Here is a 72,089-nt window from a genome sequence, read left to right as displayed (position 1 = left end):
GGAGACAGAGGAGGACAGTCCCAAGAAGTCCTCTGTGCAGTGGCCCTGTAGCTTAGGGAAAGGATGAGTGCACCTTGACGTGGGGGACGCCCTGCTAGTGCTGCCTTTCTCCCTTTTTCTCCCTCCACCGTTATCATGTTTTCTCTTTCCGGCAGTTTTGCCATTTCCTCGATTTAGTAAATAATGGTGTGTTAAGTTACAGAGTTTTATTTTAAGCTTAAGGATTTGCATGAAAATAGATATAAGTTGTTAAAAACAATAAGGTTGCTGATTGCTCACGACTATATATATGTGTGTGTGTGTATAATAAGCATAATGTAATGATGTAGAATAAGGGGTGGAATGTCATGGTTTTGCAATTTTGTAATTTTGCTATCAGTATTCCACATCATAACATCATGTTAAGCATAGATAATTTTGACGAATCTGCTGCTCACAGAAAGAAGACTACATGTCCCAGGGAGCACCACGGTCAGTCATATGACCAGGACTATATAATCTCACTTCAGTGCTGGACTCGCTCTCTCGGATCCTGCCAGCCATGGGGGAGTGTGTGGAAGCGTTCCAGCCGTTTCGCCTAGAGTTACAGTAGGCCTCTCGGTTTCGGGACTCACTCTCTCTTATTTTACTTGATTTGTTAGCCTTAATTCCAATTATATTGCATTATATTGTGTTATTCTGTATTCCGATATAGTATTTAGTAAAATAGTGTGCCTCCTTAGATCGCTGCCGCTGTATTTATTTTCTCTTTCCTTGTTTTCTTTTCCTTTTGGGATAGCGGCCCTGCAGGCCGTCTATACCCCTGTCATGGGTGCCGGTAGATTTTAGGGTAACCTGTGACACCAACTTACATTGCAGAAACAGGAATTAAACCCACAGTCAAGAACAATAGGATGCAAAGGCAATAATCCCACCCTGTGCAGCCACCCTGCTGACTCTTCTTAACCAAAATTAAAATGGTATTCATTAAGCTGTCTGGAATGTGAGAACCTATTATGTCCACTGATCACAATTGATTTGGAGGACTGGGCATCTTGGTGAGAAATCTGATTAGTAGGAGTTAGCTCAAAACTCTCAATGAAATGTTTTGTTAGAATAACACTGCACAGCAGGGTTGGCTTATTTATCTCAGCCATGCCCTATTGGGATTGCAAATAAAGTAAGAGTAGTTATAGCTATAAAAATTTACCATATGACTACAATGCAGCAAAAGAATTAAACTTTTAGAGATAACGCTCAATTTGAATCATACTAACATCACCACAAGGGTGGTGGAGGGGGGAACGATGGTGTTCTCTATAGAACCATAGTACTCATATTTTTCAACCTGGCTACCAAACATGGGGACGTGCTCAGGCAAAGCCCAATTTGAATGTGAATATCTGAGAAATTATTTGTTGCTCATTAAGATAACCATCCAATTGGTGTGTGTATGGCAACATTCAGACTGCAAAAACATAAGGACTTTTGAATATACAAACTAGCATACTGATGTAAAACCATAAGTCTTATACGTGCATGTGTTTATTGTCCTAAAGGCAAAGGGTACAGATGAACAACTTCAACTCATTTTTTTCCAGGTGTTTTGGCTTAGTTTCTTTGAATAATGTAATTTGTGCTCTTGCATTGTCAAATCTTAGGGCTTCTGACACATTTGAAAAACATTTTGACATAAACAACAAAAAAATGTCTATATGAAAAGCCAGTCTAAAGGCTCACATCCCTGCATGCTCTGCTATTGCAGATACGACAATAAGAAAACTTGTCAGGGAGATTAAATCAAATGTGTTTACATCATTTACATGTAGATCTGATACTACATTAGTAGAAGCCTATGGCTTCTCTTGCCCCCTCCTATCCACCCCTTGTCATAATCTACTGATTTGGTAGTTATTTCTAAACATAACCTAAACTTCCATACATAAAGAAAGTAAGATTTGAGGTCACCACTGAGCTGGCAATCAGGATAGAGTCAACAGGGTAACTTTGCTCAATCGTTCTTAATTCTGGAGCTGGGCAACAGGAGGACTTCAAATATAGGAACCGTAGAGAGAAAATTATCACAGTTTGGAGAGCGGTAGGAACAATTAAACCACTTTATCTCCCTCCATGCCAGCATCTTCTTAAAACTCATTCAAATTCATACATGTGCAATAACAGATCCAGTAGAAGATTCAGCTATACATACACACACGTAGTTACTTGCAAGAGCAAGGCCCTACTATTCTCTTCCTCACCTACACTTTGTTGTGCACACAAGATATGTTGTCCTCTCCACAGAAAATAGGAAGAACATTATAACTTGTGAAAGAGGTATTTATATGGTGCATTTCTTCCCTTCTCATTCAACTGCATGAACTGCACTGCATCTATGACTTGTACATTAGGTTCAAAATACTCCCTTTAAAACTTGTCATTTTCAAGTTGTGTTTCCACTTAGTGGAATCAAGAAACAATTTGACTTTTCTTGTGGAGAATAACTGATACTGTTTACAGGAATACAACAGCTGTTCTGTTTATGGGATCTGAGGGATCACAGTAAGAAATCATTCTGTTTTATATTGACTTATTTTTCTGATAATACTTGTTTAAGTCTACTCCTCATGTTGTATTTCTTATGTCAATCTTAGCTCACATGTTACTAACTTAATTAAGAAGTATAATTAAGTTTTCAACTGTGCCATCAATCAACTCTGAGAAATTTAATTTTCTGTAACAATGGCTTTAGGACATTGGTACCATATACAGACAGAATAGCCATTAGCATATGTAAATGGAAAACATGGAAAAGAAGATGAGACCTGTCCGCAGCTCTGAAATTATCAATCTCCAAGACAAGATAAAAGAACACCTTCCCTGTGGGAGACAGTGACTTACTTCTTCGTGACAGTTACTTAATGTCAATGTACTTTATTCAGATAATAAATAAGAGGAGGTCCCCTAAGCCTGATTACTTGTATCATGTTCTCTCATATAATTAAATAAGAATGAGAAGCTGAGCTGGTGTGTGAGGAAGAAAAGTAACTTCGCCACTTACCAGTTCGTCCCATATGGTTGGCTTCTCACCTGGGCAATTGGCAACAAGTCCAGGACTGATACAAAGTTATTCACCTGCAGGCAGCTCAGCAAACACTAACTACACAGCCGGCTACTCTTTCCAAAACGTATATGTAATTGAATATTAATCACTTAGATTATAGTGCTATTAGCTTGAACATCTCAAAATCATTGATCTCTCTAATCATCTGCCAGATTTGCTTGAAATCTGGTTAACAAGACCCTGGAGTGGACAGAAACCAAAAGGCAGAAATACAACCTGCTTAACATTTGTTCCCCTAGGAAACAATACTTTTAAAAATAATAATAATAAAAATCCATATCTATATTTTTGGAACAATTGGACTAGTTATCTGTTCCTCACCAGAGTTTTATTTATTTCTTTCAGACTTGCCTATTCAGTCAGTAAGACACTGAGCCTTCTGCTATCCTGCCCACACCAGATATGAAGGAACACACAGTACTGTCATGTGGTTTGATTTCTTCTCTCCCACACATTTCTGGGTATGAGAGGCCAACAAATTGCTCACTACACATTATACATCCTCATGAACCACATAAAAAAAAAAAAAATCCCTTTTAAAAGAAATACGTATGAAAATGTGCATTCAATACTAATGAATGTGGCAACAGATGGACATTTTAGATGAGTGAGCAAATGTAATTACGTATACTCAAGGATGAAGTCAAGGATATTACCAAAAGATTTCAAATACTGAGAAGTATATAGCCATGTGCAAATAAATCAGGTATCAAGAAAGATATTTTATTTTACTTTATAACTCAAGATCAGAGGAAAAAGTTCTAACTGAGACAAAAGAAAACTTGACAACTACTCCTAGTCCTGAAGCACTTCAGATCTGTTAATTGTCAGATTTTAGCCTTGTTTTAAGGCCCATCACTCCTGTATAGAACTTCAGATAAGTCACTACCGTGATTTTCAGGGAAAAAGTGTGGCTGCCTTGTTGAGACATCATTACTCATTTTAAGGTAGCTAATGTGGAGAAACAAGAACAGCATGCAGTTACACACAGTCTTTATGGACCTGAAATAAATATTTGAATTAAAAGAAATCCTGTGTTAGTACCTTCCACCACATTTTTAACAGCACTAAAGCTGTAATTAGAAGTGCCATCTCAGAACTATAATACTTACAGACAATAATCGGTAGCAAAACTCCAACATTTGCTGGGTAGCTGAATACTTTCGATAACATTTCTGAAAATATTATAATGGTGTGGTCTCATACCAATACGTTTCCAAACACAGAACTTCTGTTCTTGCTCTCATTGAAGGTAGTGAGAAAGTTACCATTAATTTCTGCATAAACAGAATTGTGTTTCAAGTAATGGAGAAGTCATCGGTGCATTCACAGCATGACTCAGACAAGATACTACAAGAATTTAGAAACAAAACAAAAGAACAGTTTACAAGTCTTGCATCCTCTGTAGCTCAAAATTATTTATTCATGATCAAAGAGTGTGCCAATGTAAGCGTAAAAGCATACAGGCATATAAGGTTAGGACATGCTTACTTCCCTCCATCTAGAATGGTGCTTTCAAGTCTTTTTTTCCCCTGTTGATCATCCAACAGTTATATAATAGGAAATTTTTACTATTCTGTCAAGGCATGTAAGAATTTTTACACTTAATTATGAGCAAAAATTTGTAATTGTGTAAGTCTTCAGTAAACTCCAAGCTAATTACAGCTCAAAGCCTCAACATTGAAACTGTTCAGTGTGACACAATAAGAAGTTAAAGACTGCTCCCAAGGATTTAGTCCTTCCTGGAAGTTATCAAGTAGGCATTAGCTAGCTGAGCATTTTATACCAAGGTGACAAGGAGCCCTTCAACTATTTCCAAATTCACTCTAAAGCCAGATTGTCTACACGCAAGAGACACATGGATGTACTCTGCTTACCCTCAGGTAGGCAGGGATCTCCAAAACAAACAAACAAAACAAATAAACCAACAACAAAAAACACAACAACCTTCTGTCTACTCCTTAAATGAGAACTGGGAAGGGGTCGATTCTGACTCCAGCCCTTCCAGTCATTCAGAAGCATTGCATGTACCTGAGCTCCCCTGGGATGTCCCTGCCTCCCCACCAGGCTTTCAGTCACTGGTGCAAGCCCTGACTTAGCATTTCTGCTACAACATCCTTCACAAGAAGCTACTTGTGCTCTACAATCTTACAGCATTTTGAGCCTTCTGTACTTATGCTTAGTCCTATTTAGAAAAAAGCTTTTAAGAAGTTGAGAATGTTGCCAAAGAGTGCTTTTCTTCTTCAAGGATAAGGTTCTGATGTGTGTAAATACTGACATCTAAGAATGCTATCAATATTAAATAATGGTTTTCATATTTACAAAGCATTAAGATTTCCATTAAAATTAAATTAGACTGTGGAAATTTAGCACATTTTTGCTTTCTTGGAAAATGAAATTGTTGCACACAGTCACCTTTTTGCCCACTTTAAACTATGTCTGGCTTAGAAATTCACAAAAGCCAAGAGACATTCCTGTACAAGTAATATAAAAGGTCTTTAAAATGAATTGTAATAATAATAAAAGAAAAAGCTCTCTTTCATATTTCATATATATTGTTCAAGGGGATTTATAGTCTTCAAGATTCTTCCAAATATTCCATTTTTTAAATGAAGGTAATACTTAACTCCATAACTGCTTATGGAAATAATCTATATACGAGGGTGGCAGTTGAGAATGAGTTCATTCAGTTTGAGATGTATGGCAGCCTGATGAACCTCTAGTAAGAAAACTTGGAAGGGAGGAAGAATTATTTCATGGCTGCTGTAGCTCTGTAAGCATCATTAACATGAACTGGAAAGTTTTTAAGAAAAACGATTGTTCTTAATTTTTTGTAGAATGTTGGCCCAAAGCAGTCTCTCTGTGTGAGAAAATACAACAGATTTCAGCCTCGAGATATTTTATTTGCAACTATTCCTAGAGGCGACTAAGCTTTCCATCTGAAAGGTTCTCTTCTAAATTTTTACACAGAAATAAATATTTTAATAAGAGAAAAGCCTAATGCTATAAATGACAGAAATGTAGCTTTTATTTTGTTATTTTGTTTTATTTTGCTGGTATGAGAAATGGCATGCTTCCAGCTCCTTGGTTTATATTTTTGTTATTGTTGTTGTTGATTCTCTGGACTGCGTATTCGAAAAGCCCACAGTGTCAGAGCTTTTTAAAAAAAAGAAAAAGATGTTTTCCAGAACCAGGTAGATCTTCCAGTGCAAATGGATCTTAATGTCTTTCAGCTGTCTCATTTGTATATATATATATATATATATATATACACACACACATATATATACACACATATATATACACACATATATATATATAATATTATATATTATATATTAATATATATATATATTAATGGCTTTAATGTTTATTCGCCAGGATTTTGTGGCACTTTTAAAATTGAAAATTACATTTAAAGCTACCACAGAAATAACCACAAATGTCCATTCACATATGCACAAGTGCACAGCCCTCTCTCTAGGCTCCTAGTGGGGAATGTCTTCAGTCACATCCACTGTGCCAAACAGGAATAACAAACAGGGTGACATAGAGCCAAGGTCAGAGAGCATCTCTACATCTTGAATTGCTGCCAAAACACACCCTTCACAACACCTGAGAAATGCACCCCTGGACAGTTTTGGCAATTGCTATTAGTCAGTTGACTCCTTTTGAGTCCGTGGGTTACAAACATTCAAAACAAATGTCAAGGAAAAAAAAAAGCACAATATTCCCTAACAGAATATTAGTGAAAATCTACAAAACCTGTCTCCTGATTTATGATGGGATTCCTTAGAAAGAAACATTTTGCAGGTATATTCCAGTACTTAGTCTTCATTTATGGAGATATGTCTAGACAGCTATTACTATTCTGCAAGGTATATGAAAAAATCAATCAAATTTATAAATACTGTTAAAACTACTGAATTTGGACTTATACGGTAAGCTCAAAGGAAACTGCAAGCAGTTGCTAGAATTCATTGAAAGATGTGACTTTTGCCTTGGAACAAGGCAGAAGGTCTCACATGAAACTTAATTACTGCACTTTTGCACAGCAACATATTTCACAGTTTCAAGTCACTAATATTCCACATCAGACTGACCGTATCATGTTAGGTATTGTTTGTTTTTTTCTAGACATGCTTCCACAGAACAGAGATGCAGCCTTTACTTTTAATTTAGAGACAACAGCTCCAAAGTGAAATCACAGCTGAAAGAAAGGGCCTCTGGATCAGATCTATCACTTTTATTCTCAGTCGACAACACATCTGCAATATTTGAATTTTCGTATTTTTCTAGAATATTAGCCTGATGATCTATCAATAGCTGATAATCCTTTACTCAATACTGAATGGTCCAAAAACAATTATAGAAAGTATTAAATGTACTAATTTTTCAGAATCTAACAAACAGAGCCAAGCAAATAGTCAAATAATTTGAAATAAACTTTGCTGTAGAGCAAGATCAGAGTAGAGAAAATCTAAACAAATTGGACGTACACAGATCCATGGGACCTGGTGAAATACAGTCTCATGCTGAGGGAGTTGGCCAGTGTCTCAATTGTCTTTGAGAGGTGGTGGCCACCAGGGGAGAGTTTTGAGGTTAGGAAGAATCCAAGTGACTCTCTTGTCCGTGCAAGAAGGATGAGCTGGCAACTGCAGGTCATTCAGCCTTCTCTTGATTCCTGAGAAGGTGATGAAGCCTGCCATTCTGGGAACCATTTCCAAACTCATCAAGGACAACATAAGTGAGCATAGTCATAGGGGATTTGCATCTAGGTAGGCATCTTCAGTCAGGCAGGATGAACATCATCTCAAGTGGCATAGCAGCTAATCTGACTTCTGCAGCTGCCATCAGTTGAGCATTACTCACCTCAAAGATGGCAAGGAAAAGAAGAATGAACTGGTTCCACAGTCCTATCTCTGTTCCACATTAAGAGTTAGAACTGAAAAGCTGGGTTAATTCTGCTAGAGCTAATAATGTAACTATTTTGTGACTCACGAAAGTTACAGAGAAGTACAATTTTTCTACGGAAGTCTCTGCATTTGCAGAGAGTTGATAGTAGGAGCTGACATACATCACAAATGTAAAAAGCTGAGTACTAAAATTTGGTGCCTGCAATGTGACTATGCCAAACACAAAATTGCATGACATCATGCAGTAAAAATTCTGCATAAATTCTTTTGGCAGATTAACAGTTAAAACCAAAGGACAAAAAATAAGCCTCCTGTATCTACCTATATCATTATGTGAAAGACAAACACACACATGCATATGTGTGTACTTCAAATATATTTGTATACATAAGTCATAGAGAATTACACCAGATCAGAAAGCATTGGAAGCATTCAGAGAAAGCATTCAGAGAAATGGAGATGAAATATAATATCAGGAAAATAAAAGAAAAATTCCTGAGGTTTAACTGTTTTCTACTTCTCACAATAAATTGTGGTCAGTGGTCTGGAATATTCAAAGCTGTCCTGACCTCTGTTAGGCAGAGAGCGGGGAAACTGGCCAATTTATGGAGCAGGCCAGAGGATAAAATGTTCTAAAATGCGCACAACATGGATGACAAACAATATCTGACAATTCCTTCTCCAGCTTCCTCCCACCACACCCCACACCAAGTCCTTTCTTGCCATTATCATGTCTACTTATTTAAGTGCATGAGTACACACATACAAGCTAAAGAGATTAGATCACTGAAACAAGATGAGAAATCCCAGATGCAAGCCATGGATGCTCTCCATTTATACATAAAAGGCAGCCCCTTGGGGAATCTAACAGCTTTTCAATTGCAAAACGTTTAATGGTTCAGAGAGGATGAGGATCTTAATCCTGCAAACACTTAAATGTGCTGCAGTGTAAGCTGTTAAATAGTCCAACCAAGTCAAGTGTGTAAAGCTAAGTATATAATTTAGTTGCAAATTTAAGGTCTTAAAACACTCAAGAATGTAATGCCTAAAAAAAACCAAACAAACCCAACTTCCAATAATATATATTTTTTTCTTTAGCAATACCACACAAAGCAGGAAGAGATGATCACAGCTTGAAAATCTTTCAGTAGAATTCTTGTAAAATCTAAGATTGCACTCAGAAGGGACAACTGTGATAACCTTTCTGTCTGCAGATGCTGAAAAAATGCTGGTGGTCTATGTATTATCTTCAAATACAAAATGCTAAGGCTCCAGTTGAACAGCAGGACATTCATTCTTAGCACAGCAGCAAGGCTGAGAACAGAAGGCATCACTAACAGTCATAGATCCATAGAAGAGGAATTCCTAGTTTTACAAACCAGCAGACGCATGCAATATATGTAGCCTTAATCTGCATAATTAAAGGGAAAAATGTTAGATAAGGTCTAGCTGATTATATTGCCTTTCCAGAGGGCTCAAAGACTGGATGTTTTAAATTCAGTAAGGCTGTTCTTGATGGGTTGTGGACTTAGAAATGACCCCTGATCTTCAAAACTAGCTCCCATATATGCAGGGGTGCTTTGAGAAAAGAAGCCAAGGATGTTATCAGGTACTGAGTAGAGAAAAAAAAAAAAGCTGCAAAGAACATCCCCTACTTAAAAATGTATCTTTAGCTCTAAGGCTGTTACACACAAGTCAAATAATCATCTCTACCTCCTCTACAGTACTGGCATTCTTCTTAACTAAGTTTATTCCAATGAATAAGTCTAAATTACTATGTAGTCAAAAAGGAAGAGCTCTTAAATGGCCTGCTTCTTTGTCATGTGTGTTTAGTTACAGTAGAAAGAAAGACAGGATGTGTTTAATTATGCTGATCAGTCTAATTCTAACTATGTTCAGTTTTGAGCAAGTCACTTTAGGTTAATAAATAATTACATCACATTTGCTGTCAGATGAAGTTTAGGTACAGCACTGAGCAGGACAATTGTCTTTTTCATTTGAATACAAAGGGCATCAACTAGGAATAGTCTTAGTGTGACACAGTAGGTGTATTTGAGCTATATTTTGTCTGCTGAACTGTACATTAAGATGTAAGCAGTGATTTTTATATTCCAAGAAGGTATTCATAAGCATTAATTCCCATCACCATTCAGGGCAGGATACAAAACAAAGTTTTAAGAGATGTTTGAGAACTTTTTTAAGATAGGAGAATTTTTATTATCCAGTGTTTTACATTAGATTCTATTTTGCTTTTATATCTGTAACTGTATTTGAAATTCATGAGTAGATTCTCTGAAAGAATTACGTGCAGAAGGAAACTAAGAACATCCAAGCAGGACTGCAAAAAAACCCACTTAAATGTGAACCCTTCTCTTCCTAATTACTGCAACTATACAAAATCCTATTATTTCCGCCCTAAGTCCAGTTTCTATCAGCACAAAGCCATGTAGTTCAGTGGGACCAAAACAGTGGGATTTCTACAACATCGAGCATTTACCATTCTCCTTGAACTTTCTTCTCACTTTCTTATCCCAACGTGCCTTCAGACATTGCTGTAGTATAAACGTATAATTTCACTCTGCTTTCCACAGTTTTTCTGGTATCTTTTATGACAGTTTCATCTGACAGTTTCAGCAATGGCTTTCTGAGTACATTATCTGTGACCATGGATGCTCTCTGAACCATGTATCGAAGGAGCTGAAAACTGAATGATAGACTAACAGGAGATTATTAGAAATACTAAAATTATTTAATTTTAGTTTGTCAGGATCATAAAGATGTATATTTGGACTACAGACAGAAATAGAATGTTCTGCTGCTGATAGTAACACAGTATTTCCGTATCTCCTTAAAATAAAGCAGCTCTAAGTTGTTCCAGCTGATGAACTGCGCTTAATGGAAAATCTGAGATACAGCAGGAAATAGGACTTTGTTTCACAAGCACTTACTCTTTCTACTGCTGACAGAAAAAGACACAGGTTCACGGCTTTGTTCTGTTCACCTGACAAAAACTGCAGATTTCTGTCAAAACCACATTTCTTCATCAGAAAAAGCATGAGCTGCTAACAAGACTCCTGAACACTTTCTAGTATGAAAGAATGCTGTATGCTACTAAGTAGACAAGGACGTGAAGTCAGTGGCTATGTCAAGGAAATCCATGTTGTAAATAAAAATATTATCATTCCAGCAATGACACTCAATATCTTCCTCTTTATCAGTTACATATTCATTTACTTAATAATTAGTTTCACTTAAGTAATACATGATTATTTCTAGATATAAATAGTTGATACACTGCTGTAAACTATTTGGTGCACTGTAAATATAAAATCTGTGAAGTCTATAAAGATAATATCTTCTTTAGTATAGAGGAGATAAATAACCCCAGTGGGTGGAGTAATTTGTCTTTGCATAAGGAAGATGAAGAAGGAGGTAATTGCCTGCTTACCAAATACAAATGATACCCTACCAAATGTAATAAGTTAATCAGGATTTCCCTTTATCTGGACCATAGGTACAAACACAGAAGCTCTGAAACCAGAGAGCAGATTCAGAAATGGTGTGTTTTTAATTTGGGGGGAAAAAGAAAAAAAGAAAAAAAGAAAAAAAGAAAAAAAGAAAAAAAGAAAAAAAGAAAAAAAGAAAAAAAAGAAAAAAAGAAAAAAAGAAAAAAAGGGTGCTACAAGGATGGGTGATGAGTTTTTGAGAAAGATTAAAGCAGAGATAAATGTCTACAGACAGCTCATGTAGAAGAGGCAGCTTGGGGGAAGCCAATAGTCTACGGCCTTGTTCTACCTGGAGATACAGAGTAGGTTGTTTTGGATTTTTTTAAGTAGTAGTACTATCTCTGTCTAAATTTCACTGCTGAAGTTACTGTTTTATTCATTCCTGACCTGTGTAGCTTTTGATATAAAACATGTACTATAAGGAAAGATGCCAGAAGAATTTCTTTTTCCCCACAGATCATCTGACTTTCATTCTCAGTTCTATTAACTATGTATTTCAAAAATGACCAAACAGATCTTATTAACAGACTGAACATCTGAATATAGTAGTTACATTTTCTTTATCCTTACTCAGATCTTCATCTCCATAAGTCACCTCATTATCTCATGCAGTTCATATCAAAATTCCTAACCAAAGGAGGAAGGTAAAGGAACAGAAACTTCAAAGTACAATAAAAGAGAAGAAAAATTTAAAAATTACATAAACTTTACCATAGTTCCTTATAGTATCAATACACTGAGAATTATCTCCCTACCAGAATCTTTCCCTATAGCTTTCCATTCTCAAACTTCCTGCTGCTTCTCATTGTCATCTTCACAACTTTGGGTTCTTTTGAATGTTAAATGCACATTACCAATTCAGATCTACAGAATTCAGCAGGTGAAACAGGTGCACAAAAAATTAAAGGCACTGCCCTGAACATACCTGTCAACAAGATGATCATGGAATACAGTTTTAGTGCAGAGGAATCCACTGAACACGCAAGGGATGCTTTCCAACCTTTCTTAATAAAATTATGATCTGTAGTAAAAGCAAAAACTGTGATGTTCCACAGGAAAAGAACAGAATGAGAGACACAGAGAAAATAAACCAAAACCAGCACCAGGAGTAATGGTTGTAATCCTGTCAGCAGTAGGGAACTGATAGAGACATTTAATTCTCTATTCTTCATTTTGTGTCGGTCACAACTATACCCCAAAAATCTTACTGAAAATGTGATTCAGAGAATAAGATCTTTTCTAACTTTCAGTATTGGAAGTTAGAAAGAAAGACATGGAGGTACTGGAAAGACATGGAGGTACTGGAGCAGGTCCAGAGAAGGGCAACGAGGCTCGTGAAGGGCTTGGAGAATCAGCCCTACGAGGAGAGGCTAAGGAAGCTGGGGTTGTTTAGTCTGGGGAAAAGGAGGCTGAGGGGAGACCTTATCACCCAGCACCTGAAAGGTTCTTACAGTGAGAGTGGGGCAGGTCTCTTCTCACTAGTGACAAGTGACAGGAAGAGGGGAAATGGCCTCAAGTTGTGCCAGGGCAAGTTTAGGTTGGATATTAGGAAGAACTTCTTTACAGAAAGGGTAGTTAGGCACTGGAATAGGCTCCCCAGGGAGGTGGTTGAATTGCCATCCCTGGATGTGTTTAAGAGCTGTTTGGATGTGGTACCCAGGGATATGATTTAGCAGAGGGTTTTTAGAGTTAGGGTACTGGTTAGGCTGTGGTTGGACTTGATGATCTTCAAGGTCTTTTCCAGCCTGGGTAATTCTATGATTCTATGATTGTGATTTGTTTCATCCTGAGAGTATTAGCAAAATCCTTTCTGGCTCTCAGAGAAATTAGCACCACTTAGCCTCTTTATCACCAGTTTCTAGAGAATCTAGCACACAAATATATGCAGAATGTTTATGGAATCTACACCTTGTCAGTAGGACTAAGAGTGTGCAGTTACTTAAAATCAGTTCTTTGGTCACATTCACAGAGAGCTTATCCTATACAGGATAAAAAACTAATTCTACGTATATATTAGGTTGTATGCACACAAACGTATCATGTAAGATAGAGAGAGAAGAAATAATAGTTGAAAACTGTAGCACACCCCTATTATCAACACAGTTACGTTACTGCTACAGTTCAGTATGGGCAAAACAAAGATTAACCCATTAACACTCCACAAATGAAGGGACTTCTTGGGCTTCAAACTACTCAGTACATTGTGAACAAATACACCTGATAGACCTTTGAGTTAAGTTTCAAGCCATTTTGTAAAAAAACCCATAAAAGTACTAGAGAACCATAAAAGAGTAAGGGGCTAATTCAAAGGAAACTGAAGTTAATGGAAAGCCTACCACTGATTTTATTTGGTTCACAATAGCCTCTCTAAGTACCAGAGACAGATTTTCCCTAATTTATATTAAACCTTATACTCTTTATCCAAACCAATTTACATTAGATTTTTATACTGAAGTCCTTTACTGCATAAGTCAAATGTAGCATACGCAGGAGGTCAAATATGAAAGAGAATTAGGAGCTAAAACATGCTGAATACATCATTACTTCTGAAAGCTAAACAGACTGTCAACACTGAGTACATTTACAGGGCAGATTTAAAAATCCCTTCTTCAATTTTTAAATGCATTTAGAAAAACAAATGCCACTCAAAAGCCATGTAGTTTTCAGAAAACAAAACCAAAAACCCACAAAACACTCCACTGGAATAAATATGAGCACATTTAACCTCTTGCAAAGATGTAAAGTGCACTGCAGAATGACTAAAATAAATAAACACTTATGACTCTTACTGACTCTCTGTTTCTATTTGTTTGGCTTCAAATATAGAAGCAGGAGACAGAATCAAGCATCTCATTCTGAACTAGAACTGTCAGTTAATGTGTCTTAGTGATGTTTTGGGACGTTCAGAACTGTTAGACTCCACTCAAACCAAATGAATATTAGCTAAATTAAAAGTCACAGAACCCACAATTTGAAGGGAAGTCTGGAATTTGACTTGAATGACAGAACTGATTAGATTAGACGAAGAATGTTAGCAATTTATTCTTTCTGATGAAAGGATTAAGTTCACTTACCACTCATATATATAAACTGGCCCAGTTGAAAAAGAAATCATTTTTACAAACAGAAAGAACTAAAAACATAAAAGGGTAAATGCAAGAAAGCTCATCACTCTCAGATGTTTTTGGATCTGGACAGAACTGTGGGATATCTCTCAACCATCTGCTCCTTACAGGAGGGGTGTTATCTGCTGAAGGCAACTCTTCCCAAACATCCAGCATTTGTATTTTTACTGTGACCCTTTGAAGCTTTGCAGAGAGATCTCTCCCAGCTTCCAATTTCTGCTCACAGCTTTATTTGGAGTTACTATCCACGTTCTGTCTCTGCACAGATAACAAATATGGCAACATAGGCTTAAAGGGCTTATTCAGATTTACTTTGCCTACCATAGCAGACAAGATTAATGGTATAGCACAGAGATTGATTTAAGACAGACTTCCATTTGTGCTCACAAACTGAAAGAAAGTTTTATATTAAATTAGATACAGTGGGCAATTTTAGCTTAAACTTAATTGGATTCTCCTGTAATTGTTCACCTTTATTTACAAAACACCTCAGAGAACCTTTAAGTGTCAGAGCAGGGCGCTCATTACTCAAGACAACATCCACCCATTCAACTGCTGCCCTCAGCTCCCAGCTTGTGTCCCACTCCTGTGCACCAGCATTCCCACAAATCTCTTGTTCTTCCACCTGGCCTTCCACAAGCACTGCCTTTGTTCTACATGATCCCCTTTTTTACTTTGGAATTTAGGGCTTGGGTGCTTCTATAAATAACATTAGTGCCTTAGCCCGTAGTCAAATATTTTTAAAACTCACAGATAGGTTTTCATTTCCAGTTCACACCTGAACGTCATTCACAAGTATTTGTGCCTATACACGAAATGGCAAATACTGCTGATTGGTATGCTTAACATGTTTACCTAAAATGCTTAAGGCTAATGTAAATGTAAATAGAGATAACACAACCTTGTTAAATACTGTATTTTGCATATATTGATGATGTAAGGTGCACAATTGGTCAGCTCACACTAGCATATTGCCAACAGAAGTGGCAGATACAGTAAGAAGTTGCTATGCTGGTTATATTAAGAGAAAGTGTGTTTTTTTTTTTCTTCATGTTTTGTGAAAGGTTCCATTACATGTATACACACATTGGAGCTACACAGTCACTTGCTTATGCAGACAACCATTAAATCAGTCCAACCTAAGTGCAATACCAAAGACTTAGTATAAGCAGAGCCCTCTTTGTTTTAATCTGAATTTTCAAACTTGCACAATGACCTTGTTTTCAGCACTGCCTATGTGCCTGCTCCTTGTCACCCAGCACGTCCACTTTCTCCAGTTTATCACCATCCCATTCCCTCTTTAATAAATCAGTGTTCTGCCAGTGAAAGCACTTCTGCTCCAGCTTCATTCCAAGCAGAACACAGCTCATTCATGGACAGAACTGAAGAGTCCACCTAACATTGAAATGTATTTAAAAGCTTCAAGGAACACTTACCTTGCTGGGAATTAGCACTTTGATAATTTTCAGAGCTAACCTTACCTCTCTCTTTAATTACTCATACAATCAATTTTTGGAAAATGCTGCTCTGTGTCACAGTGTCTAAGAGCTCCTTTGCATCAATACTATTGCTGCCAACTTTGTGTTTTTAGAAAACTGTAAACTGTCGACAGTAGTGATGTTCTGAATTACATAATCATACATATCAGTTTAAATTCTCCCTCCATTCTACAACCTTGTTTTATCCTCCCAAATATCCTGTTACTTAATAGTATCCTAGTGAACTATAGCGTGACTTCACAGCACATCTTGAGTGAACGGTGTTTACCATAGCACAAATCTGTTTTACACTGCATTTGATATGCTTTAATAAAACAGTGTAAATGTATTACTGCCTAAAGCTTGTTGAAATTGCAGCCTGCTGGAAAGATCTATAGTGCTACAAGTCTGACTTAGAATTACTTTCTTTTTTTTCTTCAGAAATTCACTGTCACTGACACAGCTCTGTCCCCGTGAGACTGAATACTATCTATGGCAAATTGTCAGCTATTCCAACCCCAACATGCTCTTGCTCTGCTGTTGCTGCAAGTCTGCAAGACTGATAGTGGCAGAGGGATCTGGCAGAGAAAAACCAGGCAGAAAAGATGAAAGGTTTCTTTACTCCAGCAGACATTATTGCCACCTCTTTTGTCTCCTGCATGATCCATGTCTAAAGGTGTTAATCCTTCTGTAAATACCACTCCATCATGATTAGCAGCAGTCAAAGAAGCAGCTCAATGTTTAAACTTTGTCAAAGCTTTACAGGGTCTCTATTTCTAGTTCTTTACTTTGTAACTTGTTTGGTAAAATATCTCTTGCTTTCCTTTTGTCTTCTTTATAAATACAGACTATAGGAAAATTTCAGACAAATGCAGCCTTCTAGGATAAAAATTTATCATATTTAGTAGCAATCCAGAAAATCATCAAGACAATTATGAAAACCAGTCATTAAAATTGCCTAAATGTTTAAGAAATATTTGCCTCAGAGAACTGACAGAAATACAAGACAGAATTCCATGTTCAGACTGTACTAGTACTGCCTTTTCAAGCGTTGCTTATTTCATGGGGCTTCTTCCAGGCCAGAGGATGGAGATGGCCCACCCCACAGTGCTGTACCTCTGTCCTTTTCCTGCACCGTGGCCTCCTGAAGGGACACTAATGTACAAAGTGCACACATGCCTGCACCTCCTGGAGGTAGTCCTTGCCCAACAATTTTTGCAGTGTTTCAGTGGCTTGCAGTACACTGTGGGTATGCAGGGCTTGGGTGTACTACCCTGTGTCAATGTCATTTGTTTGAGTGAAGTCTATGCCTACCGTTCAAGAGCATCCAAGGATGTGCTACTAAGATGGGAAAGGATCTAGAGGACAAGATATGTGAGGAGTGGTTGCAGCCCCTTGGTTTGCCCAGCCTCCCGGAGCAGAGGAGCTGAGGGGAGGCCTCATGGAGGTCGCAGCTCCTCGCAGGGAATGGAGGGGCAGTGCTGAGCTCTGCTCTGTGTGACAGTGACAGGGCCCGAGGGAACAGCATAGAGCTGAGTCAGGGGAGGGGCAGGTGGGGTTTAGGGACAGGATCTGCACCAGAGTGTGGTGGGCATGGAACGGGCTGCCCAGGGTCACAGCCCCAAGTGCTAAAGTTCGAGAAGCATTTGGACAGCAGGCTCAGACACAGGGTCTGATTTTTGGGTGGTCCTGTGTGGAGCCAGGAGTTGGACTCAGTGAACCTTGTCAGTCCTTCCCAGCTTGGGGATATTCTGTTATCCTATGATTCAAAAGAGAGAGTGAAACATCTCTACTGCTTGCTGTACAACCAGCTGTGTGCAAAATACTTCAGTGCCTGCACAGCCAGGAGATTACCAAGAAAAATACCAAAAAACTTAACAAACTTTAAACACTGAGCTCTGTGCCAGACATTTCCAAAGAGAAGCTCCTACCAGCAAGACTTGAAACTTGGCTGCTTGAAGTCATGGGCTTCATCCTGAGTGAATGGTGCCCAACACAGGAGTCTGGAGTTATGAAGGACCATTACAAAGCGCTCTTGGTGACCTAAGGAAATGATCACAGCATCAAGAGCAAATAATTAGAAACTGGCTCATTTCCAGTGTTTAACAGCACATTAGAAGACAGATAGAGCTCTGCGTTGGAGGAGATGACACTGACCAGCTCCACGAGACCCTTACCAGAACCACGGAGCACAGCAACCCCAGCGCTGCCCGGCCGGGGCCGGCATGGAGGCGGGCTGAGGGCCGGGACCCCCGAGGACCCCCGAGGGAGGGGCAATATTAAGGAGGGGGTGGGAGGCCGTGTCCGTCAGAGCCACGACGGCAGCGGAGTGGTGGGCGATGCCGGGGGGTGCCCGCCTGTGGCTGTGCGCGGCTGTGCTGGGCTGCCTGTCGGCGGCGAGGCCCCGCCGGAGAGGTAAGCAGGTCGGGGGGGGTACATGGCCAAGAGGGAGCGCTGGGTCGGTGGATGCACCGCATGCACAGCGCAGGGAGAGCAGAGAAATAAAACAGCCCTTACACGATCCCCTCTGCAGCTCTTATATAGTTCTTATATGTATTTATAAATTGTTATGCAACTACTTACAAACTTTACGAAGCAGCCCCTGAGGTATAGAAATGAGTGGTGAAAAGTGTTTTGACACCCTTTCTGATAATGCTGTATCAATGTGTGCATGCTTACTGTTTCCTTCACTGTTCTTTGAGCAGGAGTATTTCTGTTCCTCTGCACAGCAGAACTCTCATTGCTAAAATGTCTGTAATCATGTTTTTCTTATGTTTCTCATCCAGACCAAGGGTATGCTTGTGGTAGTTACACTTATTTTTATATTTCACTTTAAAAATGTTACCCTAAATAAGTATTTCAGGATGAATTCTTTTGAAAAGTCACTTCCTTTCTAATTGAATATTTTGTTGAAGTTTAAATCCACAAATGTTTGAGCTCCCCTCTGTTAAAAACAGACTAAACTCTGATTTATGCTGTGGGATGCAGATATACTACTTCCTTTAGTAGTAGATGCAAGAGAAAGGTTGCTCAGAGTGTGCACAGAGAATCACAGAATACCCTGAGATGGAAGAGACCATGAGGGTCATCGAGTCCAACTCCTATTGATTGTGTTTATTCATTTGTATCCTGGCCTTTGGAGAGCAGAATATACAAGCAGCACCTGAAGAGCTGTGGCACTGGCCTCTGCTCAGCAGAACTGCCTGGGTGCCAGTGCCCTTATTTGATTCACACCAAACAGCCCCCAAGAATTCCCTTGCTCAGGCCCAGCCCTGAGAGCAGGTGTAAACCAAGTATCAGCCTTTCCCTCAGTGCTTCGTAGGTAGTCACAGATAGTAGATGGGCTTGAATTGGAAGGGACCTTAATGATCACCCAGTTCCAATCCCCCTGCCATGGGCAGGTTTGCGACCCACCAGATCAGGCTGCCCAGGGCCCTGTCTAGTCTGGCCTTGAACACTGCTGGGGGTGGGACATCCACAACTTCTCCAGGCAACCTGTGCCAGAGCTTCGCCACCTTCTGAATAAAGAATTTCATCCTAACAACTAAAGTAAATCTCCCCTCTGTTAGTTTACAGCTGTTTTCCCCTCATGCTTATAAGCCTTCCTTGATTACTGTAAGGCTGCAGTGGGGTTCTCCACAGGGCCTTCTCCAAGCTAAATAAGCTAGCACCCTCAGCCTTTCTTTGTAGGAGAGGTGCTCCAATCCTCTGATCATCTTAGTGTCCCTCCACTGGACCCACTCCAACAGTTTCCATATCCTGCCTGTGCTGGGGGCCCTAGGCCTGGGCGCAGTACTGCAAATGGGGCCTCACAAGAGCTGAGTAGAGGGGGAAAATCACCTCCCTCTCCATGCTGGCCGCCTCTCTTTTGGTGCAGTCCAGGATACAGTTGGCTTTCTGGGCTGCAATTGCGCACTCCTGGCTCATGTCAATCTTTTCATCTACCAGGACCTCAAAGACCTGCCAAGAACACTCAGCCTGGTGTCCTGCCTAAAATGTTAAATTCTGTGTCTAGATTGTGATTAGAAGACAGTGCTTCAGAATCAGCTGCCACTGTCACTTCAGAGATTTAATCTCTGTCTCTCAAAAATACTTGCATTATTATCTATTCAGACAGATAACTGGAAAAATCTATCCAATATGGAAAGCAACTGGGAAAATCTCAGAATAATCCAATGTAACACAGTGTGAAGTCCAGGACCAAACAGCAGAGATGCATTAACTAAAACAATACATTAGAGTTGAGATTTTATTTACAACTCAGGATTTCACAACTCAGGACTGAATTTAATAATGAGGACTCCATCTTTCAATTGAGAACCAGCTCTCCTCTTAAATGTCTGTGATATGAGTGGGTCTGGTCTACAGGGGTTACTTTCTCGCAGTAAAAATAACATTGTTATTTTTTGTATTTATGTGCCCATAAATACAAGAGTTGTAATTGCATCTGCTCTTGGTAGAGTTAGGCAGCACAGCAGTTATACACTCAGATAGGAATATTTTAGTCTGTATTACTGATGATGGCAGCTATTTTCAGTTGTTTTGCAGAGAGGGTGAGGAAATAAAAAAAGAAGGAAAAGCAATGAAGCAGTGCTAGACGACATGAGATTTCAAAAGGAATAGCTATGGAAATACTGGCATACTTCTCAAAAGGGAGAAAAATATATGAAGAGCTGTGTGACATTTTAAAGTGATGTGCATAATAATAAAAAACGTTTAATTTGATCTTTAGTAAGATTTATAACCCTATTACAAGTAAGTACGGTCAGCTGTTTTAGAGATCTATCAAACGATGATCTAATTAAACTGCAGAGGAAAAAAAATAAAGACTTGTCTCATGTCTAGCTTGATTTATTAATGGAAGACATAAGAGATATTAATTGTTTCAGGAGTGTTTCAGTTACAGGAAAGAAAACTAATGAGGGTGCTGTATGGAAGGTAGAATTCCAATAAAAAATAGAAGACAGGAAGAAACTTTCACCATGGTTCGTAAACTGCTTGAGCTGAAGCTTGCTTGGAAAAACACTTCAATAACACACATGACTGACCTTTGATTCTTCAAGGGCTTTTCTTCAAATTCCAGTGAGGGATAAATTCTCAATAAGGTCAACTTGTAGGGACATGAATTGCCTACAGGCTACGACAAGCAACTCAGAAGCGCAGTGGTGGCACAGTCAATCACATTGACTTCCATCTGCCCTTAGAGGGTAGAAGATAAAGCTATTGTTACCTGCTTGGGTAGCCTAAAGCCATATCAGATTAAATCTTTAGTCTTTGAAAGTCTATAGGAACCTCATACTGTGCGTGAAAGAAATGAGATCTGTTGTTTAGCTAGGGCATCTTCTACATTCAGAGGGGGATATTATTTGATTTAGAAACTGTCTTAAAATTGTGGTTATCTGAACAGTGATATGAAACAATATGCAATAGCGCATCTAGTGCAATTTGAACCAGAATATTTTTCTGATCAGTGGCACATTAAGACTGTGCAAAACATGGGACAAATATAAAAAGCCCTGGGTGTGAGAACATGAGAAATAGAATAATAATATTCAAAATGTAATATTATGCAGCTTTACTTACAGCTGAATGTTTTTAGTTCATCCCTAGTTTGACTTCCCAAACATATTTCTGAGCAAGAATGACCATTACAATTATGTTACTTGTAAAAGCACCATTAGCTGGAACTTCTATTGTCACTATCTTTGGAAGGAATAATCTGATTCCAAAGACTGATCTTACAAAATGTAGGGTTCAGTTCTATTTCTGAAAGAGTCTGCATTTTTTTAGAAAGTTGCTACAACTTCTACAGATTCTGATCCCTGATTTTACCTACCAGCCATTTTGAGGTTATTTTGAGGCCTGAAGTTCACTTAGATGTTCAAAAATCTGTTTGTTGATTGTATTTAGTGCATGCCAATCAATCTATGATTAAGTATCTATCAAATTCCATACTTTTACTATAATCTGCTTTTATACATGCAGGCTGTATGTAACTTTAGTATCCATGCATTTGAGGACATTCTTCATTTAATACAAATGAACCCTGTGAAGTGTTAGCCTATTTGCAAAAGGAAGACCCTTGAACAGACCTTTCTCATCTTTAAGTAAGATTTTGTTCCTCTCATGCCATCTTTCTTCAGGTTGTTAGGTTTCATAACCATCAAAAAAGCAAAATCCAGAAAGAAAGTGCACACTGTTTGAATTATAAATATTTAACATGCATATTTATTTTTCATTTATTGTCCACTTAAACAAGGGAATATTACTATGTGACAAATTTATTAGAGTGCTAACATCGTTATTTGTTGATATTAAGTTTGCACAATGGTGCTCTGTAAAAGTGATCTTGTAGCATACCACCCTATCTTCATATTGCCTGGTCAAAAAAAAAAAACCCAAACACCCTTAATATGGAACATGTCTGTTAAGCACTTCATTTTAATGCTCTTGCTTTACAGCGCTTGAATGCCATCCTGGTGGACATCAGATCCTGCAGAGCCCTTACCGAAGTGTTGATTTTGATTCATCCCACCTCCAGCAGTCAGCTATTCAGGATTTAATATGCGACCATTCCCTAGCACCAGGATGGTATCGCTTTATGATTTTTGATAAGCCTGCTGAGATGCCAACCAAGTGTGTGGAGGTATTATTGCACCTTGTTTGTTTGTGAAGAATATACAAGAATATACATAAAAAATAATTACAGTTATGGAGACTAATGTGAAAAAATGTCTCTGAATGAGACTATATTAAAATATGTGAATTGGGCAATAAAATTTATGTGTTGAAAAATATTATACTGAATGGATAATGACAAAGAATAACTCATGTAGCTTTTAAAGCACTCAAAAACTGTTGTTTTAGTCTCTTCTAAAGGTGATTTTCTCAGTGCAACATAGCAGGGATGTCCTGTTTTAAAGCTGCAGCTGTGTGATTGGCAGTCTGCTCCTGAAGCTACATGCAAGCATAGAAGACATATGATCCCAGTAATTACGGAGCTTTTAAAGTGATCATTTTAGAGGGAAGAGATTACTCCTAAAACGACCGGAACTAACAGACCTAACTGCTAATTAGTTTCCTTGTCATCTGCAAGTCCCCTGAGATTCAAGAACTACTTAGAACATGTAGTGCTCTAGACTTGTGATGCTTAATTTTGGAACTATTTCAACATCTTTTTAGCTGTTGCTTTTAAAAGAGATCTGTCTCTGTAGCCTCCTATTTGAAAACATTTCCTTGTTTAAAAGAAGTGTCACTGTGTGTCATTAGGATGCTTTATCCTGTGATTGTATACCGAATTGAAGTTGCCTGGGCTCCATCTCTTTAAAACAAACAAACAAAAAACAATTAACAACAACAACAAAAAAATAAAATAAATTAAAAAAATTAAAAAAATGCAAAAGAAAGTACAAAAATTACACTTAGTGTAGGACTGTATTGCAGAGACTGCTATTATGTAGGCTGCTATGCTGAAAAAGCTTGAGCAAAGTGTGCTTCCTGAAGGACTTTTTCAGTTATATTTATTTAATAGGAATAAATTAACTTAATAGTAGTATTCCTCTCAACACAGACACTTCTTCACAGAGAATAAGCATGATAAAGCTGGGGAAAAAACTGTTTCTTAGAACACAGGGTAGTCCAGCAAGATAACCCAGGGGAGTTTTGAAAATCTCAGCTGCTCTCTGTGCTTAGTAAATATGTGATCAAAACTGGCTGCCATCCATATATAGAAGAGTCCAAGTAATTACAGTTGGCAAGAGATTGATTTGAATATTATTCAGCAAATGAAATTTGTGCCCTGATATCTACTCCTTTGTAACTGTTAGGACAAACAAGGCCATTAGTTTGAAATAATCAAAATCAAAACATTAAAACTGAACTAAAATGGATATCTTGTTTAGGAAGTTTCCTTCTTGTATGTGTTTTATAGCTATACTTAATCCTTGTCAAAGTTTTGGGCTCTGCTTAAACAATACATCATCCTTCTCATACATTCTGTCTGCCCAGTGGATTAATAGAGGGCCCACATGTTCTAAATGTCCAGCCTTTGGCTTGCCCGAGTTGTGCTGTGTGAAGAGGAATTTTCTTAGGCCACAAATAAAATATATAATATAGTTAATGTATGTAAATAATAAATTTCTTTTTTAAAATATATTTTTACTGAAGTCATAAGAAAAGCAACAGAAACATAAAACAAGTAGATTGGACAAAAATATGCTCAGGATTAAGAAAAAAGTGTACTTTTGAGGTGAATAATTGCTAAGTGAGCATGCAGTAGTATTTAGATTTCAGACGAAGAGGTATAAAGACAACATGATCTTGTTTTACTGCCTGGGCTGTTTTGAGCTACATGGCAGCTTCCCTAATCTGAAGATGTCAAATAGCCACATTGGTGTCAGGAGGACTGAGGGCTACTCAGCAGCACTGTTCTCTTCACACATTACCAAAAGAACACTGAGCAAGACTTTTGTATGGGAGAGAGGGAGCACCAGCTTTTCTTCATCACCCATGTTGTTGGCATTTGAACCACACACCTTGTGAAGTGCTGTACTTCATAAACAAATTTATGGTTGCAGAAGTTGTGGCTCCTGTTTAAGTTCTTCAGGCACTAAATTGTATTCTGCATATAGGAAGAGATTTCATGACAGTCATGTGAGGACTTAAATCTCTTTTATGTGTATTTGTATTCAGATTTGAGGATGTTAGAAAGCAAGCTCTCAGTTATACCATCTGAACTTTGCTAAAAGCTAATGCAAGAATATTAGGATTAAGTATATATGTACATCATTAACTGTTTTCTGGCATTTTTTCTCTGATGCTTCAGATGAATCACTGTGGTACTCAAGCCCCTGTCTGGTTGTCTCTGAAAGAGTCAGAATCCATGCCTCGTCCTGGTGAGATCAAGCAGTTCACAGCCTGTGCAACATGGAAGTTTTTCTTCAGCACTTCCAAAGACTGTTGCCTTTTTCGAATCCCTGTCAGCGTGAGGAACTGTGGAGATTTCTTTGTTTACTTACTACAACCCACACAAGGATGCATGGGTTATTGTGCAGAAGGTGAGAAATATGTACTCTGACTCATTTAAGAGCATATATTTATTAGTAAACGTGTTTTTCAACTGAACATCAGCAAAACTATTTCTTTCATTTTAACCTTCTTAAAAAGAAGTCTGATACATCTTCAGATGTCTAACATATCACCAGATGTTCTCTGGTGTTTGATTGTCATGACTGTCATGAAAATGTAGACTGCCTACGTTTGTGTATATTGCCATTACCGAATGTCCGTAGTGCTATGTGTAAGCATAAATTCTGTTTAATAAACTGAACAAAATATATACATATACATCAGTTATTGTTTATTTTCATTAGGAATATTTTTTTTTTTCACAATTTCTTCTAAAGAATTTACAGATATTGTTAGTGACAAGTCCATGTAGTAGGAGATTCTTATCAGTTCCTGTAACACACTGCCAGTGAAAATACTTGCAATACTTTTATGCACAATATATTGTCTTGTTCTAAGTCATGCTCTCTATTACCAACTGCTTGCAAAATCTTAATAGCAGAACTGCTGGTATTTTTTATGGTGCTTTATCGCCCATCATTATCCCTTTGGAATCGAGTGTTAAGTAATTCTCCAAGAAGTAACTGGTAGAAGAAAAAAAGAAGCCAGAAATAGGACATTTCAGAATGCAAGTGGCTGAAGCCACAAAGAAATCCTGCAGAACGTGACTTCGCATTTGCTTTGGGTGATGCATTCATGAAAAGAAAGAGAATAAAAATGATGGACAGCAGGCTAGCAAATTTTTACTGCTTGAAGACCAAACAGGGAAGAAATAAAACTCTGGGTTGGCTCTGGTGACTACCCTTAACTCTGAGGCCATTTATTTAGGATGAAATTTTTCATACCAAGTGTTCTGTATTTTTGTGGTGCTTTTTATATCTAGGTTACCATATGTACTGTGTTTCCCCTTTAACACTTGATAGCTGTGAACATTTAATGGAGATTTTCAAGCAGTCATTCCAGTGGAATACTAAAGCACAGAACACCAAAATCTGCTTTAACTTCTTTCAAATGAGCAAGATTTTCAGTTTTGCTGCTTTTAACTTAAATTCTTTCTATTCCTGTACAAAATATACTGATATCTTCATGCTTAATCAAAGTTCCACTTCTGGTGGTTGTTTTGTTTATTTGGATGATGTTCAAAGTAGCAAACAATAACAGTACGCACATATAGATGTTGCTGATTCCCATGTTGGAAAGACATTTTTTTTTCCTTCTGAGTCTGCACTGACTTTTACCATCTAATAAATAAATTAATGTAATTTAAATAATAATATAATTTAATAATAATTTAAATAAGTTAATAAATAAGCATTCAGATTTGCGTTCTGAGAGGAAAAAGTATACATTTGAGAGAATAGCTTAATTTCTTTTTGTTCATTAGTAACATCTCTAGGTATCTGCTTTGTGCATCTGCATTAAAGATACAGTGGCAGTGGTAAAATGTTCTGTACTCTTGCTCTTAGATGCAGTCACTCAACTTGTGTTTTCTGCCTTATGGTTTAGTACTGACTGCTACTGTAATTGTATATGAATCAGATCACAACATTTTTTTTCTGCTTTGGTAGATTACACTTCCATTAGCATTTTTTAATATTTGATGGTATTTTTCTTGTTATTGTTGTTGATTTTTTAATTTTTTTTAACATGGGGGCAATATTTTAAGAGCACTGGTATAGGAATAGAGTGTAAGTGTGTAAATATATGAGTTGGGAACAGTTTATAGTTGTTGCGGATGCAAAGCCACAGACCTGTGATCCCAAAGGGATGGAAATTTGAGGCATCTGCAGCAGTAGGTATTTTCTTCTGACTTTTTTTTTTTTTTTTTAAGATTTTCATTTACATCCATGACCCAGTAGTGCCATCTTTTTTCCTCTTCAACACCTTTGTATAGTCTAGAATATAATCACTTTTACTCATTTTAATCATGAATGCAATATACATGTTTTCTCTGATTCTCTAAACATATACTTTAGATTTCCATACATCAAGAGAGGTAAATTTTATTATAAGAGTTTTAATTGATAAAGTATATGTGAATGTTATTTTATCCAGTGTTGTTTTTGCACAGAATAAAAAGCACAACAGACATTTTTGTTTAACTAGGTAAGGTTGCTCCTTCAACATCTTCATCTGTGTCGCCACCACTACCAACCATTCCTGAGGTTGCAGCAGAGTTGATCAAAGGGAGTATTTACCTAAGGTGTACCTTTGGCATTCCTTTTGCAAACAGCTCAGTTGGATTCAATGTGACTTGGTCGAGACTTTCTCCTGAAGGCATCAAAGAAGAACTGAGACATGAGACGACGGTTCATACATTCTCACTCTTAGAGTTAGATGGGATAAACATCAGTCTTGGAGAAAGAGTATGTCAAAAATTATTATAATCTCTTCTTATAGCTGTTTTGTCTAAAGGCATAATATTTCATAAATGCTCAGAAGATATTAACAGTTGTTAGAGATGGATTTGCTGTATAATTTCTCTTGGCAGAAATGTACTGCCACTAGTTTTCATTAACATCAACACTGCCCCTACAAATGTGGAAATGTCATAGAATATGTCAGTAATTATCATTGCTATTAGTGTTTTGACACTGTCTCAGTACACTATACCATGCCTCCAACAGATGTTTAATCAAGTTGAATTATTTTCACTTTCTACTAGAATTTTCCTGATATTGTAAATTGAGAGGATTTGGAATGCAACGATCTTAAGTGAGTGGCAAAATGAGTTGTGAGAAACTGTGCTGTTGATTCAGCAGATAGATTTCTCAGAATCAATAATGAACCATTGCTTGATGACTTTGTATCATGGATCAGATATAAATAGTTTGATCTCTACCATCAAATTGCAAATTTCATGGGCAGCAGAATGAATATGTATGTTCACCTGGTAACATTCTGAAAAGTTAAAGCACGGGAAAGTCAATAAGCTTTCACGTGTATATATCAAAATACAGTTAAGCTTTTCTGGCTGAAATGAAAAGCAAATAAGCATGTAGCGCGTGTATTAATACCCAAATGAGTAGTGTTTTTCCAAGCTGTTTTATGCTGATAGGGCAATGGGGTTCAAGTAAAAAGCAGACCGTCTGAATGGTTTACCAGACAATAGTAATTACTAATCCTCAAGTATCCTTTGGATCATTTGTGAATAGTAGTGTTAGGTCAGTGACAGTCAAAAGAAAAGACACAGTTATAAATTATTGCTGTTGTGATTGTTTGTCTCAAAAATTGCATGTGCGGTCATGACATCTCAAAAAAGGATACAGCAAAACAAACAAAACAAACAAAAACAGCATCAAAAACAGTATTTAGCAGCATGGAGCTGGTTCAGTGTAGGGAAATTACAATAAGCTTAGCCTGAAAAAGATAATTCAGGCTCATAACACTGGGAAAAAATTACAGTGAGGAGAGAAGAAGGGGTGATAATTGTTTTGTGTAATCTATGACTGAACGGGTGTTCAACAAAATTAAAAGGCAACAAACATAGAACCAACAAAAAGAAGTAAAAAATAAGAAAGTGAAGAATGCATGTTGACAATATATCATGATGTGCAGAAATGCTCCAGAGGCAATTAGTTAAATCTGTGGAAATTCAGGTGCTTGTTAAATGTGATGATTTGTATGCCAGGAAGGGATCTTGGAATATTGATCTAATTCGGTCAATTAAACAGCATCATTCACAGTTGGTAACTTTGGACTCAGACAGAAGCTTGGGCTTAACAAGTTCATCAAGCTGATACATTATGGCTGAGTTTTATATTCACATGATCACTTCTTATCAAAAACATATTGTACTGTGTTGATTTTTTCTACAGGTCTACTGTAGCAGTTCTGCTTTCTTCATGGAGAAGCCAAGCATACAGAGCAGTCCAGTTGAGAGCAAGGAATTTTTTGCTGGCATTAAGGTCATTTGAACAGAAAACAATGTTTTACTTTTTTGTAGCAGGAGTCTTTCTGAGTATCAGTTCAGCGGATATGTAACTATTCATGCATTTTCTTTGGGTATGCTAGAACATTTATATGAGTTGATAGTTTGAACATGTATGTAATTATTGTATGTTCCACTCTGATGAGACAAAAGCAAGTGAATCATATTAGCCACAGTAGATAGCAAGTCCCTCGACTATAGGGAACTCAAAATATATTATTGATTTTACAAAGCATGTTGTTAGCAGTAGTGAACTCAGATTGGTCAAATAGTGGAAAAAACAAACATGTTTCTATGTTTCCCTTGAGATACAGAAAGACTGAATCAACAGCTTCTGCAAGCTACAACAACCCAGTAAAAGCCTTCACCTCCAGCAGCTAAAGTAGACTCCAGTACACCCTCTGTATTTGTAAACTAACCAGGGCCATGGCTCAGACTTGAGCTCGGACTTGCTTTTGACCATTTAGCTGCTCTCTTGCACAACTTTAGACTATGCCAACTGTTGTTCCTCACAGAGCATGGCTGAGAGAACCTAGGTCAGGGTCCATTCCCATCTGGCCATGGGGATGAGGGAAGAGTCAGACCAACCTGCTTTGGGCTTAGACTGGGATGCTGGGAAAAGTTTATAGCATGTAGGCATGAACTGTGCCATGCCAGTTGGTTAAGGGTAGATTTACTTGTGGGTACCACTTTGTTTGTTGGCCAGGAATGGGACTATGCACACACATATTGTGAAAATTCCTGTTGACTTGAGTGAGGATTTACCTCTCATAATGTTAAGTGCATGCTTATATTTCTGCAGATTCAGGGTCCAGGTTAATCTCCTGTCAGTGGAAGTCATTTTATAGCACATAACATCTGAACGCATTATTTTCCTTTTTATGTGAAGCTCCTAAGTAGGTTTTTTTTTACACACAATACAACAAATTACCTATATGCTGGTTTCAAGAAGCTACACAAAAAATGCATTTTTGTAGTGTTAATGTACTTGCTAATCCCTTTCTTACTAGCTTTACCTTATCCTAGCCTGTTATTGTCACTCTCTCCCCACACTTTTTACAGTGTCCTCATCTTCTCCCATACGCCAATGCTCTTTAGACCATCTAGATAACGAGTGGGCCATGTACCACACCATTCAGTGTCTTTAGGTTTTCATACTTTACTCCTGCCTGATAAGTAGGGGTGCTGTAGCTCACAAATGATGTCTGCATTTTAAGCATACTTTCTTCTGTTCTAGATACATCCAGAAAAGTATGATATATCAGAAGATGGCAAGGAATACAGACTGTCAATAGAAAGCGGAATCCCTATTCCTTGTCCTGAATTTAACCAGGTTGAAAGTGACTGCAGTATATCACTAAGATTGAATACTGTTGATGAAGGTAAGTATTATCCTGATTTTGTGTGTGTGTTGCATTTTGTATGTTTATCGTGTGTTTCTAAATATTTTCTCTGATTTGCACCTTCGGCGAATCTGGTATGTTCTAAAATATTAAAGCAAAGTACTCAAAGGCTGTATGTACTGCTGTTGAAAGTATGGAAGAATATGGCCATCATCCTTTTTTTTTTTCACTTACTGTGTTTTAAGTATTGAGTATTGACTATTTGAGTATTGAGGAGCCATAGTGGCGATGCTGGTCTCTTTTCAGTAGTGCGTGGGGACAGGACTAGGGGTAATGGACTGAAACTTCAGCATAGGAAGTTCTGCACGAATGTGCGCAAGAACTTCTTTACAGTGAGGGTGACGGAGCACTGGAACAGGCTGCCCAGGGAGGTGGTGGAGTCTCCTTCTCTGGAGATATTCAAGACCCGCCTGGACGCCTACCTGTGCAACGTGGTGTAGGGAGCCTGCTTTGGCAGGGGGGTTGGACTCGATGATCTCTAGAGGTCCCTTCCAACCCCTACAATTCTGTGATTCTGTGATTCTGTGAGTCATGAAGTACTCAGCTTTTACTGTCTTTGTAGTATGCCCAAGTCATGTGAACATCAAGGGGATCCTTGCCTATTCAGACAGGCATTTTTGTCCCATCTGCAGGACTACCAGGACTTTCATTTGGCTATCAATGTAGAAAATTAAAACAATTTTCTTGGGTGTGTGTAGGGAGAGGGTTTCCCATGATCAAACTCAAGGAAAATGCTCACTTATGTTCATTTATGAAAAGAAAAATAATTGCTATTTGTAGATAAATTAGTATTTATATTAAGAATAATATACAAAATGTGCCTTGATTAGAGGAAAATTCACTAATGATGTGTTTTCATTAAAACAGGTAAAGAACAATTAGGTTTAAACTTGGTTCTTTCTTCTTGTCGTGTGGATCTTCTCCAGAAACCCTGTACTAATGGAATCTGTAGTCAAGCTGCAGTTTATTTCACTGCTGTGACAGACTTCATGCAGGATGGAGACAGAATTACCAGAATTGAAGTCGAACCTATATCCAGTGAGAATTTCCTGTGGAATGGCTATGTTCCAGAAAGCACAAAGGTTGAAAATCTTCACATTAAGCTCTGTAAAACCAACAAGCCAGGAATGTGGCTGATCTATATTAAGTTTGTATTTCAGTTTCATGCTTATTCACGTCAAGATTCCTGAGTAGTCAATTTTCCTTTGCTTTACTTTCATTCAAATGCTACATTTAAATTTTGATTAAATTCCTTGTATTTGAATATTAACATAACTACTTAGATATAATATTACCTGCTTATTATAAAATAAGAACATAAGATAAATAATGTGCCTAAGTCTAACCTGGTATGATTTACTACGTGCTTTTTTGTTTTGAAGATTACAGTAAAGGATCTACCAACTGCCTACTGCTATTCATTTACTGACCCTCATATAATCACGTTTGATGGAAGGTAATCACTTGATTGGAGCTTTTAACTTCAGTGGTTTTTGTTGTTGTTTGTTTGTTTTTTAATCTATGTTAGTGATGCAAGGTGTAGTTCTCTACATTTGTTTTATGTATTTCACACTCTTTCCTAGATAATAGGATAAACATGCTTCAGTTAGTTAAAGCTTGTTAGTCATGCTTATAGTGTTTATATTTGGAAATACAAGTTTTAGGTTGTGGCAAAAGAAAGAAGCAAATGGACTATTACCTTTTTTAGAGGAATATGCCAAGAGAGAAATAATAGCTGCACATTGTGAATGTGAAAGGTGGAAATATTATTAAATATGATCAATGATAAATGATTGAATAGACAAAACTGTTTTAATGCAGAAGTATTTCCTGTCTGCAGTGTGTTTTCTGTATTTCTGGTGTAACTATCTGAATCCCTGTATGGATCAAGTTGCTAGAAGCTATCTTTTGTCAGTATGACATTGTGATGAGTTCATTAATGTCATCAGCAGCAATTTATTCACTTCTGTCACTTGCAGCTCACTAAACCGTCTTTCCAAAGTGAAGACAGCTTCCTTAGCCACAGTTGGCATGGTTTTTGTATGCTTCTGTCTTTCAAAGTGTTTCTAATTCATGGAAGAGTTCAAAACAAATACAGGTTCCACACATGAGACTTGTATATTCCATGCTCAGCAGAATAACATTTCTTCAAATGACAGGGTGAGAGGAAGAGGATACATTGCCTTCACATAAATGTGTTCAACACACAACACTTCTTTTCTTGTGAATTTGAAAGAAAAAAAAACAAAAACAAAAACAAAAACAAAACAGGTTGTAAATGGATGCTCTGGTAGCACTGTGACTAATAATGGTAATAAAGTCACAGGAGTTTTTAGCTGATTTGCAATTCTTTCTTCATTCGGAATTATAGGGATGCCTTCACTGGGTTTTTTGAACCATCAACACGATGTGATCAAGCTTTCTTATGATGTAATGATTTACTGTAATATATTCTTGCTGGAATATGGTTCTGCAGGCAAACAACCTTCTTTTTAAGGATAAACAGTGTTGCTAATTTATTTTATAAACTGGGGAAACAAACAGAAAGGGAACTGTCCCTGCTGAATCACAGGTGATCAAATGTAGTCCCAGCAGTTGGCCATCTGCAGTTTGTCTGCTAGGCCATTAAACAGAAGGCAAATCACTACTCTGCAATTAAATGTCAAATGCCATTTATAGCCAAGAGACTGTTAGACTTGCAGAAAAAGTTTGTATTTTTTCTTTCTCTCTCTCTTTTTTTTTTCTCCCTTCGTTCTCACTACCAAATCATTAAATTGGCTATTCTAACCTTGCTTCAGGGAGCAGATGGCTAACCCTCAGGGGAAAAAAATGAAGTCACTATTTATGGTTTTCTTCTTAAATCATTTTCAAATCTTTAGGAATAGGCATTCTCCATCTTAATAAAGCAGACCTTTTTAAAAGTACCTGACTTTCTAAATCATTTTATCAAGGGTACTTGTACAGACTTCAGCATCTGCACCTCACATGCATGCAGTTAAGCATCTTCTTGCTCTTGCTGGGTGTTTGCACCGCAGTAGAAACACAAAGGCTAAGCATTCCCCAATTGCCTGTTAGAGTACACATAAACACTATTAAAATGCTTCAAATAATGGCAGTGGCTTCTTGATCACCTTTCCATTCACAAACATTTTCTATGTATTCAATCTGTGATCCTTCTCTCCTTCCTTCTGTTTCTGCTGTAGAACGGATTTTAATTTTTTGTTTTAGAGCGGCCCAAAAGAGATGTGATGGGGTTTGTTCAGAACAAAGTTACTTGTGTTTGTGAACTGTACTCATTTTTATTTTATTTTATTTTATTTTATTTTATTTTATTTTATTTTATTTTATTTTATTTTATTTTATTTTATTTTATTATTTTATTTTATTTTATTTTATTTTATTTTATTTTATTTTATTTTATTTTATTTTATTTTATTTTATTTTATTTTATTTTATTTTATTTTATTTCATAATGCATAGAAATGTATTGCAGTATCAAAGGCTACCTAATACTAGAAATCTGTTTTAAGTTAAGTTGCTGACACCTGGTGATATTATAACCAAAGTGACATAACATGCTTTTCTTTTGATACCAGACTCTATGACAATTTTGAAACAGGAACATTTGTTCTCTACAAGAGTACAGCTCGAGATTTTGAAGTTCATGTTCGCCAGTGGGACTGTGGAAGTCTTCAGTATCCAGCATCCTGTAACTGTGGCTTTGTTGCCAAAGAAGGAAGTGATATAATTGCATATGACATGTGCAGCGGTCAGCTACATGAGTCACGGCCACACTTATCCATAATAAGTAGGGACACAACAGGAAGAAATGTCAGAATCACTGAATCCTATCTAGGAAGAAAAGTAACAGTAAGTACATATTACTTTTGGATGCAATAGTTATTTCAGTAATTATTTTTACCAACTCACACCAACTTAAGATCTAAAACATGCCTTATTTTCTGCAATTAAACAATGGCATAACGTTTATTTTATGGTCAGAGTACTTTGGCCAGTGCTTTGCTAGTAAATGATGTTTGAAATGAAGCAGAATTTGAAAGCAGATAGACCATTTCAGCTTGTCTCTTAATATAAAATATTTAGGTTTTGAATACTTCAGATATTAAATATTAAGGGAACATCAGGCAATAGAGAAATTCAGTTTCTCACTTTTAGAAGCAGGGATACTAAAAAGCAGAAAAAAATAAGTGACTTGTGTGAAGTTGGGCACCAAGCTCATGGAAACAACATTTAAACTTGGAGGTGAAAATCTTGTTTTGTCACTTCAGCTATTCAGTTGTCCATGAATTCTCATGCATGATGAGCTTATTCTTCTTTAACTCTGCTTTTTTATTTTCCATTTGAGTAAAAATGTTGCTGAATTGTATTCTTTAGTTCTTCAGATCAGTAAACTAAAAATCTTAATTCTTCTCAGTTTATTTCTAAGATGTCCATAATTCAGCTGAGCATTGTGAAATAAAATAAATAGCGAATTCTTGACAATACTCTAGGCTATCTGGAATACTTAAGATCACATTTTTTGCAGGTAGAAAATTATTCTGCATTAAGCCACTAACACACAGAATCATGTAGCTGGCAAAAAGAAAGTGAGAAAGGTGATCCCAAAGAGTCAGTTTCGTATTACCAGAATTATCCCCCTCCCATCTGCAGAGTAAATGGCCTTTTTTCTTTGGCCAACTACTCTTTAATTCTCTGTGGTTTTGCAGTCACTGACCTTCTTCTCTAAACCTACTAATGATGGATGAAGCTTATTGGCCTGCAGTGTGCCATCTAGGTGTTTTCTGAGGTGCACAGGATTTGTATTTACAATGCTACACCAAAATAAATAAATAAATAAATAAATAAATAAATATATATATATATAATAATAACAATTTCTGATTCAGAATGATTCAGAAAAGTTAAAGCCAGAACTTAATGGGATATCTTCATATGCCTGGCTTTGCGAATCATTATTGTCAGTGTACCTGATTTTAGTAGGGAAAATAAGCATAATGGTTTTCACAATGATATTGTCCATGTCTTTTTAGATTTTGTTTTCTTCTGGAGCTTTCATTCGTGCTGATGTGAGTGAATGGGGAATGAGTATAACACTTAGGGCGCCCAGTTCAGATTACAGAAATACAATGGGGCTCTGTGGCACCTTTGATGGAAGTACAGAGAATGACTATCACACTGCCAATGGGGTGGAAATCCCAAACAATTCTGATGCTCTTTTTTCTTTTATAAAGGAATGGAGGTAATAAAATACTTTTTCAATGAAATGACATGACATCTCTCCTTTGTTCTCTTTAAAACTTCGTTGAGATAAAGACTTTTTAAGTTAATATCTGAGTAAATAGAGACTGAGAAGCCAAATTTGTATTTAAGTAGTAAATATGCTATAAGATGAGTTTGTTTTGAACAAATCATCAAAAAGATCTGTCTTCTTAATTCTTTTTTTCTGTTATAACTTATTCCCATGCTTTTTACAATTTAACTGAGATCTGTAACCATTCTGTAGATTCTGTAATCTATGCTGTAGAAGTATTAAGTATGAAACAACGAGGAAACAGGCACAGATTATTAAAACAACAAAAATATATAGATAAATTGAGATAGAATTTCTTCTTTTTCTTCTCTAGAATTCCACCAGGAGGTAGCTTGTTTGACAAGACACCTGTTTCATTACCATCTTCTAGGAAAAAAGTCTTCTGTGGCTGCACATTTGAAGATGCTGGATTAGATCCATCTGTACATAAACTGAAGATGGTTTCTAAATCAGAACCTCCCCTGTCTTGTAAAGACAGTGAAAATGGTAGATTTCTTTCTCTGATACCAGGACTGGATGTCACTGATGAGTATCTAGGTCCTGTTGGTCTTGTAAAAGACTTAAACAAACGTTCATCTGTACATGAAACGGAGTCCTCTACACTTCTGCAAAAGGAGGATAATCAAACCAAGCTTCACAAATCATCAACAGTAAACACACATGTCTCTGCAACCTCAGAAAAAAGTTCTGAGGTAGAAAAAGAAGGAACATCAAGCTCAGACATTAAAAGAATTTCTGACAGTTACAGTAATCTTCAAAAAAGGCAATCTGTTACAAGTAGAAGGAAGCGCCAAAGTAATTACGAATATCATCCAGTATTTCTATTCCAAAGTCTCAGCCAAACAGATTTAGAGGGGTATAGGTACTTTTTCCCAGAGGACCACTCCACTGATAAAGACAAGAAGTTTCTTCCTTCTTGGCCCACACCTTCTGGCCTCACTGAGTCTAGCGCTCTGAGATTGTGCCAGCAGGCAATAGCCAAATCGAGCATAGGAAGAGCTTGTGGTGACCTTCTTGGAAGAAGAATGGAAGATGCAATCAGTATCTGTGTTAAAGATTTACTGTTGAAAGATGACCTCAGATGGGCAGAAGCTTCATTAGCTCTTTTAGAGAATGAATGTGAGAAGAGAGTTTTAGAAGAAATGAGCCACAATCAACAGGAACTTCAAGGTTTTGTTGAGAACCTGCTTACTGCACTGAAGTGTCCCAGTCTGTGCAGTGGTAATGGAGAATGTACAGAATGGGGCTGTGCATGCTTTCAAGACTATGGTTCATACGACTGCAGTGTACTGTCTGGTAGGTGGGAAAAACAATGAGAATTACTGAAATAATGGTCTCCATGTTTGCACAACATATGTTTTACTTTACACTGTTTTTCTCTCCTGCTTTTATTTTTTTCTCTTCCTGCACTGGCAGGGGTTCGCTGTGGTGGGCCTGTTCATTATCCAGCAATCTAGCTCCAATTTAATACAGCCATTATTGTTTTCTATTTAGCCTCCTTGTTTCCCAAGGGGAAAACATGGGCATAGTTAATGGTATGTCAGATTTTAAAAGTTTACTACTCAGTTTGCAATCCAGAGTGCTGAAGAGATTGGTATGTTTCCACATGCTGTCTTCTTCATGGAGATCTGCCACATCCATACACTCCTGCTACTTATTAACTGTAAGTGAGATGTTTTTGGTAATGTTACATCTCCATAAGCTGTTAAATGTGGAAGCAGAACTGATGGTGAACAAAAAAGTTTACCAAATAGAGCTGGGCAAGTTTTTTTCTTTAAATAAGACATTGTCTGAAAATGCAGATAAACAATGAACACAATGAAAATATCCGAAGTGTTAGAAAATTCAAAACTCATTCAGAACTGTTAATATTTTATTTTATACTAGTATTTTTGTTTTATTAATCTTTTTAAAATAAATGGTGGAAGAAGTAAGAGAGTAACAAAACAAATATTTGCTTCCTCTTTAACTCAAATAGATGGGCTTTGCTTTAGAGAAGTATTCACAAGTTTGTTATCACATGAATGTTTTATCTGCTTTATAAAACTTAAGTTCCAAGAGAAGATAAAAAGCCTGACTTTGAAGATAAAATTCGTTTTAGTGACACAAAATGTTGCTGCCTGTACCTTTTCTCCACTGGCTTCAGATTTTGTTGTTCACAGTTTTCTTAGTTGGGCAGAGAAATAAGCATATTGCCTAAAGTATTATAAATGCATATAAGTGTAAAGCATATAAATGAGTTCATTATATTGATCTTTATTGTCTAATTTCTACTTCAAAGACCAAGCTCCAGAAATTACAGAGCTGGAAAATGCTGGACTGTGTGATATTCGTCAGTATGACTGCACATCAGTGAGGGCTTTTGGGCATGGTTTCAGGGAGTCATCGAATCTGAAGTGTGAAATTATCAGATTGCAGGTAGGTCTCCTTGTATAGTAATAATTCTGTTTAAATTTCTCTGTGATTGAGGAAAAGCTATCTAATCATTTATGTTGGTACAACCGAATGCTTTAGTAGAAGCTAAAAGCAGAGGCACTCGGCACTTTGCAGCAGGCTCTCATGTCTTTGCCAGATTGCACTTTCCTCAATGATAAAAATACAAAACATAATGGGAATGTTCAGTGGCTAAAATGGAGATAACCGCAAACGGCAGCTATCCATCTGGAAAGGGCAAAGGTAGCCCTATTGGTAGCAAACAATACGTTCCTTTTAAGTGCTTATGGAGAGGAAGTGAAGTACCAGTTCTTTGGAAAAGGACAGCAAGGTTAAAGACATCACTAGATTTCTGTCTCAGACTCAATGCTCAAAATAGCCTTTTTATAAATGCAATAAATCTGTTAAAAAAATAAATAAATAAAAAGGCATTTTCAAGATGTTGTCCATTTCCTAGGGGCAGAATACTGTGGCTGTTTAATAATATGTCAGCTCTGTAGCCTAGGTTTGAACAGGAGATTAAAAGTACTGCACTGTAATGTCAAAGTAGTCTGCACAGACAGAATTTTTTTAGTCAGACCTAGAATTTTCCCTAGGCAAAAGTAACAGCCATTTACAAGTGTTAGCCTGAAATGAACAATCTGTTATTACAAGTTTTTACATGGTATTATACGTGAGAATAAAAAACACCTCCCAAATGAAACTCGTTTTCACTCTTGGTGACTGGGGGGAGAGAATGACAAAAGGGAAAACATTCAATGGGAAACTTCTGCTCCTGCTTTCCTTAGTTCTACTAGATGCTGCCATTAAGCAGTGTGGGTTACAGATTTTTTTCTTTTTTTTTTCCTGTGCACATTTATCCACTCATCTGCTTCATTGTCTTGAAATGGGGGAAAGTTAAGAGTATAGGTTAAAAGAATTTTAGACTGTCTCACAGACACTTATTGGGAGTTCGTTTGCAACAATTTGAATTGCTTCTGTCTTAGTTTATGGCATGATACTTTGATACAACACTCTTTGTGATATTATACGTGGCTCTGAACTACACAAACTTTCTAAATAATCACGTTTATTGTGATGTCCTTTGTTGGTTTTGGCTTGTTTGTTTTTTTAATTTTATTTTGATTTTTTTAAATTTTCTTCCTGAAACTACCAAGGAAATTAAGTTTGTTTCCTTTTAATTTTATGACTGGAATAATGTTGGTTTTGTGCAAATGCCAGCAGAGTAACAACACATAGCACTTCTTGTAGGTATTTTGAAATAAATTTAACATTCTTGCAGAATTTAGAGCTAATTCACTCACATTTCTCACTTCTAATGTTTGCACTTCTGAAAGATTAAATCACATTGGTTGTGTACAGGCTGTCCTACCATGCACAGTGCTATAAGAGATGATTCAGAGAATTCTGTACTGGAGTAATTAACAGATGCAAAACCAGAGTACATCTCTTGGCAGAGGTTTGGACAGGACATGACTAAGGAGTTAATGATTACACAGTGCCAGAATATATTTAGATTTTGTAAAAGATAGGAATGTGTGTAAACCCCCTTACTTGGTTCTAATAGGTTTGTAGATTTTTAATTGATTTTTGAGCAATAATATTTCTGAAAAAATATCTGAATATGTCTCCAGCTGATAACAAAAGACTTTTGGAAATATAGACAGCATCACATTTCAAACCATCAATGATCTCAAAATCACAAATTTGTAAAAGCTTAGTTTTTAAAATTTTTACTCACCCTTGCCATTAATTTCTTAGCATGGTATGAAAGAATATTGAAAAAATTAGTTTGAACAAAAATATGGCATTTTTAAAGTGATTTTTTTTAATCTTAAAAAATGCAAAACTGTGGTCCCTACCTCAGTGTCAGGATTAAATAAACGTTTCATTCTGTTCCAGTAGCTGAAAAAATAATCAACTCAGTAACAGTTAAGCTCAACATGATTTTGATCTTGCTGTTCTCTCAATTCTTAATCTACCTAACCCTGTTTTCAATAGTCTTAACCCTGCTTCCTATTGCAATCCATATTTCTATCACACTGTATTACCATCCCTATTCTGTTATCTTGAACTCTCAAGTCAGTTCCTTGGGTGACTTGCCCTTGCTGTAGTATAGAAAATAATTCTACGGGGTTAATGTTGTAATCTGTTCATTTGTGCAGTGATTTAGTGGCTAACTGCCAGTATTTGCTGGCATCCAAAATCATAGCTGAGCATTGCCAGAACCTCATCTGTTCATCTGACTAAAGCTTGTCCACTTCTGTGAGCAGAAATAGAGAGGCATAAAGTAACTGCTACATCAGATCAGTGCTACTTAGAGGTTCACCCACTGCTTAACTGAATCTTCTTCCATCACTCTCCAGAATTCTTATTGATAATGTCATGCCAAAATGCCACATACCAGGAAAGACTTATAATCTTTCACATTAACAAACTCAGTTAGAAATCTACTTGTGGGGGGAAAAAAGTGATATTTAATGTTTCCCACAGCATTCTAATCCAGAGACAGTAGACACATTGAAACACTAAGCAATACGTTTTGTTTTGTTTTGTTTTGTTTTTTTTCTCTGATAAAAATATTTTCATATTCAATTTCACTGAAAAACAAATAATTTGTTCTAAAATTTAGTACATTGATAGCCAGTGGATTCCTGGAGAACCTCTAATTATGTCAGCTGCCTTCCAAAATGTCAGGACTGTCGACTGCGAGTTACCAAATAATGGCCCACAATCTGATGTCATGGATCTGGTTGATGATAAACCCATTGCCTGGTGGAAAATAAAGGTACCTGCAGAAATTTCAAATATTCACTTGCAGATACGAAAAGATGAAAATATACTGTGTAGATAACCGTTATTTTTTAGTGGTACAGTGAGTGGAATTCAGCTTGCTTAACATGATGTGTGCCCCCAGTGGTGCAGTGGTATAAGCTGCTGCTTGCGGCACCGGAGGGCCCGGGTTCGAATCCCCCCAGTGGTGCAGTGGTATAAGCTGCTGCTTGCGGCACCGGAGGGCCCGGGTTCGAATCCCCCCTGTGGCGCAGGGGTAGAAGTGCCGCTTCGCTACACAGGGTGCTCGAAACCCGGGAGTTGGACTCGATGATCTCTAAGGTCCCTTCCAACTTGCACGATACTATGATGTCTCATTTCATCTCTTAAGCTGTATATGCATCAGTGACATCTAAGATATGCAGTACGAGTCAATAGGGTCAGTAGACCCTAAAAACTCTTCATTCTACCCTATCATAGACACCTACATGCGGTCAGCTGAATACCTGCCTAATCTTGTTGATACCACTGATTAGAGTTTTGCTGACTGTTACGAGAGTTTAAACAGCTAGAAGTAATGCCTGTCATTGAGTTGAATCCCACATTAGCAGTCAGTGCAGATGAGATGTTGGTACCTACATTGGTTAAACTATTTTTACTCTACGTCTTTCAGATTTCTAATGATGGATTAACTTACAGCAATTCTAAAACGATGATAATATACGATGGAGCCTGTCAGATATGTGAACTACAGGAATCTGGATTATGTGCACTAAAGGTATATATTTCATTCTTTGTATGTTACAAAAGCATGCATCTTTTCAGGTAGCAAGAATACACATACTGTTCTTATTTACAGCAGGAATTTTTCATGCCCAGAAATGAAAAGCACCAAAAGAGAAGCTCAGATGAGACAAATCTGAAGGAAAAAAAAAATAACCAACAAAAAACAAAAAAAAAAAAAACAACCAACAAACACTGTATATAATTAACAAGTAGAGCCAAACATACTGTCATTTGTTTACTTCTAAAAGTAGAATGTAGGGTTAGGTTTGATTAGGATTAGATTTATTAGATTTGGACACTATACAAATACAAAACTTTACAAATACGTGACTCAGTGATTTACCATTCGACATCTGACAATTAATCAATCACATTGACATTTCTCTAAAAGGAGAAAACATGCAACATAGATGGACTCTGTTATGGTGAAGGTGATACGAATCCAACCAGTCCTTGCTTACTCTGCAGACCTGACACATCAAGGTTAACTTGGTCAATTGTTGAAAGTAAGTTCTAAATAGTTCTTATTTGTTGTCTGTTTGCTATATATATGTATATATATTTTAAGTAGCAAGAAGTTTAGGTTCTAAGGTTCAAAATGAATAGATATACCAAAGTTTTGAGCTTAGTTAAATGTTTCAGCTAAAGCTCAGTGGGTACTATTTTAGTGTGTAATTTGATCTTGTTTTTCATCTTGCATTTCTCCTAATTTGTGAAAAGGATGTTTTCTTTTCCAAACTAGACATGTGAAAAATAGACTTGTTGATTTTTATTTTTTTTTCACCCCTGTTCATAGTAACTAACAAGAAACTACTGAAATTAACAATTCGTTGAGCCTTATTAGCAGTTCACAGTATTTTGATTTTTGGTACAGCCATGTCCACAAGTGTATTCAACATTTAGGAATAAAAGGTATCTCCCAACAATCAGCTGCATGTTCTTAGGCAAGGTTTTTCTTTCACTTTTTTGAACAGGTAGTTTGTATGCAGATATCAGATAGTCTGTATACACATAATTTCATCATTGGAAAATTCAGAGTGGAAGAGGTCTCAGGATGCCTGAGTCTGTCTTCCTGCTTAAAGGTCATCTGTGAGCTCTGTGAACTCAATCACTAATTAACTTGTGGTGTTAATAGTAGCATAGCAGCTATTATTCTTTCTACATGACTCTCATGATCAACAAACAGTGGATTCAGCTACCTGCAAGTCCACAATTGCAGGCAGAACAATGAAAATCATAAATGAAATTGCAGTTGTAAAATTGTATAAGTTATCTAACTTACAATGTCAGCAATGTAGCTCTGCATACTCAGCTTTTCTGCAACAGCAGCTTTTCTGTATACATATATCTATGAAAATGCTTTGTAAAGAGCTTTGCATAAACACTGGTAACACCTCATAGGCCTAGTAACAATGTTTAATACAAGATTTTGTTCCATAGAGTCTTTGACTCATGCCAAACAAGAGCTGAGCACAAGAAATCAGATTAAAAGGCAGGTCATTTAATCAACCACTTAATATTTGGACATAAGTCACATTGATTGCATGGATGCATAGCCTAAGCAAATACTTCAGTGTATATTTATGAATATCATGCTTCAGTCCAATTAGAAACCATGCCATGAAGAGGCCCATCATCTAGAGTTTCTAGCCTAGAAGCTGTAGCACTTTTGGTTCAGACCTTGACCTCTGGATAGATAAATCAAATTGATACCATTGTCAGTGGTATGTGGCTTTATTAGTAGCCATCCATCTTTCCCTATCAACTCAGGTCCATCATATCTCAAATGGAAGAATTCCATTAGTGTTTTGTGGGAGAAGTGCTGGCATGACCCCACCTGAATTAGTATGGCTCTTGTATGAATGGGACTTGCCGTGACTGTCACACTCAATCTCTTCCTAGTTCTAACTTCTACTGAAAGTCAAGGTAGCTATCCCTGTTGCAAAAGAATGAAACATAAATTCATCCAACAGTTGTGGAGGGAAAAGATTTCTATGCTAGAGCCATAGACTAGAATTCAATATTACTAAAGTCAGAAGAATATAAAACAGATTCTTCTACAAATTCTTTTGTTGTTGTTGTTTGTTTGTTTGCTTGTTTCCCCCACATTTGGTGGGTTCCTGCTTGAACTGGTCACTTCACAGTAAACCTTAATTTAACAATCTTAATTTCCTTCTGACATCCCAACTTCGAAGCTTGCACTCATCCCACTGCTCACATTTCTCTCTGCTTCCCACTGATGTTTCACTAAACTGGTGCTGGTGATTATGCCTGTTTGTTTTCACCTGGTGTCTCTAGATATCTAACAACTCCTGCTAAACGAGTCAGAGTCCACCAGTGCAGGAGTCTTAATAGACTTTTTCAGACTTAATAGTGAGTAGGCTGTATGGTTGAAATGCTTCCAAGGAACAGTGAGTACCTTATCTATTCCATCTCACCATGCTCAGTTTTGCTTAGATGCTCATTTTAGCCCATTCCCAAGTAGTGTTTAACAATGTCTGTTCATTTCTTAAAGAAAACACCAAATAACTTTTGAGTTTTATGAATTCTTGTGCTTTCACTTTTAAACTGCAACTCTTAATAAAAACAGTGTTTAATTTTTGGACTTTCTGTGCTTTCACTTTTAAACTGAAACACTCTATAAAAACAATTTTTAATTTCAATAAATTCTGAAGCCTTTTTATATGTAAATTCACTCAATCTTTACAAGCTCTTACATACTGTAATTTCTTGTTAATGTTACAATTATAATGAAAATGTCTTTTTTTCCTGTCCTGTTCAAATGACTTTAGAATTTAAAAGAAATAGTCACATATGTTTTCCTTAACAGAAAGATATGTTCCTTTTAAATTTTTATAAGTATATTGCAACTCTTGCTTAAAAGAGAAAATATCTCCTTTGTTACAGACAACCAGCCTCCAGTGCTTGAAACTTTTCAGGGTATTCTACAGACTTTTTATGGAGAAGATTTTGTATATCAGTTTTTGGCTTCAGATCCAGAAGGCTCTGCTATTCTTTTCACATTGGAGTCTGGTCCTGAAGGTGCCAGTCTTTCCCCATCAGGTCTCCTTTTGTGGAAAGCTGTGTCAAAGAACCCCCATAAATTAACATTTTCTTTGACAGATGACTGCAATGCGGAGACTAAGGTAGAAATAGAGGTAATTAATATTACAGTAAAATGACACAAGCTAGTAAGATGTTTACAATATCTAATGACAACATTGCTAGTTCATAAAAAAAACACCTTATTTTTCTTGTTTTTGTAGGTCAGGGTTAATTCATGTGATTGCCTAAATAATGGCTCGTGTGTGACAAACATTAATTTCCCACCTGGAAGTGGGAGATACCTGTGTGTGTGTGTGACTGGATTTGAAGGTGATCTCTGTCAAGTGAATACTGATGACTGCAGACTCAGCCAGTGTGGTACTGGCAAATGCGTGGATGGAATAAACAGTTATTACTGTGAATGCCCACCTGGACTTCAAGGTAAACTACTACATTATATATTCATATTTATATGTTCAGTTTTCCTCTGGTGAAAATAGTAAAACAGGAATGATAGTTTTGGTCCCAGCATGGTTCCTTCCATGCCTGCAGATAAATGTCCACAGAGCCCATCTTCTTTGTGTACTGCAATAAGCGAGAAACGTGGCATATGATGAACAAATGTATGTGACAAACATAGTGAGCTGTCCTTATTAGGTGTACTGAAATATTTTTATGTGCTTAATATATGCATTTCTTTGTATTTTAGCATCTGCATATATTTTACTTTTATCATTTCTAAAAATATTGTCAGAATTTGGTGACAACATTATTATAAAAATCTGTATTTGAATACAGGTGAAAATTGTCAAGATGACATAGATGAATGTGCATCCAACCCTTGCTTCCCTGGAGTATTTTGCTTCAATACTTTTGGTTCTTACTATTGCGATTCATGCCCAAATAATCTACATGGAGACGGGAAGTCATGCTACGGTAATATGATCTGTTTTTCAGAAGAATACTATTGTTTTATTATAAACAGACAAGATATCTCTGGATATGCTACAGTTCTAACAGTAAATTGGAACTCTACAATAGTCAGCAGAAAAGAACTCTCTGTCTGTTGCCTATGAAGAGAGAAGTTTAGATGGTCACAGTATCAGAATGTAGTGGGTCACACAGCTATAAACTCTTATTCCAAATGTTTAGAAAAAAAAATAGCTACCAAATGCCCACATTCTTTCACATAATACTAGGAATCTATGCAGTGTATTTTTTCTGTGTTATTTCCACATACGAGTAACTATTGACAAAATGCTTTGCCTTTAGGCTGTTTAGCATAGATTTATTCAAATAAAGACACTTGAGAAATCAGGTGCCTAAGATTAATTCACTGTGTCCTATTACAAAATTTCTGAATAACTTGCATTTTAACATACCCTGTTGCAAATCTTTAAGAAACATTTCTTAATCTTCATCTGTCGTCTGAATTTTGAGTTATTTTTTTCTGTTGGAATTCTGTAATTTATTTGCTGATGAAATAAAAGTAACTATTAATGTGCCCTCTCATTTTTTGTTTTAGAAACCTTTGAAGATGTTTCTGTTGAAAGAAAAGATTCCACAGGAGAAGCTGCAGAGAATAAAGGTGATTTTATTTCATGAATATAGTGACATTTCTGATTCACATACTGATAAGAATATGTAAGAAGTTAAAAGTTTTAGTCAGCTTTATGTTATTCACTTTACTTTTTCAGTTTAATTTAATTAAATTAATTACTTGGTATACATTCTTATTTCTAATATTACAAATGACACTGAAATGTCAATATCAACAAATCCCTTAGGTCAGTCAAGTCATTTCATTGTCAGTGTGATGTATGACATTCTTTCTGCTGCCTTTTGTTTTTGTGACTAACCACTGACGTGCAATAGGTAACATGGGGATAGGGACATCTGTTATATGAGATAAGGAAAAGTTTATGGCATTATGTTGAATGCCATTTTCATACTTCAATTCAAAAGAAAGGTGAAAAATATAGCAAATGAAGGTTCTTAATTCCAAAACTCCTTAAACACTATTGCTGGCATTTCCAGCTCTGTGCCTGCTGAGGTGTTGTTCACAGAGAATTCTCCTTGGGTGTCTTTCTTTATCTCTGAATTGTTAGCAGGGGAGGAAAATGCTCTCTCACTCAATTGCCAATGCTGGATAATTCTTAAGCAGTTTCTTCTGATGATTTGTTTTTCAGCAGTGGGAAGCATAACACTTTGCAATAAGATTTAGGGCAGTTTAACCTTTTTTTTTTTTTTTTTTTTTACAGTTTTCTAATGCTGTTCCAAAGGACAGATCTTAAGTTGAACAATCTCCTCTAACTTCATTCCTACTCAAACCCATAATGCTAAAAGCCCATTGGAGGCCTTCTGCCATTCTTGGATTAATGTGCCGGACTTCTTGCTAAAATTTACCAGAACACCCACTTTTTCTGGGCAGAATATGGGGCATTTTTCATTAATTTTTTATTACTATCAAAAAGAAGGCTGAGTCCATCTTTGTCATTGAAAACACATATGTAAGATTCCGCTAATAAAAAACATACAGAAACCATGAAAATGAAGAAAAATATTCAGAGAATTATCAGAGAGCTCTGAGATAACTGAAGTAATTACGTAAACTAAAACATGTTAATATTTTTGCTACAAAGTGGTGAATTATTTATATAAATTACTTCATGTGATGAAAGTAAACGTAAGTGGGTAAGTATATATTGTGACTAAACATCTGCTTCCAGACTCTAAATGCAGGTTTATTACCTGCATTTAGACACACATGTGAACAGTAAGCAGTATCTTTTGTTTAAACACCATTACAGTAATCTAGTTGGCATGGCATTTGTAATTTGCTCTGACAATAAATTTATTTGTTGACCCAATAGTGGAAAATCCCTGGCTGCCTGCTCCAAAAGGCCATGGTGAGAGTGGAAAAGGATGAAGCCAAAGTACGTTTGTCTGCCAGTTGAGATTTATTTCCTACTGCAAATATTTGTTCTGGTGTAGCACATGGGAGGAGAGGAATGAATGGAACATATGTTTTCTGTTCAGAAGATTTTCTCCATTCATGGAAGAAAAAAAAGTCTCATAATATTTCTGTACATCTTTTCTCCTTTTTCTCTAACGTTCTGTAGGTTTTGAACAGTCATCATTTGACAAGGCCTTGAGCTCTGTTCCCAGCTCTACAGATGTCCCCCAAAGATTTATTTCTATAGAAATGGACAATACCAGCACTCTATCAGCCTCTGGATCAAAACCAGTCACCACTGGGAAGCCATATAATTCTCAGAGAAGTGCTTCTGTACAACCAGATGTTACTGAAAACATTGCTCATGCTTTTGGTAGCACCGGTGGACACCTTACTGACACAGAAGGGGCTTCTCCAGAAAACACAGTGATGACAGCTTCTCCAAGGAGCCGTGCTGTATCAACTGAGAAGAAAAGGGCACAAGTTGAGGCCTACAGTCACTGGGAGACTAGCAGGAAGCCTTCTCTTAGCAGAGAGAACACAAGCAAAGGGCTTTCTTTGTCACACAAATTGTTTAAAGGTGGAAATGCTCATAGAGTTCAGTACTTGTTTGCCAAGCATAGACTGAGTCCTTTACCTTTTGCCCTTGTTGAAGTGACCGTCCCACCAGAAATGCTTCCTGAAGCTTCAGATGAAATAATGCTTCCTAAAGCAGTAACCTGTGATGATCTACCTTGTTTTCCTGGAGTACCTTGTGAGTCAAGTCAGGATGATAGAGTCAAGTGTGGTCGTTGTCCTTATAGTTACTATGGAGATGGCTTCAATTGTAAAGGTATTGCAAATGACTGTACTAAATGCAGATTTTATATATATGTGTATAGGTTGCTCTGAAAGTAATGCTCCACAGTCTTCACACTGATGTGGGGGCTGTAATTACCGTGTTCCAAGAGTAAGGTTGTTCTCTTCTCCCTCCTTACTCTGGAATTTTGAGACTTCAGCTTAGTACCATGATGTAGTGGTCAGAGTTGATGATTTGTCCAGGTTCCAGGAAATCCAACAGGATCACCTCTTTCCTATACCAGAAGACTATGAACATCACTTTACTCACTGAGGGCTGCATCTTGAACTTTTTCTTTGATGGAGAATTCATGTGACATGAATTCATGGTGAGAAGATGTCTTATCATTAGTAATAATGTACTACAAGAAAATGTCATCTTCAGGCCTGTATTGGTTCAGTAGGTCCTGACAAACTTGTATACAGTGGTATTTCTGTTCCATATGAACATGTGTGGGATCTACTTTGCACAGACTTTGCAATACTTTAATGTTGCCACCGTCACTTCCAACACATAGAAGCCAATATTCAGCTTCATGCACAGTTCCCTGGTTGCAGCCTGCCTATTCATGTGAATGAGCTGATTGAGATACTCTTCATTTTGTAGAGTGACAGCTCTACATGGACATCCAGAATGTGGCTTGTCTCAAGTTTCCGTAACACTACTGAAACTAACCACCCACCGCTTCACTGTGCCCACATGCGCTTTTTAGTCTCCATAAGCAGTCAGCAAATAATAAAAGTCAATGGGCTTCATTTTTTCCACGTGGAGGAATTCAGTGACGCACCTTTTACATAATATGCACTTCCATGTCAGACGCCATTTTGTAAGACTGCCCCTCTGCTGCCATCTGTCACACGGCAGCAGGTTTAATGGAATATTGTTGGGAAGGTTTGGCCTTTCTGCCACACCACCATCTGTCTCTGACATTGTCAGCCAAAGTATTATAATAGGAGGCATTACTTTCAGAACAGCTCTTCTATTTTTAGAATGTGAGAGTACATTGTTAATGTGTGATTGGCAAAATGCATATAGTTATTTCCTTATTAATATTTAGCTTATAGGCTTTTAGTTGGGTGGATGCACTTAAAGACATTCTTTTTTCTGATGTATCTCAGGCTCCCTTACAATCAGGGACCTGATTGAGTCTTTGTGGTATGTTCATTGTGCTAAGTAGGATATAGTTAGGCCGACATGCCACTGTTTATTTCTTTATTCTCTTCATGGTTTTCTTAATTGCCTTTCAGCAATATGTAGACAAACATGTGGCAAAAACATGGAGTGTGTGGCACCCAATATTTGCAAATGCAAGCCTGGCTACGCTGGTTATAACTGTCAGACAGGTGGGTGTGACATTTTGATTTAGCCCACGGTAGCTTGTATCAATGAGTTAATTATTAAGATCACTGTTGATTTTTCACAGCTCTATGCAGACCTGATTGCAAAAACCATGGAAAGTGCATTAAACCCAATGTCTGTGAATGTCCACCAGGTTACAGTGGCCCCACTTGTGAAGAAGGTAAACAGAATATTGTATACTTTTGAATCCATAAATATCCAAAGGTTGCTGTCAGTAACTTTCATAGCTGCTCATTCTGACAGGAATGCGGGTTCGTTTGATTTTTACTTTAACAGGTTCCTATGTTTTGTAACTTATGACAGCAAAATATCACACTTTGATTTAACTTACTTACTGCATCATCAGTATGCTGCCTGCTGATCTAAAAATAATGAAAAAAAAAATAATTGGCTGCTTTTTATTTATTTTTTTTATTTATTTTTTATCACTCACATCTGAGGAAGCAGATCTTCTGTGCTTTTTCTGCTGGGCATTTGTTCAAATTTACCCTTCCTCACTTTACCCCTTCAGCACCTTTTAGGGAAACAAAGGTCAACAAATTGCAGTTCACTTTCATGGGTGTGTATATGCCTCCCCAGCAGATCCATGGCTAGAATCCATTCCCTCTAACCTAGGTGTCCTTCTTAGGTATTGCCATCCCTAAATTGAGGCATACAAACATCAGTTCCTTTGAGGAAGAGGGTAAGAAGACAAAAGGATGCCTCAAACAACCATCTGAATTGTCTGTAATTCAGTTTCTGAATAATTTAATGTAAATACTTTATTCTCCCTATTGACTGTATAGAGAATGCAAGTTGCCTCCAGGTGGTGACCCAATTCGCTTACTCATGATTTACTTTACTGTACGTACTGGAAACTACAGCTGTTAACTGCGTCCTCTTAAGAAGAACTCCTAATGGCATGTCATGGTGGCACCCTCTGTGTCACAGTGGTGACTGAGATGCTCTCAAGTGAAAGGGAGATCTGGATTCTACACATATCACCCCACAACAGTTTCCCCAACCACCATGCATTAGGATATTCTTAGTAAGAGCACTTAGCAGTTCTGCTGAAGTGAGTGACGTTCCCAGGGACAGGCAGCAGGAAAGGAAGTCTGGTCCAACCCAGGGATTAGGGCTGCCAGCTGGACAGATCCTGCTGCCATGACCATCTTTTGGGGATAGGTTTGGGCTATCTTTGTGCTGACTCAAAATGACTGACTATTTTAATTGTAATTCTGGCCACATCTAATTTGTAGTCTTCCTCACTCTTTTCAAGTGGATTTATGGTGCATGTTTCCTTACACTTGTGTAATAATAAAGATAGAGATGAGAGATATGCATAGGTTTTCCTTCAGTATTTGTGATGATGTGAAATTATGTAAAGATGGTGACCATGGTAACTTTCATAGTAAATAGAGTTCACCAGTAACTGTATATGCCTCTAAGCTGAGCATGGAAGCTAGAAGACTGCAGTCCTGTCTGGAAATTGTCTCACATTTCCATTCTCTGGGGGAGGTCACCAATGTTGGAACTGTGTGTGCTCCACTGAAATTAAGTTCTTGCTTGTTCCTGTAAAAAGGCATAACGTTACTTCATTTTATTGCAGTTCTTTCCCTACTGTCAATTACTAACCTTGCCCTTTTGCTAAAGCATGACCAATCCATACATCTTTTTCTTGAACAGCTTAATTCTATTTTCACAGCACACTGTAAACCACCCTGTAAAAATGGAGGGACATGCTTGGCCAGAAATCTCTGTACCTGCCCCTATGGTTTTGTAGGGCCAAGATGTGATACCAGTAAGTAAAAAATCATAAGCAAAAAAGACAGAAAATTCATCCTGTTCCTGGGGAACAGCAAAGCAAGTTATAATTTAAATATCTGATGTGCTGTGTCTAAGACCTCTGCCTCTTTGAAGGATCACATGCTTGGGTTTTATGACCAGTTCTTAGACAGTACTGGTGTATAAATATTGAAAACATAATGTACTACAAAAGCTGCAGGTAGTTTTTCAGTTTTGAATAGGAATATGGAAACACGGAGTTTGTTGAAAGTGAAATACTACCATGCAGCTACACTTGTGGAAGTGATGGATACCTGACTGAACTTTCTTGGAGACTATGAAATTCGTCATGTAATCTGAATTTATAATCTTGGATTTCATTTTCCTAGATTTCATAGTCCGCTGACACTACATAAAACCAAATCATGGGTAATCACATGGAACGATGTTTCACGTACTCGTAGTGCAACCTTTTTCTGGGTTTGAGATAGGATCAATCTATTCAGCAGTTCCTTTTCCATTAGTGATATTGTGTGTAATTTCCAGCGTTAATACCTGGGAATGAACTGAAAAGTGGATGAAGGATAAACTGTAACAGGTTGTTTTTTTTCCCTCATTGACTGATGGATGGTAGTGATTTGCAACAGACACTGTGAAAATGGCGGTGAATGTCTCGCTCCAGACATCTGCCAGTGTAAATCTGGATGGTACGGACCAACGTGCAGTACAGGTAACGGGACAGACCCTGTTGTGGACTCCTGCAAGTTCCACATTCCTGGGAGGCCTCTCATAATCTGAAATGTGTAACCATGTGGCTCAGACAACAGCACTGGGTGGCTGCTTGATGCTGGGGTGTCCCCACACCCCCTCTTGTCTCTGCATGCTAGTTCTGATGCCAAGTAGCAGCTCTAGAAAACCGATCTCAAATTCTTTGGGTAGAGATTTTAAGTGAATAGTGTAATCTGAACTCATCTGAGGTATTTAATCGCTGTCCTTGCAACAGAAGTAGATATTTTATGGATTTCATTTTTTGCCATGGTTCTCACTTTTCCTCACCCTGTTTGTGCAGCGATGTGTGACCCTGTGTGTCTCAATGGTGGTTCCTGTACTAAACCAGGTGTTTGTCTCTGCCCACATGGATTTTATGGAGCCCAGTGTCAGAATGGTAATCTTTTTTATTTTCTCCTATTTCCTGTCATTATGAGGTAATCAGTAAGAAAGCATTGTTAAGCTTGAGACACAGATTTCATGATCAAGACTTCAGAGAAGTGGTGCACCAAACATAAACATATATATGTAAAGCTTTTATGGCTGATTCAGTCAATGTTCAAGAAGAGATACTAAAAATTTGCTTCCTTGCATTCAGCTCTTGAGCAGTGTTCAGCCACTTGGCCACCTGCATCTATATTATATAGTCTGGTCACTTGTATACACGTCTGCTTGCCAACCTTGACACATTCTTATCTTGTTCTGTATTTGCTGTTGTAATAAATCCACTAATATGATTTTTACTAGACAGGCTTGGTAGTTTATATCGATGTCTGGCACTATCAGGATTTTAGTGTTGCACTAATTTCCTGGAAGTATGTTGCAAAAGCAAACAAAAAAACAAACAACAGCCTTTCTCCTTTATATCTTTTAGCTGTCTGCAGGCCGCCTTGCAAGAATGGTGGTCACTGCATGAGAAACAACATTTGTACCTGTCCTGATGGTTACGCAGGCAGAAGATGTGAAAAAAGTAAGCTAGTGTTAAAATCCTTCCAAAATATGAAAGTAACCAATAAATTGCTCTGTAAACCATTAACAAGTATTTAACAACAAATGTTTCTGAATTCAAGGTGTCTGTGAGCCAAGGTGCATGAATGGAGGAAGGTGCGTAGGGCCCAATATTTGCTCTTGTCCTTCAGGATGGAGTGGAAAAAAATGTAATACACGTAAGTATCATGTAGTTAACAAGGAGAACCGTGCCTTAAAACTAATGTATGGTTAAAGGACAGCTCTGTCAACAAAGAATATGAAGTTAGTGCCAAAGAATTCTTAAATATACATACACTGACAAACAGTGAACTTGGCAGCAAAATGTAAAATGGGGAATTAAACCACGCAGCTCAGGCTAGATCATGAGACCAAAATATCCTTTTAATTCTTGAATGACATATATTTCTGCTTCCTTCTCCACTCTTGTCTAAACAAGATGCATCTGTGTTTTTGAATACATACAGCTGCAAAGAACTGGGTCAATCAACAGAAAGAATTTCAGTTTGTACTATAGGACGTAAAAAAAACCAAAACAATATCACAGAAAAAGAACTACAGTGAACTACAGTGAAGCATCAGGAAGCTGTGGAAACAGTGGGAAATGATTGGAATAGAAAATGCAGTGGGCATAAATCCTCTAGGAAAGATAAAAATAGGAGTGTGATGGAAGCACAGCTGTGGATCGCGTTGTATCTTGATGAAGTTATAGACGGCACGTAAATAAAATGTGGCAGCTTGGATAGAGGCAGTTTGTGTGAAAATCAGCATGAGCATGGATGGTAGAAATACAGCAGATAAAATGTGAGTGTCTGTCATATCTCCCCACCTGAGGCTCAGATAGTGATGTGGATGGTGAGCTGCATGATGGCACGGATGAAAGACAATTTCCCCTGTATTATCTTCTGTAATTATTGGAAAACTCTATTGAAAAAAAATAAATTCATCCATATTGACAGGGATTAGATATTTCTGGACTCTATGGAAAAGAGATTTCATCATCATAACATCTGTTAATCAGTGAGAAATAATAGTGTTCTAGAGAATGACTTAATAAACAGAGAATGTGCAGAAAAATGATTCATAGAAAATAACTTAAGATCAAATATTGATGAGCTGATTCGCTGAGTTAAGTTGTATGACAGGCAGAAAGATCTTTCCCTGAGGTCTGGATTTATGGAAAGGAATATTTGGAAAAAAACCCCACAAACCTGTGTAGTAGCATTGACTTAGTATTTCAGGCTTTGGTAGCTGACTGTGTTGTACCAGAACATCTCAATGCATGCACTGACTGCAAGCCTTTGCGTTTCTGGTTCTCTCTAATATTCTGTTGATCTTAGGGCTTTAGTGAAGACGATGTGATTCTTCCGTGCAGAAAGCGGTCAGCAACTAGTGAGCATCCTCGAATGTAAATAAAAAGTAATCCCTTGGGATATTACTGAACTTTGTTGTGATGATTTTTGTGCAGCAATCTGTCTTCAGGAATGTAAGAATGGTGGAGAGTGCATTGGACCAAGTACGTGTCATTGTCCTCCACAGTGGGAAGGAACCCAGTGTCAAACACGTAAGAATGATGTGACCAACAATGTAAACTCTTTGTTTCTGCGCAGAAATGTGCAATACCTGCAAGTCCTGTACCTTGGCTGTATTTTAACGGAAATCTGTGTTAAAGGCAGGAGAGAGTACAGATTCCTGTGCCCATTCTGAAGCTCTCTAGAATACGAAGGTAGTCTGTGACCGTGTAAGCAGTAGATAGGTGATACGCTGCTGTTGCAGCCCTGAGAGACCATTGCTATGTGCCACTTTTACACACACTTTTGTTGTGTCCATCTCTCTATCTCATGTATTCCGTCAGCATGCTCCTGCATTACATCTGCATCTTTGTATACAGAGATGGCATAGGCAAAAAGTATTGTTGGCTTTATTGTTCCTTTACTGAGTTGTTAGATAACTAAAGCCACATATCCCTCTCTCTTGGTCTAGCTGTGTGCAGTCAGAAGTGCCTGTTTGGAGGCAAGTGTGTGTCACCTAATGTGTGCTCCTGCCGTCCTGGTTATACTGGAGTCCTCTGTGAGAAGAAAGTTCAGGTAACTGCACTGTCAAGATGTCGTGACAGATATGGCAGTTTGAAAGCCATTACTTAGCCCACTTGTCCAGAAAAGCAGCTCCAAATATACCAGGAGTGTTTTGTCTTCTTTCTTCATTTCAGTCTCTAGTGAGGGAAAGGTCCTAAAATTCCCAACTTATTCTATTGTTTTACTCATTCCAGTACTTTGAGAATTCTTCCCAACTCCTGAAGTAAATTTCCCTTTGTTTCTAATTAAGTTGTTTCTTTTCCTGCTGCAGCCATTTTGGGAATGACTTCAACCATGACTCTCTTCTAGAGCATAGTCCCATTTTGGGGAGGAGCATCCCAATACTGATTTTCTCAGACAGTGTCAAGTCAAGCCCTGATGTTTTTTACCTACCTACCTGCCTACACTGTCACTCAGTGCATCACTATTTCATGCAAACATTTATTATCACCAAGCGTAACTTTGGACGCAGATTTATTTTTTTGCATGGAGGTGAACAACAGCCATTTCTCTGTTCTGTCCTATTCCTTTCTTTGGGTGCTGTCTTTCACTGAAGTCATTTAATTAACTGTTATTACCACTGTTTTGCAACTTCTGAAGTACAAACTGTTCTAATTTTCTCTGCATCACCAACAGTTCTCCTTTTAATGTCAGCAGATTTTGATAATTTTATGATGCAGAATTCACTCGGAGGAGCTGGAACATACCTAATTTTGGCACTGCTTGCTGGTACTATTCCTCTGCGTTCATCTATTACTTTTATTTATTTTTCCTCCCAAGGTACAAAGACATCGTGGTTGAAGAAAGGAAGTTAAATGCTGCATGGATCTGTGACACCTGAAAACAGCAAGAAGTCTGAAAGCATTCACAGATTTTATTTAAATGAGGAGAATATTCAGAATATTTTTTTTAAATGTCATGTCAGCTGTGAATTTCTGAAAAGCTTCAATACAACAACCTTGTAGCCATTGCAACATGTGTGTATCTACAATTCTCAGAGCCTCTGATTCTTCACCACATTCAGAGATTTCATAGGTCACGCAAACCCAGAGCTCTGCAGCCTCTTAATGAAGTCAGCTGGGCTATGTGCAAGCGAGACTGTAATATCTGCTGAGCACCTCTAGGAAAGTAGACAGCACATAATCTCTTGAGAACTGTACATTCTGTTTTTAAACACTGTTCACTTATGTATTACTTGGAAGCATATGGAAGGAAGAGCATAGGTGGGTTTTGGTTTTTTCTTTTTTCCAGCTTGTATTTTCATTCGTGCACTTGGTAGTGAGGAAGGAGGGGTAGCCTAAAAGACTTCAGTAGTAGTGCAGGCAAGGCCATGTGGCTCATTAACAGTCAACCAACAGCAGACTAATTCTGGTTTATCATCTGTGGCAGACAGATTCTATCCAGCAGCCAGATTCCAACTCTTCTTCATTACTTACATCGCGTGCACATCAGTAGAGAACGACTGCTGTCTGTAAGACTCTTTCACATACTGAACCAGCATTTGGAAAGATGAGAAAATAATGTTTCTTAGGGAAATGTGGCAATGTTTGACCCAGAGATATTCTGTGCTGAACCTTAAATGGTAAGAGTGGGAGTTTGCTGCACGTCGTGACGCCTGTATACATCTTCTCAGAAAGTATTTGTAAGCAAGCCATAAGGCTTTTTCCTTCCCCCCTCCCCCCCCCCATTTCCTATTGCTCCAACCAATTGTTAGCGCCAACCAGCAGCAAAACAGTTTTGGAACAAATGAAACTCTGTTTTATTTTAAGCTTCCTTCCTCCTTCTGCCTATCTTTCAGAGAACGAGTTCTGGTAACAGACACGAAACTCCCTTTCAGCTTATTATTCAAGCATGTGAATTTACCATTTGGGGCTGTGGGATGTTTTTCTTACAAAAGAAACAAACAAAAGAGCCTCATTATTTTTATGAACCAAATTCCATTTATACGCAGTAATTCTGAATAGAAAGAAAATCCTGTTCCTTTTGCCATTTTCTGTCACTGTGGGATGCCTCCTGCCACTCAGACCCGTAAGAGCTCTCGTGAGCTTACATTTCTCCTCACCTTTCTATATCCCTCTTAATCCTTTCTGCAAAGTAAACTGGCATTTTCAGAGCTCAGCACCATTTCAGAATGATAATTTCTAAGTGCCCGGTGTGTATTTCAGAAATGTTTTCAATCCTCCACTTGCACTGTAAGTTTCAGTGGCTCCATGGCCTTTAATTTTAATCCAGCATCCAGGTGGCTGATAGCCAGATGTGCTGGGAACTCTTCTATTATTTAAAACCTGCTTCACTTGAACTGTTTCCTTTCTCACAGCTCACAAAGATCTCTATGAACAAAACCTGACCAGCTATTGGAACTGATGCCTCGGGCTGAAGTCTCAAATACACAATATTTTCTAAACGTGGCCATGCTGATATTGCATAAGCTCATTTTGTAGCAGCCCCCACTCCACGCATCATTTAGCTACAGATGTGGTGCTCTCAAGGATGAGGTGTCAGGAAAAGTGTTTTAGTTAATGACTTTGTGCAACCCTCTGTTCACAGAACTGAACCAATACGAATGCCCTTCTAGGATTTCAGGCTAAATAAAGGGTTTTAAATAATAACTTCTAGTATTTCCCACTGATTTTCATTGTTGCTGAAGGCAGAAATAACTTGTTTTTACATCTTCCAAATGCAAGCTGAGTCAAGGAAGGCACATCCGGAGTTCTGCTACACTAGTGAAAAGCTTGGTGCCAATCTATCCTGTGGTCCTTTAAGCACACGAAGCAGGAAAATTATCAGTACAGGCATAAGGACACATACATCAAAATGTCCCTGTTTTTATGTGAAACTTTTGTTACTATTGTCCAACATACATGAAATAGTATTTACTGAGTGTAACTAGAAAGCCTATTGCAACACTGCAGTAATGCTCCTCAGTTTTACAGAAACTTTGTCAGCAGTTGCAGAGTTGATATACACTGGTACAAAACAATAAGTGCTCAAATTGCACAGCACAATCAGAGTAGATACTACAGACCTTAGCAAGGACTTTCCTTCCTACATCTATATCCATATTACCCAAGATTTCAAAATTAAAAGAAAAAATGAAGTGGCCACATTTGTAAGTCTCACACCTCTTTTTCAGGCGTTAATATTAACATAGCCGAGGACAGAAAGTGAGTGTGCATTTCCATCTAACAAAAGGAAAACCCTGAAGAATAATCAATGCAAATGGTAGCATATATGAGTACAAGAGCTTTACCTTCTTGTCAAATTGGATGTATCTACTCCATTACTCGCCCAAATGAGAAAATCCAATGTTATTATTCTCAGTTAAGCATTAACACTGGGGTACATATATGGAATCTTGTAGGTTAGAAGAGGTTTTCAATGACTACAGAGATTTATGCTGTTTCTCTTCTAAGAAGGCAGCACGTGGCGTAGTTGGGTTAATTTATTCAACTTTCTTTCACGGCTCAGCTTAGAAAAAGATAAAGCGAACCAAGTCATTCCAGCCTTGGTACAACCACTGATTGTGGAATATAAAATGAAGAATCATAGAATTACCCAGGTTGGAAAAGACCTTGAAGATCATCAAGTCCAACCGCAGCCTAACCAGTACCCCATCTCTAAAAAACCTCTGCTAAATCATATCCCTGAGTACCACATCCAAACAGCTCTTAAACACATCCAGGGATGGCGATTCAACCACCTCCTTGGGGAGCCCATTCCAGTACCTAACCACCCTTTCAGTAAAGAAATTCTTCCTAATATCACAGAATCACAGAATCACAGAATGACCCGAGTTGGAAGGGACCTCAAGGATCATGTAGTTCCAACCCCCCTGCCTAGCAGGGCCACCAAACATACGCCTTTACTAGATCAGGTTGCCCAGAGCCCCGTCCAACCTGGTCTTGAACACCTCCAAGGACGGGGCATCCACAACCTCCCTGGGCAGCCTGTTCCAGGACCTAACCACTCTCCTAGTAAAGAACTTCCCCCTAACATCCAACCTAAATAATCCCCATCCCCATCCCCCTAATATCCAACCTGAACTTGCCCTGGCGCAACTTAAGGCCATTTCCCCTCGTCCTGTCACTTGTCACTAGTGAGAAGAGACCTGCCCCACTCTCACTGTAAGAACCTTTCAGGTACTGGAAGACAGCAATAAGGTCTCCCCTCAGCCTCCTCTTCCTCAGACTAATCAGCCCCAGCTTCCTTAGCCTCTCCTCGTAGGGCTGATTCTCCAAGCCCTTCACGAGCCTCGTTGCCCTTCTCTGGACCTGCATGTAAATGGTAAATTAAACGGTACATAAGAAACAAACACTTCTCACCCTTCCATGTGTACTCTTAGTGACAGAATATTAGAATCAATGCACCTCCCTTACAATTTTCTCAGTCATTTTAACGAGAATCAGAACATCAGTATAAGGCGGTATGCTTAGCTCTAGCAACAAAAAATAACCTGTTCTGGATGCAAAATTACCTTCTCATCAGAAGATACACCTAGCCCTCCAAACCAGCATGCTGTAACTGGCAAGCATGTTCAGCCTTCCAGAGAGTGGGAGGGAATGGAGAAACAAACAAAAGAGAGTGAACGCTGCCAGCTCTTTACACAGACACACGTGCAACTCTGGAAACAATCATTTAGATCTCATTTATAATACATCATGATTATGTTTGACTTGAGATAATGAGGACACTTACTAAAAATATGGTGGAGATTTAAACGGATTTTCTTAAAAACAGAAAAAAAAAAAACAACAACCCATAAACACAGCAAACCCCTCAGCCAGAAGATGGTGCTACATCCAAGCTGTTCCTAAAATATACCATCACTTCTGGTGTGTTCCATCAAATCACTGCTTCATTCATTTTAACTACTTCTAAACAGGTAACTAGTTAAATTAGCAGTTGTTCTGGCCTGCTCAGACACACCAACTGCAGGTCTGCTTCACAGGCCTTTGTCTTATATGCCTATAATACATCTCTTAGGTTCTAATCACTGTTATTGTCACACTTGGCTTTATTATCAGAAGTGAGGCTTTCCAGGAACAATGCCGAGATATTGCGCCTCCTCGCATTTACTTATTTGTGCTCATTTGCTCTGAAACCTTGGGGCTGATGCCATTTCTTTCCTTCATTCACTGCCCCACAACTAGCATTCCACTTACAGTATTCAGCTGGGCTTCTGAATTTTTGCTGTGACACAGACACAGAATTACAGTCACAAAACCTCCTCAAGAGGTACTGAGGAAGGTATCTTGTTCCATCTGCAAAAGCCACATCTTTCACCGGCATGTCTGAAATACCCAGGGTATCACAGTAAAAGCAGCACCAAAAAATACATCCCTCTTGTTCTGTCCCATGTTCCCAGCAACAAAACTTCCAGAAGACAGGCTTCTAGCAGGTTCCAACTGAACCAAGTGCAACAGCCTCTGATGCGAGGGTGGAGAAAGGCTTCTCGACTATACAAAGTAGTGACTACCTCATAAAAGAAAAGAACAGCCTTATAAATATCACAGAATCACAGAATTTTTCAGGTTGGAAAAGACCTAGAAGATTATCTAGTCCAACCATTACCAATACTTCCCAGCTAAACCATATTCCTCAACGCAACATCCAAACGTTTCTTGAACACTCCCATGGTCGGTGACTCTACCACCTCCCTGGGCAGTGCATTCCAATGCCTGACTACCCTTTCTGAGAAGAAATACTTCCTAATGTCCAGCAAATATGCCATTCAGTGTCTTCCATCTGCCTTTGGTATGCTTTGTTTCTCTTCTAGACAAGTTCAGTAAAAGTGAATGCCCCATTTCTTTTATTTCCAGTCAATGTTTGTTAGTTTGTCACCCCTGGAAAAAACACGTCCTTCTAACTCATATTCCCTTGGAGAGGGATACCATGTTTGGCCTGGTTCAACTTGCATGTTTTGGCAAAGCTTTCCTGTGCTGTAGATTTCAAGAAACATGGAACAACGCTTGAAGTCTCAATCAGATCTGCAGCCCTCTCAGAAGGCTGCAAAACCTGATTGAGGCCAAAATAGCCAGGAAGGAAGCCTCAGCATCCTCTGTGCAAGTGATCCATAGCAAGAAAGGCTCTTCCTCACTGCAGGCCCGCAGATCCGCCACTACATTGCTCCTGCAGACACAACCTTGAACGTGAATCACCGATGTCTACATCTCTGGAAGGGAGATAAAGATTTTCCTGTCTTACTTGGATAACGAAAAGAAATAAATTGGAAGCGGAGGAATGATCAGATACTCTAATTGTAAAAGTGATCGAGATAAGGACTCTTTTAGAATATTAGCATGGATTAAGCTTTTAGAAGGTAAAAGTGAACCTGTCTGAACGTGTACTTCTTTTAAAATAAAGCATAACTGATCAAGATCAAATCTGGTTGTGGTGAGGGGCAGGAAGCACATACAGATCAAAATCCTGATTGTTGATAAGATGCCTTGCAGTTTGCTGATGTTCCAGAAAGATGCAAACTTCATGCTTCTGCTTTCAACTGTGTCATCTCAACAAAGATGAGTTACACTTGCGCTAATAACCCCCTTCCGAGTTAAGGAGGTTTTGTTTCATGTGCTTCTTTAAAAACACACAGTGATAATAAAACACAACAATCCCAGTCTGAAAAAGAAACAATAATCAGATAGAAGAGCACACATCCAATCCAAAGTACTTTATTTGAAGAGTAAATTTTACTTCAAGGTCAGCTCTATCAACCGAGACATAGCAGTTCTGCTTATGAAGAAAAATGGGAACAGCACAAAAACATACACTACACACACAGCAGAGTGCATCATACACTACACACACTTGGATATTTTTAACAGCTGTATTACTATCAGCAATACACCCCTTTCATAGAGAAATGCATTTACTCAGAATACTAAAGACAAAAAGCTACCTGACATCAACTAGTTACCGCTTACATTCCTCCCTATCTCTTCCTCCAGACTTTATATCTGTATGAAGAGTTACAAGAAGAAAATACAGCTTATCTGTGCTGAAGCTGTTTCATTCCTTCCTTTTCTTTGAGCACTGCAGACCAGAGTAGGGCAGTCGACATCTGCACACGTTCGGAGCTATGCATTTTCCTCCATGTTGACAAGGTAGTTTACATACAGCTGAAATGAGGCACCAGACACACAGTACATCTTCTGCACAACACAAGATCATTTTTCTTCTTTGTCTTACTGTACTAACAGAATTGTTCCCTGGTGAACCATGTTGGGACAACATAAATAAAAGCACAATGGAAGAACCAAAAAGCCATACTTCTCAATTTATAACCTCATGGCCTTCACTGGAATACAGCCACAGTACATCTAGTCTTATTTGTGCTCCCTTCCCCTTTTAAAATACTATCATTTCTATTGTTCTTGAAAGTTCAGACTGTCTTTCAGATAGACGTCTCCATGAGAGTGAGGGAATGTAACGCTACAATGTGATAGAAAGCACAGCAATAACAGCAGCATAGCGAAGTCCAGGATTGCAGTAAGTGAGAAGCCCAAATGCAGCAGTCATGGACACAAAAGCAAATGAGAAAAAAATAAATCTGTTTACCCTCGTAAGGCTTCAGGTACACAAGGATCTCCAGTGAGATACCTTCACCTCCACTGCCAACCCTTAAAGGAGGTCTGGGAGGGGGTAGATCCTGGCTCCATCCCTTCTGGTCACTCAAAAGCATTGCAGGCACCTACACTCCCCTGAGTTGGCCCTGCCTCCCCACCAGGTGCTCAATGACTGGTTCAAGCCATGACTGAGCATATCCACTACAGGGAACAATAAAAATTCCTGCTGAAACTTCTATAAGGCAGTTACTGGATCCACACATCCACATGCAAACAGTCTGAATGTAGCAGGTGCTGCTTACGTGTTGCTGTTCTTCCTTAGGAAGAGTGGGAGACCAAAAACACAATGGTCAAGTAAGCAGGCACAGCCATAAGTGTGCCCCCTCACCATACAGCAGTGAAGACAACAAACAAGAGGGCTGCAGTTTTCTTACGAGCCCCTTTGCTAAGAGAGGTCAAATTGGAAGAAGATTTATCTAGTTAAGGCACAGTCATTATTTTGACATTAAGAACCTGAACACTTCTACCATTATGTCTGGTGCAGGGAGCAGAACCAGGCATTCTGCAACTTCTCTCTATGTCCCATAACTTATCTTTTAATATCACCTTCTATCTCAATACACTGTTGAATACAAAGAATAAACATTTTCCCAATCAAACGGGAACATTATTTATTTGTTCTTGTTTGCTGGACAACATACATATTGCAGAAGAACTAATACAAGCCAATTTGGACTCCTTGAGCCACACAAGCATTTCATATGCAGCAGGATTTAAACCAGAGACCTTGCATTCACCATATCCAGGTTAAAAGCAATGGTTAAGAGAGCCATCTCTCAGTGTCCCACAGAGCAAACAAAAAACTTTTTTTCCAGCCTCGGGACTATTGCCTTTAGCAGCTGGGCAGTGCTGTTACAGGCGTACAGAGCCATGCAGCTCTGAGCAGATTAAAGGTTGTATAACCTCCATCTGCTTTTGTGAATCATGATTTTCTGAAATGCAAGTACTTGTTCAGTAGGAATGCCAGCCAGTACTAATCTCAATCACAGACAACTTTCTCTTGCTGTTTTAAAAACACCTTGAGTTGATTCTCCCAATTTATCCTCGAAGTGAGAAGCAAGTTCTCCACATCTGTAAAATTCACTGAAGATAACAGTAGTGCTAGCATTTCTACAGTGGCTGTCTTTCAGTTCTTTAGACTGGACTCTCAATTTACAGTAAATATTTCAGAAATACGGTGTATACAAAGTAATGAATTTGGTAACAACTGAGATCTGAATTTGAAGTCAGCTGAGGTGACAAAGTTCTGTCTTTCTGACCAAACCAAAAAGCCTGTTCCTGATGCATATACCTAAGACCCCCAGTATGCAGAAGAACTTCTCATTTACTGTTCTAAGACACTTTTCTAGCAGCTTTGCTAGGCATTGAAGATTTGAACACTATGCTGTGTAAATCAAACAAGTAGAGAAGGGATACAAGAAAAATGTCAGAAGTTATTTACCTAAGTGACATGCTCCACCGACCCATCCAGCTGGACAGCTACAAATCCCAGGAGCCACACAAGCTCCATTATTCCTGCAACCTTGAGGGCAAATTGCTAGAAGAAAAGAATGGGAAAGAGAGCAGGATTTATAAAACTGATATAGAAGAATCCTGACAGAATGAAAGATTCAGAATGATACAAATCAAAATGGCAAAATACATTTTATTCCAGGTCAGATGCTCAACTAGAATTACTCTAAAGGCATTTCCACGACCATGGAAATGAAAAAAAAAAAAAAAGAAAGAAAAAAATACACTAAGTATTTAAGTTTAAATGTTAACATACACACACTTTAATGTGGAATAAATAACTTGACAGTATTTTGTCTGAATACATACCAGTAATGCGGGTTCTTTGATTCCGACATAATGCAATGTTCCACAGTTATTAGCCTCTTAATCCTGTTAAAAATGTTTTGCCACTGTCGCTACATTTTTATTGATATGTCCTGAGACAAAGAAATCTCAGACTACTTCAATGATCTATCCATCAAATTACTTCTGCTTTTACTACTTGAGTCTCATCAGGCTGCCATCAGGTCATACTCACAGAGCTTAGGGACCGTCAGCACTCCAATCAGTTATGGTAGAGATGAAGCACATGAGTGTCAGTACTCACCTTCCTGGCATCTTGATCCTGTCCAGCCAGAAGCACAAAGGCACTTCACCACCCCATTGACAGAGATGCATTCACCGCCGTTTTGACAGCCTCCTTCACAGCTTACTGCAGAGAAGCAGCATGCACAATACATTCAGGAGCAGCAAAGGTAACTGAGTAGTTATCTGTACAGAGCTGGCAAATCATCAACTACTTATCACATCTGTAAAGACTACAGTTTTGATTATTTACAGAAAGGCACAGTTCCATTAGGAATTAGCAAGGATGTCAGCACGTGCCAACTCAAAACATAGTTAAAATTAAGCATGAGTTTTTTGGCCACTTAACCCGAGAGTACAAACATGATTATCATGGTGGCTCTACTGCCACCTCCCCCCACCAAAACTGTGAACCAACAGTCGAGTAGATACATCACAGCAACTACTGACATGCATTCTTATCAATCTAGCCAAATCACAGCTGATAAGTCAGTATTATGTGGTCAAGGATTCACGTATTTCATTTCCTTACAGTTCTTACATTTTTAACAAGAGGAAGAAGTGAGGGGGATTATTACTTTGACGAATGGAACTATGACTACAGCCCAGTCAAGTCGTGCTTTAGTAAAGGCCAACTAAATAAACCTCCTCATTTCAGAATTGTTCTGTTCAGAATTATTCCGTTCTCTGCAATGAGGCTTGTGAAGGGCTTTGAAAATCAACCACAAGAGAGGCTGAGGGAGCTGGGGCTGTTTAGTCTGGAGAAAAGGAGGCTGAGGGGAAACCTTATCACTCCCTTCCAGTATCTGAAAGGTGCTTACAGTGAGAGCGGGGCAAGTCTCTTCTCACTGGTGACAAGTGACAGGACGAGGGGAAATGGCTTCAAGTTGTGCCAAGGTAAGTTTAGGTTGGACGTTAGGAAACACTTCTTTACAGAAAGGGTAGTCAAGTACTGGAATAGGCTCCCAAGGGAGGTGGTTTAGTCACTGTCCCTGTATGTGTTTAAGTACCATTTGGATGTGGTGCTCAGGGATATGATTTAGCAGAGGGTTGTTAGAGTTAGGGTACTATGGTTAGGCTGTGGTCAGACTTGATGATCTCTGAGGTCTTTTCCAACCAGGGTAATTCTGTGATTCTATGATTCTATATCAAAGCCTTCAAGGCCTAAGTCATTAAGCATTATTTATGCCAGATGTATGATTAGTATCAACTGTGGACTGCAATATTGCCTTTGAAACATGGCATAATCTCTGTTCTGTACAATGAAATTCATCCTTTCACGAGAACGAATGTAAATGTAAATAACTTCTTCACTTTACGGAACAGAAACAACTATCCTTCACTATTACAATGAGCTGTCAGAATGTCTGCTCAATACTTCACATCTCAGAGAGGATTTTTCTGCTGAAAGAAAAACAATGATTTCTTCTCCTTCACTCTCAGGAATATCTTGCCTACTACACAGGTTTCCCCTCAAACCGTTTCAAGTTTGCTTCTCCTTTCATGCCAGAACTTATCAATAGTCTGATAAGTTCCTAACTTAGCAGTTTTTCCTGGATTGCCCTTTCCAACCCACACATATATTTACTAAGCTTCACAAAACCATAAAAATTGGTCTTTGTAACTACCCACCTCTATTATCTTCCACTATGACCAATACCTTGCTATGTGTATCTTTAGCAGGTTGCCCTCAATATTGCCATCTTACAGATACTATAATATAGTTTCAGCTACCTAATGCAGAAATATCCATCTATTCAAACCACCTAATTATTCAGGAAGTCTGCTATATCACTGAACAGCCTTTAAAACATGGAATATCACACAGCACATCAACACCATATTTGCAAGAGTCAAAATTATCTCAGATTCTCCTGATAAATTTCAGTACAGACACTGCACACCATTATCCTGCAAGCACACAGACCCTCTAGTTCAGGCATGTCCTACTCACACGGCCCAGCCCACCCAGTGGCCACCCCGTGTCCCCTATGCCATCATGGCAGTGGTTCTTCCCCACAAAGCAGCCCAGCCCAGGTGCACATCCATTGCTCAGCAACAACCAAACACTGGTGTGCAACTGGCACTGTCTGGGCTGAAAGTGGGATATGGAGAGGGTGTAGTGCCAGCTCAAGTTATGGCAAACAATTCTATGCAGTTTGATACATTAGCTAAACACGGTCCTGTAAACAGCAAAAATTATGCAGTCATGCTTGCAGTTTTGTCAAAGGAATTTGAGAATAGGGTTTAAGACTGTTGAAAAGATCAGCAATTTTTTGCTGTAGTTGCACCTCCATTTTCAGTCAACATAACTACATTACCTGCAATTTTTCAAATGGAGTGTACTGAGATGCAGTCAGATATTTGACTCAAAAATGGTTTTTAGGAGACCTTAATAAGATCTCTCTTACCAGAAAGAAATATCCCCCACTTCACAATATTCATGTCATCGCATTTTGGCAGCACATATGCTAGTGAACAACTGCTTCAAGGATGAAGCACAGTAAGAGTAAAATTCCATCAAAAATCTCTGACAAACGCCTTGAGAACTCACTAAGAATTGCAGCCTCTGCCATTGAACCAGACTGATGCATTAGTTTCACAAAAACAAGGTCAAGTATCCCACTAGTTTTATGATTTTGTTGCTCTCTTTATGTTTCAATAAAAAAAATGTAAAAAAAATGTAAAAAAAAAAAATAAATATATATATATATCACAGAATCACAGAAATATATATATATATATATATATATATATGTTTTCTTACTGATATACATTAACTATATTACATATAGAGGCTGCTCCAAAAGTAATGTCTCCTGTTTTATTATGTTGGCCAATGACACCAGAGATGGATGTCAGTGATATGGCAGTAGGGATGAACCTTCCAGTATTCCCTTAAATCTGTTGTTATGTGACAGATGACAGCAGAGGGGCAGCCTAACAAAATGGCGTCCGACATGGAAGTGCATTTGAAGCAAAGGTGTGTCACTGAATTCTGCCACGTGAAAAAAAATGGCATCTACTGACATTCATCAGCATTTGCTGAAGATTTATGGAAGCCAAACAGTGGATGTGAGCGCAGTGAGGTGGTGGGTTGTGTGTTTCAGCAGTGGTGACAGCAGACCTGCTGGTGCAGATTTTTATGAGCACTGAATGCAGACTTTTGTTCATCACTAACAAAAATGCACAGCCAATGGTGGTGACAATGTAGCTGAGAATCTGCCCTATCAAACAGTGTGATTGTGCTCTCTGTACCTACTGTAGTTTCCATGGAAATAAATACAAGGCATTATTTTCAGAGCGACCTATGTATTTTATATACGATTCAAGACAATTTCTCCTCACTGAATGCGGTCCAGGCAAGCCAAAAGGCTGAACACCCATGCTTTAGGCCAAGCATTTTTTGACAGTAAAGCCAGAGGTCTAGGGAATGAAGGTCATCATTTCAAAGTGCATTAAAGTCTGGATTTGAGAAGTCCCAAATACATTTCATCTGTTCTCAAACTTTAATCTTTTCCATGCTAACGCTTGTTGTTTTACTCACCCTTATGACAGTATCTGCCCCCATAGCCAGGTGGACATCGGCATTTTCCAGGTCTCAGGCACTCTCCACCATTTTTGCATTTTGGATAACATGTTGCTGTAAGAAAGATAAACATCGGTGAAACTTACTGAAGCTAATGCTAAAATACATAAGAGATATGTATACTTTCAGTCTCCAAATGCACAGTTTGTCTTCTCATTTCCTAAGATATGTTTGCTCTGCCATCCCATGTTGCAAAGGGTATCCCCGCACAGAGAGCACCATTTTGAAGCTTTTAAGCCCTCAAAACTAAGGAAGAATTTGTATCGTAGACAGAACAGAGAGAAAATATGAGCCATATCAAAAAGTAAAAAGAATACAGCTGGACTGTGATAGAGGTTTTTGGTATTTTAGGGCAAGAAACAGCAGGGGAGAGAAGGGGTGATAAGAAGAAAAGGCTTGTGCATAAGCTCAATTTTGCCAGATTCAAGGGAAGTCCAGTCTGACTGCAAATAAATCACCGAACACACAGCCCTCCTTTTTCTAGTCCTAAATCACTCCTCAATCAGACTGGCTTTCTGAGAAAACAGTTGTTCATTCACACCCAAATTCCAGGACACTATGTGTTTCAGAGTCTCCTCTGAATTAACTGCAGGTGCGAGATGACTCCTCTACATCACACTGCCTTATCCTTAGCCTGGATGAGAGAGAATTCTGAAACAGAGGGGAGAAAAAAGATGACCACTGAATAAAACCACTGCTTGGTGGCAGTGTGAGGGCAAAATCCAGTTGAGGAATAGAGAATTTTTCATATTAATAACCATAGAATGAGTGCCTGCATGCAAATAAAGGACACAGACATATGAAAGAACAATTCAGCACTATGTAGCTTTATTATCAGATACTTAAGTTCGCTGGAAACACGAGCACCCAATTTAAGGAAAATCCTATTACTGTGTTATTTCACAGGTTTATTGTATTTGGTTTTGCCCCCACAAAAACCAACATGGTAGCAGTATCAGAGAATCACTATGGAGTTGCATACAGAGAGAAAGAGTTGTTCTGCCCTGAAGACCAAACAGTTAAATTTGGTATCACTAGCGTGAAGAAGGCATAGCAAGTAGGAATCGCTGGTGTGAAACAGGAAAGAAACCAAGAGAATAACAATGAGATCCTAAAAAGACAGTGTTGTGTATTATGCAGTGCTGGGACTCATCGGCTAACTGTGCCCATTTGGACCACCAAGTATTTAGATATATTCATAGGACAGAACTGAAGACTCTCCATAAGACTTCAGAAAGCATTTCAACATAGGACTGTAGTTCTGATGAAAAGAAAATATCCTGAAATACACAGCCTACAAACTGCACATCTTTTCCTTATGCTGGTTTCACCCTTTGCCAAAATATCCACAATTATTCTTTGCCTTCCTCGAACAAGCCTGACTGTATCCTCAGTGAATGAAAAGAACCTGACCTGCAGCTGCTCACTAGAACAGAAGTTATGCTAGAAGCACCTGAAATACTCTACAATACCTGTGTCCAGAGGTCCAAGGACTGCTCATAGGTAGAATCTCCACCAGAACATCTACCTACATGCAGCCTTGCCTGTCTCTGCAATCCCACTTGGAGCAAGCCCCACAAAAATTGTTGCTCAATGTTTTTCCTCCATTATATTCATTATATACAACTCCGTGTCTAAAATCACTCCAAAACCTGCACTAAGCAAAGATTTGTGTGTATTTACTGGGTTCATTCACCTTGCAATCAAAAATTCAAATAACAGTTTGAAGACCATCTATTTTAAAGATTAGACTTTTTTTTCCCTATTCACGCTGCACATTATCATCAGTACAGCACACTACCATGCCTACACACCAGATGCTATTTGCTGCACCTGTCCCACATCCCATTTCAAAGTCTGAAAGAATTACATTTCAGACGAAGTGCATTGAGAACTAGATGGAATACAACACCAACTACATCACATCTTCACTTGGGATATAAGACAAGGCAGCTTTTCCTGGTTACTGAGTTTTAGCCACAGCGCTCCGAAGTTTAACTTTTCAAGACATGGATCAGAACTCGATCACACTGTGCACACCCACAAGAACAAGTTTCATATCCTAACCCAGATTCATACCTCCCAGCGTGGCAGTGGGACATCCCAGTGACTGCTGGCCAGGTAACACCTGGGATATGAGTTTTTATGAGCACGACACAGTCTGAATAAGCATGGGATCCAGACAGCAACCAGCCTTCTGCACCCGTTTTTGGCTTTTCCTTAGTACCTGTCCCATTAATCCCACCTAGAAACATCTGTTCACGTTCCTCACATTTAGACGGCAGTCAAAGCCTCAAAAGCAACTTTCCTTGCTCAGGGAAGTTTACACGCCCATAGAGAAAACGACAAAAATAAGCCAATGCAGAAGCTTAGAACACTTAGGCAAACTCCAAGCGGAAAAACCTGACCTACAGCTCCTCAATCTCACCTCTCGCGTGCCCTACCCCTCGCCCCCCGCCCCGCCGTTACCGTGCTGGCAGAGCTCGCCCTCGTAGCCCTTGGAGCAGAGGCAGGTGCCGTTGCCGAGGCACAGCCCGCCGTGAAGGCAACGCGGGCTGCAGGCCGTCGCCGGGCCCCAGCTGACGGGCCGGCCCACCCCGCGGGAGTACTGGGCGCTGCCGCCCCGCATCACGCACAGCACCAGCCACAGCCCTAGCAGCAGGAGGGGCCCTCCGCTGCCCCCTGCCCGCCGCTCCATGGCCGGGACGCTCCGCTCGGCTCCCGCTCGCTCCTCTTTCTCCCCCCGCTCATTCACGCTCCCGTCGTTTTTTTCCTTTCGGTGTTCCTCCACTCCTCCCCCTCCTCACCCTTTCGCCCCCATTTTAGCTCCTCTCACCGCCAGCCTCCTCCCGCCTCCCCGCGGCCGCCCCCCGCAGCCCCACGTCAGGCTGCGCGCGAGGTGCGGGGGCCGAGCCCCGGGTTACAAACCCGTTGCCAAGCTGCTGGTGCCGGGCCTGCAGGCCTTTGTCCTGCCTGCTGCTAAAACACTCAAGTTAAACCACCCAGTTGTTGACCAAAGAATTTCATTCACTGCTTGTAAGTCTCAGGAGTCAGTACTGAGACTGATGCTCTTTAATATCTTCATCAATGCACCCTCAGCAAGTTTGCAGGTGATCCCCAAGCTGTGTAGTGTGGTCAGCACCAGAGGGATAG

At 38.4% G+C, this 72,089-nt stretch overlaps 2 protein-coding genes across 2 annotated transcripts; one reads left to right on the top strand and one right to left on the bottom strand.

Annotated features, from left to right (window-relative positions):
* Positions 1 to 18,464: 18,464 nt before the first annotated feature.
* On the top strand, positions 18,465 to 56,441 carry VWDE (von Willebrand factor D and EGF domains). Its single transcript, XM_072328119.1, is given in 31 exon segments — positions 18,465 to 18,540; positions 22,587 to 22,771; positions 24,950 to 25,181; positions 26,918 to 26,983; positions 27,298 to 27,557; positions 29,010 to 29,099; positions 30,360 to 30,504; positions 31,393 to 31,607; positions 31,908 to 31,981; positions 34,122 to 34,395; positions 35,577 to 35,785; positions 36,171 to 37,153; positions 38,139 to 38,275; positions 40,923 to 41,078; positions 41,736 to 41,840; positions 42,240 to 42,354; positions 44,756 to 45,006; positions 45,115 to 45,334; positions 45,692 to 45,829; positions 46,419 to 46,481; positions 48,016 to 48,681; positions 49,935 to 50,030; positions 50,111 to 50,206; positions 51,731 to 51,826; positions 52,445 to 52,540; positions 52,880 to 52,975; positions 53,453 to 53,548; positions 53,649 to 53,744; positions 55,034 to 55,129; positions 55,549 to 55,652; positions 56,421 to 56,441. Coding segments are annotated over 31 exon segments (5,553 nt in total).
* Positions 56,442 to 62,298: 5,857 nt separating this feature from the next.
* LOC140248626 (uncharacterized) lies at positions 62,299 to 71,736 on the bottom strand. Its single transcript, XM_072329496.1, has 5 exons — positions 71,406 to 71,736; positions 68,895 to 68,990; positions 65,370 to 65,474; positions 64,710 to 64,805; positions 62,299 to 62,761 (listed from the first exon to the last, which is right to left on the bottom strand). Exons 1-5 carry the CDS (start codon positions 71,632 to 71,634, stop codon positions 62,652 to 62,654), a joined length of 636 nt encoding a protein of 211 aa, XP_072185597.1. The 5' UTR covers positions 71,635 to 71,736; the 3' UTR covers positions 62,299 to 62,651.
* Positions 71,737 to 72,089: the final 353 nt, after the last annotated feature.

This window comes from Excalfactoria chinensis, chromosome 2, assembly GCF_039878825.1.
Source record: "Excalfactoria chinensis isolate bCotChi1 chromosome 2, bCotChi1.hap2, whole genome shotgun sequence".
Lineage (NCBI taxonomy): Eukaryota > Metazoa > Chordata > Aves > Galliformes > Phasianidae > Excalfactoria > Excalfactoria chinensis.
This window is presented reverse-complemented; position numbering and strand designations above follow the sequence as displayed.

What these genes read in the sequence shown, in the direction of transcription:
- LOC140248626 (XM_072329496.1), bottom strand. Translation starts at nt 71,634, where the DNA reads ATGGAGCGGCGGGCAGGGGGCAGCGGAGGGCCCCTCCTGCTGCTAGGG. An exon ending in AGGATCAAGATGCCAGGAAG is followed by an intron (nt 64,806 to 65,369) that starts GTGAGTACTGAC and finishes CTTTTCTTCTAG; the next exon opens with CAATTTGCCCTCAAGGTTGC. An exon ending in CGGTGGAGCATGTCACTTAG is followed by an intron (nt 62,762 to 64,709) that starts GTAAATAACTTC and finishes GCCTCATTTCAG; the next exon opens with CTGTATGTAAACTACCTTGT.